Genomic DNA, 72,089 nt, shown 5'->3' on the forward strand with positions numbered 1-72,089 from the left:
TTGGCAAACAAGCTAAGTTTTTCGCAAGGGGCTTTGGGCCAAAGCCCCTTAGAAAAGTTGTATCTTGAGAGCAAGCCAGATTTGGGTAAATCTAGCATCAATGTGGCTCATCAATAGCTTGAGTCCTTTGTTAGTTTGAGGTTTATTTATTTATTTATTTTTATAAAAAGCAAAATTCCTTCATAAAGTGTAATTTTTCCAAATACTATTTTAAATCAAAGTTGATCCTCAATGTACTTTCAAACTATAATTTACTAAGCACTATTTATATTTTGAAAAAACCCCTTCAACCTAAAATCCTTTATATTTTCCCAATGACATTCCCAAAAACCCAACTGAGCACAACACATGTCATTAGATTAAGCGATTTTGGAAATGCTAGTTTTGGCTCAAAAGCCTTTGATGTTATATTGCCAAGCATCTCAACTTTGGCACAAGGGTCTTTAAGTTTTCATAGGTCCAAAACCTTTTACGAATACTACTGAACCAAACACATCCTAATAAATTTTGATAGGTCAATGTTCAACTTACCACTTGTGACTTATGATATCGCCTTTTTTTGGTTTTTGGTGGCTTGTAAACAACTTGACATCGACTCCACTCAACTCGTAATAAAAGCTGAGTCTTTATTTGGTTATGGAAAATCCAGCGATCGTATGATGTCAAAAAATTAACAAACGAGTCTAATTTATTTGCGTGACTTGTGTTGGACTCATAAGTTAGAACTCGACTCAAATATTAATTTTTAAAATAAATGAATAAAAGATTGTGAATATCACACATGACAGATCACTCTTATATATATATAAAAGAGTGATGCGGTGAGCAGCAAATGCGAGAGACAGTGGAGGTGCGATGTCACGAGTTGCGGGCATCGGGCGCGGGCCGAGGGCTGCAACGGTGATGATGTTGTAGCCGTTGTAGCGGTCTAGGTGGGAGGGCGGTGGCTCGGATAGCGTAGAGTAAGTAGTAGGCAGGTCGCGGACGGGAAGTGACAGCACGGCTGCAGCAACTTTGCAGCTTAGGTGAAGAGGCAAGCAAGGGTGGAGCGATGGCTGCGGCAGCGTTGTGGCTCTGGGCAGCAGGTGACGACACGAACAGGATTGCGAGTAGCGGTGGCTCGGGGTCAGCATTCCAGCACGACATAGCGGGCGATGACGGCGGCAATCTAGCTTGGATGGAGGCGGCAAGCGCGGGGCTCGGCCACCGGTGGCGGAGCTTTTTCTTTCTCCCCTCTCCTCTTTGCTCTCCTTTTTCTCCTGCTCGATGCTCTTTCCACTCCTCTCTCGGTGTCTCGAGCTCTCTCTCTCTCTGTGCATTCTTTTCTGCTCTCCTCGATTCCCCCATTTTTCTCTGTGTTTCTCTTCGTTTCTGCCCCTGTGTTGCTGTCCTCTTTTCTCTAGGGTTTCTTGCACGAAGATGGGCCGGGCCTAAGAGGAAACGGCTTGGGCTATGTAGGGACAAAAAGAAAAGAGGCGGGTCAGGCCAAGGTTTGATGCAGCCCAACCCGACCTCTCTCAATTTCAATTTTTTAAATTAATAATTTTAATTAATTTTTTATGCATTTTTTTTTTAAATTGTGCATTTGAGGAAAAATTAGATATTAACAGCTACCTCTCTTTGAATGTAACTTCGAATCGAAGAGATTGTATTAAAAAACATAATACACCTAAATTATATCGGTGGTAGAGAGACCTAGGTGCATAGGCACACGTTAGGTTGACGGACATGACTCATAATTATGGAAGCGTGTCTTGTCAACAAGAGGAAGAAAATGACTCCGGGCTATAGAAGCACTCTGTGTTATAGGAAGAAAGAGGGACTCCGGGCTATAAAAGCTCTCCGTGTAATAGGAAGAAGGGGAAGGACTCCAGACTACAGAAACACTTCGTGTCATAGGAAGAAGGACTTCGACCTACAAAAGCTTTTCGTGTCATAGGAAGAATGACTCTGGGTTATAAAAGTTCACCATGTCATAGGAAGAAAGGGAAGGACTCCAAGTTATAGAAGCTCTCCGTGTCATAAGAAGAAGGAGAAGGACTCTAGGCTACAGAAGCTCTCTGTGTCATACAAAGAAATAAAGACTCCGAGGTTCGAAGCTCTCCGTGCCATAAGAAGAGAAAGACTCCGGACTACGAAGCTCACCGTGTCATAGGAAGAGAGGGAGACTCCGAGCTACGAAGCTCTCCGTGTCATAAGAAGAAAGGAAGACTCTAGGCTACAAAAGCTCTCCGTGTCATAAGAAGAGTGAAAGTCTCACCGTGTAACAACGGGTTTCAACCAGGTTGAAAATACATGGTTTGAGGAAAACCCATGAACCTTTATAGATGACATGGTTTAAGGTTAATCATAAACCTTTGGAGATAGCATGATTTAAGGTTGACCATGAACCTTTGGAGATGGCATGATTCAAGGCTGACTATGAACCCTTAGAGACGGCATGGTTTAAGACTGACCATGAACCTTTGGTTTGTTAGGGAAGCACCCGCTAAGCCCTTGAAAACTACATGGCTTCACTGAGGAATCCTGTCAACTAGACTTGAGCAAATGTCATTAGGGGGGCGTCATCAAGAGATGTATTGGTAATAATGCAACATTAATTGAACAAGTTAATCAAGTTAAGTCCGACTACTTTAAAAAAACATTCGATGTCAATCAGTATCATGTGACACAAAACTATCATCTTGCTCGAGGATATATCATTAATCATCGAATTCTCCGGGAGTCAAGTTCTTATCAGAACGGCTATAAATTGTGAAAAAAGCTCATTAAGTGTGCCAAACTAGAACTTCTTAGTCAGAAAGGATTTCTCACACACTCTTGATAAAATGACTGCTTGATCTCATTTATTCATGTGGGAAGTAATTGATTGCTAAGGGTATCTCATATAACCCATATCAAAGGCTTTCAGAAATATTTGCAATGAGCACAATTTGATTAATCGAAAAAGTCTTTTGAAAGGATCGTAATATAGATTTGGTCATGGGCCTATACAAAGAGATTGTTGCTTTGAGGCCAATAAATAAACATTTGTCACTATCTTCATCGGGTTTATAGGGGTCGAGGAAAACCGACGATGATGAGGAGACAAGAGATGGAGGATGGAATGGGATGATGGCTAGCTGGAGATAGCAGTCACCGCATGAAGGAGGAAGCAGGGCAGAGGAGACTCATAGGCTTCATTGCTCACAGGGTCTCCTTCTCTCTCTCTCTCTCTCTCTCTCTCTCTCTCTCTCTCTCTCTCTCTCTCTCTCTCTCTCTCTCTCTCTCTCTCTCTCTCTCTCTCTCTCTCTCTCTCTCTCGTGGAGTAGGCTAGTCTCTCGCAAGGCGCGTGATAGCGTACACCAACTTGCACCTAAGCACAACCCACAACCGAACATGCATTTAACATCGAGCTGATGTTCAAACTCGAATAAAAGGCCTCACTATCCTTCTCTCTCCCCCAAATTGATGGTCACACTCGAATAATAGGACCTCTCTGTCCATCTCCCCCAATAGTAACACCCCAAAAATTGATGTTCATACCCGAATAGTACGACCTATCTGTCTCTCTCTGTCGCTCTCCCCCCCCGCGGCCCTCCCTCCCTCTCTCAATCTCTCTCTACCTCCCTCCCTCCCTCCCTCGATGACACAATTGAAAGAAGAAGTTCTTATTTTGGTCTGCACTCTTACGGGGACAAACGCATTCCAATCTTCAATCAACCCTCCGGGGTTACGTTGAGGGTAAAGCCATCATATCTGCCAAACACCCTTTAGCATACAAATATTTCTTAATTTGCAACAGCTTGTGTTATATTCTCTCCTTTAGCGTGATTCTGATCACGGCAGGTAATATGATTCTTTTAGGCAAGAAATTATTACAAAATTCTCCTGTATCCATACGGTATAGCTAAAAAGTTACGGGGTAGAATATGAAATTCAATTTATTTAGATAGATCATGAAATCGATGGTTTGTGAATTTTCGATTAATACGCAATGAAGCTCATCAACTATTATATGACCATAATAAGAAGTTCTAGAATGTGTTAGTCGCCAAAGAGTACATACTAGAATAAGAAGTTCTTCTTTAAATTGTGTCATCGAGGGAGGGAGGTAGAGAGAGATTGAGAGAGGGAGGGAGGTAGAAATAGATAGAGAGGCGAGGGGGAGGGGGGCAAATTAGTTCGATTCCGGGGAAGAGAGAGAGACGAGAGAGAGAGAGAGAGAGGTCGTTTTATTAGAGAGGGACAGAGAGGTCTACTATTCAAGTCTAAACATCAATAATACGATCCCTCTCTAATAATACAACCTATCTTTCTCTCTCCATCGCTCTCTCTCCCTTGGAATCGAACTGCCCTCCCCCCCCGCCTCTCTCTCTATTTCTACCTCCCTCCCTCTCTCAATCTCTCTCTACCTCCCTCCCTCGATGACACAATTTAAAGAAGAACCTCTTATTCTAGTATGCACTCTTCGCGATTAACACATTCCAAACCTCTTATTCTGGTCATATAATAGTTGATAAGCTTAATTGTGTATTAATCGAAAATTCACAAACCATTAGTTTCATGATCTATTTCCAAATAAATTGAATTTCATATTCTATCTCGTAACTTTTCAGCTACTACCGTATGGATAAAGGAGAATTTTGTAATAATTTCTTGCCTAAAAAAATCATATTATCCGCCGTGATCAGAATGACGCTAAACGAGAGAATATAACATGAGCCATTGCAAATTAAGAAATATTTGTATGCTAAAGGGTGTTTGGCAGATATGATGGCTTCACCCTCGATGTAATCTCCTGAAGGGTTGATTGAAGATTGGAATGCGTTCGTCACCAGAAGAGTGCAGACCAAAATAAGAACTTCTTCTTTAAATTATGTCATCGAGGGAGGGAGGGAGGTAGAGAGAGATTGAGAGAAGGAATGAGGGGGGGGGGGGGGGGGGCAGAGTAGTTCAGTTATGGGGGAGAAAGCGACGAGAGAGAGACAGAGAGGTCGTACTATTCGGGTCTGAACATCAATTTTGAGGTGTTACTGTGAGAGGGATGGACAAAGAGGTCATATTATTCGAGTTTGAACATCAATTTTTGGGGTGTTACTATTGAGGGATGGACCGAGAGGTAGGGGTGTGCAACGGAAACCGCCCGAACTGGAACCGGACCGAACCAGACCGGCTGGTTCTAGGTAGTTCCCACGATTAGCGGTCCGGTTCCCGATTCCTAATCTTGGAACCGGCGGCGGTTAGTCCGGTTCCCGGTTCCAAGGTGGGAACCGGATCGACCGGACCGACCGGACCGAACCAAATTTTTATATATAATTTATATTCATATAATATATAAACACATATAATATATGAATATTATATATGAAACTTATTGCAATTGGAATTGCAATTTAGGTAACAACCTTTTATGTGGCCAAGAGACCACCAAAACTCTTCTTGTTACTCTTTATTTATAGAAAAAACTCTCTTCATGCTCACGCTCTCTCTTGCTCCCCTCACTTGCAAACGATAAGGCACTTCAAGCCTTAAAAAGTCTTATATCGACTAAACATTCAAAGTATAGAAAAGAGATTGTCTATAAAACCTAAGCCAAGCACAACCTTTAATCACGTTGTTCATGGGTTTTATGCTTAAAATTAAGCATGAAACACATAAACTATGATAGATATTCACACAAGTGAAGTTTGAATATTTTGCACGTGGAAACATGTGTGAGTAGTTTTATTAGATTGCTCGGAAACCGAATTTGATTGATCGGTCCAGAGCATGATTATTCTTTAGTGAATGGTCATTCTTTAGTGAAAAAAGAAAGTGCCAATTCTTTTGGACCGAACCAGATCGGACCGGAACCGATGGTCCAGTCCGGTTCTTGGTCCTAAGACCAACGGTCCGGTCCACGGTTCCCAAAATTGGGAACTGATTCTCCCGGTCCGGTTCCCGGTTCCACCTTGGAACCGGACCGAACCGGGAACGATCACCCCTACCGAGAGGTCCTATTATTCAGGTGTGACCATCAATTTGGGGGAGAGAGAAGGACAGAGAGGCCTATTATTCGGGTCTAAACATCAGCTCAATGTTAAACGCGTGTTCGGCTGTGGGTTGTGTTAGGGTGCGGGTCAGTGTACGCTATCACGCGCCTTGCGAGAGACTGGCCTGCTCCGCGAGAGAGAGAGAAGGAGACCCTAGAGCGATGAAGCCGACGAGTCTCCTCCGCCCTGCTTCTTCCATCTTCCTCCATGCGCTGACTGCGATCTCCAGCCAGCCATCATCCCATTCCATCCTCCATCTCTTCTCTCGTCGTCGTCGTCGGTTTTCCTCGACCCCTAACCTTAATTTTGTGGCCGCTCCTCAAATATCTGCACGCATCATCAGACATGCAGGCTGCAGGAATTCTTCGATCAAAGAGGACCGCCACAAAGGCATGACTTTTAATTGGCTACAGAAATATTCCTCGGATACAGTGGCATTCCGTATGATAATATAGAAGAAAACCTCTCGTGAAAAGGAATTGACAAAGAAAAAAATTCTAAATTGCTCCACAAGCTAACTTGACCTGTTTTCGGGGGTGTTTTATGCTGTCGGCACTCAAATGCGAAAAGGCCTAGTGTGGTCGAGCCTAAAAGTAAGAAGATCTCAAGCATATAGTTTAAAGGAACACGCAAATTACTAAAGGATTAGCTTTAGTGTGGCCCGCGAAAGGAAAGAACTTTAACTGATCATACTCTACTTTCTTCAAAAACCAATATAGAAGTTAGCTCCCATTTGCTATGAGACGAGTGACATTAATTTACTAAAAAGGATAAAGGTAAAGTTCTGTTGACAATTAATATTTTCACTTACTGAGATAGCTGGAGGCACAGCCACAAGTGGATCTTGAAAGAATCTATTTCCTAGAGCGGGCGCAAGAAGGCTGCTCTGCATTCCTGCAAACGATACTTGCTATTAAGCCGGAGAAAAAAGAAAACCCTCTTCTTATGCGGATGGATAAAGGAGGCACCTGTCTCAAAGGATAGTGCTCTCCGCAATGCTTTTACAGCAGGAGCCTTCCGGAAGAAGAAACCGGGAAGGAAGTATCCAGTGACGAATGCAATCAGATGAAATGCAATTACGAGTGACAAGATCGTCAAACCAAATGAAGAAATGATGGAATCGACGTTCATCACAAGAGGTGCTCCAACGCATAGAGCCGTCACAAAGACAGAGTGGCGGCAAAAGTGGTCGTATGGCATTAGAAATCCAAGGGAAGAACCCAAAAGCAAACTATGAGATATTAAACTACTGAAACTCCTAGCAAATGTACGTAGCAAAGGCGAGTGTTTAACCTATTCAGAAGCAGCCCTGCAGCGATGGGTGTGACGACAATCTGCAAAATGCTGGAAACCATTCCTTTCACATGGACGGGCAATCTTTTGCCAATGAGAAGAAGTGACAATAAAGGGGTCACAAAAACAGCCGTAGCGGTAGATAATGATGTCATGACAATACTCAGAGGAGCCACTGATGGGTCAATCAGAGATGTAGCATAATTAGAAAGCTGAGCCGCGCTGATACAAGACAGCAGCATAATCCCAGCACCTGAGGTTCAGGTTCAGAGAAAGTCAATTACCAGTTCACTGGCTTTAGAGAGGGAAGGGAGACTAGTACTCACCAATGGACGTTGGGAGCGAAACCATTGCTACGGACATCATGCCAAAGAAATAACCAAGAAGAGGCTTCTCGATGAACTGGTTGATAGAGCGAGCAAAAATAGCAGGCGGTCTCCTAAACGCTTCGAGAAAGTCCCTCTCGCTGGAATTAACCCTCACAGCAAACATCCGAAACCCGAGTGCAGGTGCATAGTACCGGAAAGCAGATCCGATAGAACCCATTAAGAATTGAGATACAAATTTATAGCCCAGAAACGTATCTGGAGAAGATCTAGCAACCTGATGGTGAACCAAGTGAAGGACGGCGGATATATAAGAGCCAGCAACGTACCCGCGAGAACGACATGAGGCACAAAACAATTTGATGTTTTTTTAAGACCTCCACGATAGAAAACTGCTCCCTAGGCACAGATGGCTGGGGGAAAAAAAAGAAAAGACACCGAGCAACTGCTGTTAACAGTGGTTTTCCACATCTGCCTCGAAAGAACTACATAACAGAAGATCCAGGATGGAACGGGCAGTGCACATTGCTGCAATATGGGACACATTTAGAGAACTGAATGAACCTGGATCGATTCAGCCGGGGACTCCCGGCCTGACTGTGGCTCTGGCTCGAGAGGCTCCGAGAAATCCCCTGACCTGCACTTGCTGGAGCTGTGGATTGGATCCGCAAGCGCGTCGAGATCAAACTCATGGCTGCGCCCCTCGAGAGGATTTCAGGAAACCGCCGATGGCGAGCGCGAGCGAGAAGTAGAAACCTTAAAACTTCCGGAGAGGTCGTGGGTTTGGCTTTTGGGGTCCACTTCGTTCGACGGTTGGTACCGTCGCCGGCCTACTTATAGGAGTAACGTCCTCTTTTTTAACCGTTTTTTTTTAAAATTATTTGACCAACCTGCAGTTTCTTCTTCGGAATTTTTTTTTTTTGAAAGTATACAGACTCCTTTCCTTTCGAAATTATAATTACCATTTTTCATTTGTTTTGATGCATCTCAAGTTGCATCTTCCGCACGTACTTCATTTCCCAAATTGTCTCATTTTATCTTACAAACTATTCTCACCCAAAAAAATAAAAAATAAAAAATCCAACATCCACCCGCACTCTCTCTAGGCCTGAGAGGCTTGCTTGATTTGACACATCCACTACCAATAGGGTCATGCAAAGTAATCGGAAACCATTGGAAACCAGACGGGATTGGTTTGGAACTAGCAGTTCTCATGGGATTAATTTGGTTTCAATTCTAATTTACTAGAATTGGCGAGTATCGATCCAATTTCACTTCCAGCCACCAATATACATACATACATACATACATACATATATATATATATATGTGTGTGTGTGTGTGTATGGTAATATTGACTAATTTTGTCTCCTTGGTGCTTAATAGAATTTATCTCCTTACTTTTTGTTCATTCTAACAATTTATTTACCTGCTTTCTTAGTCAAAACAAAATAAACAAACAAAGAGGATGGATGAGACCAAATGGTGATGTCCACAAATGTTGCGGCGCTTTGTCATCATGATACGAAATTAAGAGCCAATGGCTCTTTTTAAGAGCATAATTAGGTCTCTCATTAACCATCATTGTGCTTAAATTAAGTTGACATTGAAAAAAAAGACGGATCAAACGATTAATGATTTTACTTGTGTAGAGAGGCGCGAGCGGTAGGTAAGGGCGAGGGCATCCTTGCTGGCTTCGCGATTGAGCTGTGTCATCAAGCAGTGGGAGGGGTGGATTTCTTTTGTGAGCATGAGAGTATGAATGTTTTTAGACCGGAGAGATCCAAAACGGTCAAATCTAAGCTTCCTATCGGAAATTTGGATAGTTTAACGAGCGCAAATTTGGAAGAGGGAAAAATTTAACCCTTGAATTATTATTTTGAAAATGCTCAAAGCCTTGGGTAGGACTTGCATGTTGTGTTCGGGAAAATTCATTTGGGAAACAATTTTAAATTAATTAGTGTTTAGAAAATTCACACTTTATAAAGCATTTCTGCTTTTTTTCTTTTTAAAAACCTCAAAGCTGGCGAAAGGCTCAACGAATTGGTTGGCGCTCTCAAATGAGGCTGGCTAGCACCAGACTAGATTACTAGTAACCAAATTTGACCTCGTCGATTGACCTCACACAACTCTTAATGAAGCTTCACCAGAGAAGATGAATAGTCCCTACTAGGGCCAAACCAAAAAAACGAGAAAATTGGTGAAAATATTTTTGGAAGAATTTTTTTTTTTTTTTAATTAACTTTAGGAAATGGCCTTTCGAAAATTTGTGAAGGCTAGCATTTGACTAGAGGGGGCCCAAAACAATTGGCCAAACAACCCAAGTTTTTTATCAAGGGGCTTTAGGCCGGCGACCTTCGCCGAATCCGGGCGAGGGCTGCGACCCTCACCCAGATCTGGGGCGAGGGCACATAGGCCCTCGCCGCCAGTTGGCTGAGGCCGTCGGCCCTTGGCCAGGGCTTGGCGGCCTTGGCCGACACTCCCCCACCTCATAGGTGACGGAGGGGAGCCAGCGGTGAGGGCTGAGCCCTTAGCCACCGGTTGCCTCCCTCCTCCTCCTCCCCACCCTTTTAATTTTTTTTTAAATTAAATAATTAAATAATTTTTTAAAATTTTAATTTAATTAATTATTATATTAAAATTCAAATGATATCAAAACGATGTCATTTTTGTGTTTGGTTTGCTGAGTCAACCTTCTAGCGAGCCACGTAAGTGAAAATATTAATAAAAAAAAAAAATGCCACGTAGGATTTCTGGTGAGGTTCGTCGGATGTGGTACTCAAGTGTCCATTTTTTCATACTTTCCGTAAGTTTTGGCACTTAACTATCCTTTTGTGCCAACTTTTGACACTTTTTTTTTTTCAATCGGTCAACTTTTGGCACTTGAAGGATTCTTTTGCCTTTGGAATTTGGTGTCTTAACAACTTTTTAATGTTGTACTTAAAATTGATTGTAAGATATTTACTTGCTGAAATGACAAAAGCAAGACTCGAAGTTTTCTCCAATAATGGCAAATAGCTTTCAAGCCATACTATTTAATTTTCGATGATTATTTGAGATAATGATTTGGCAAACTTTATGGATGAAATTCATTTGAGGCAATCGGATTCTTTTATCCTGATTTTAGAAAGAAATATACAACAATATAATTTGTGTACTAATCCTAGTGCCTGTTTTCTTGAAGTTTTATGTGGATTAAGAGCTTCCTTTAATTAATTGAGTTTAATCTTCTGCAAATTGGTGGACAACTTTATTTAAGGGGGCAGGCCGTATATTATGATATTATAGTAGAATGATTGTTTTCATTTCTATTACTTCTGGAGGTGAGTTGATTGTGGAGTAATGTCTATAATTTCGGGTGATTATTTAATCTTGACATTGTAATGATTATTTTATTTTGGTTGATTATTTGGGATTGATGTTCGGCAAATTTCAAGGATGAAATTATTTGAGGCGAATATATGTTTGTGTCCAGATTCTAGGAAGAATTCTAAGGTTGATTCAAGTGTTTCGATCTCGAGTCAAAGGTTCCTCAAGGACTTAGGAGGTTGATATTTTGCAACTTAAAGGATAATTTTATAAGGGGGGCAAAATGATTGTTGGAGCATTGATTTCTAGGACTATTGAAGGTGAGTAATAATTATGTAACTTTGGGTGATTATTTGAGCTTGGCCTCGGAATGATTTTTATTATTTTGGGTTTGAGAATTTGACATTGATGTTTGACAAATTTTTTGAGGATGCAAATTCATGTGAAATTAGTAGATGCTAGTGCCCTGTTTTAAAAGAGAAATATGGAAGGCTAAAAGGCGGAAGTTTAAGAGATGGAAGGCTAAAAGACACTTTGTATAAAGTGCTTTCATGAAATGCACTTATTGATTGATGATCAATAATTGTTTAAGTGCTGAAAAGCGCATAGTATATGAAATATGGCAATTCTTTTAAAGATAAAATGTGTTTTGATGGATGGCACATATTAGGCATTCATTGAAAACTCCTAATGAATGCACTTATTGAAGGCATCTATCGGTAGCATATATAAAGAGTTTGGTGCTCTCTCCACCTTGAATAACAATTAAATGTTGAATTCTTTCTTCCATTAGATAAAATACATTAAGAGAAAAGTGAGTTAAGGGAGAGAAAGCAGATTTCTCCATTAGACAATTGGACTATGATATGAACCAAGCAAAGAGAAAACAAAAATTGTGTCAGTTATGCTATCACACATGCACGCCTCTCCAAGTCTCAAAATAGGGATTGCCTGTTTGCCACCAAATTATTTTCTTTATTCTGGCTCATACTATAAAAAATTATATAATAGCATAGTTCTGATATACGGGTTTCACATTGTGGCAAGTATAGAGCATACCACTAGAATTAATCAGAACATTTATAGTTTTTAAGAATAATAACGGCAAAGAGGCAGAATAAAAAATTTAGAAATTCATAGTTCAGATACACTAATTTTATGAGCTTCATCCTCCCCATTAATATTTCAAACATTGCCTTATATGGGCATGAAATAAATATCAAATTATTGGTGAATTTTTGGAGATCACAAATAATTTTACAAGGACTCCTTATGACCAACAATGACCAATAATCTTTACATATTCTTGTTTTTTACACTAACAGACTCATAACACAAATTTTCTTCTGCTACGATAGTGAATAATAGTGACTACTACAGTATTGCAATGCCCAATTATACAAGCACACTTTTTATAACATATAATCAATGAAAAATAATTATTTAGCTTCATTTGTGATCTTCAATCAAATCCTAGGGCATGGAGCCACTAGTCTTCATCAGAGCTATTAGAATTATATCAGATTTTCTCGCAATTGGCATGTTTGATGAGTCATTATACTTCAAGTTCTTTGAGTTGGCTATATTCTATAGATTCTAGTTTTTTATGAGAACTTACTAGGATGTTAGTGGAATCACTAAAAGTGCTTTTCTCAGGATTATCTCCATATTGTTGCCCATGTCATTGGATGAGATAATCCACTTCTTCATTTTCTAGAGTTAATTTATGCTTTTAATGTAGACAACTTTTATCTTTTTGAAGACTGATGAGGACTTGTCATAGCCTTAGTGAAACTTGAAGAAATGTTTGGTTGGGGTCAATTCTCGAGCAGAAGTGACGGGCTTTCACTGTCAAGGCCTAGACTAAGTGCAAGCTGTAGTCCATTATGCTCAATTTTGTGGATAGTAACTTTCTACAAGGAAAATTAACATTCGGCCTATTAATAGTTCCTTGAATGGGGTGGTGTTCCTTGGAGATCACATACGAGTGGAGTTGGTAGTGGTAAGTGCGATCATAGTTAAGGCAGTGGCACATGGGGGTGAAGGGAGTGGCTCTCGGCAGTACAAGAAAAAAGACGTGCTGCGACTTTATAAGTATCTGACTCTAGATGATGATGCTTCATATTGGGAGACTGAAACTGATAATTAGGATATGATAAAATACGTGCGATACATATGGATATTTAAAATTGATTCCGATGTAGGGCTTAAAGGAGAATGACGGGATTTTGATTATAAAGTGATTCTTATCGGATCATTTCGATATGATGTTTTTACATGATGAAATTTTCTTTCTACTTGCAAAGAGCTCTTTTCTATGAGGAAACACAAGTTTGTCAATTTATGAAATGAGCCAGCCACATGCTGAACGGAAAAATTATTTATCTTTTAATTGACATTGGGAGAGCTATCCGCTGTCACAGGGAATGTGTTCTTCGTAAAATGATGTGAATACTTGCAGGAAGGACAAAACTTCTTCTAACTTTTCTTTTACAGCAAAATATCAAACAATTATTTGAAGTTATTCTTTAATGACGCCACATTTTGAATCTTTTGGTCCATTGAATTTTTAATCCATTTCAATTTTGTCTAGTTTTAGCATGTGTACATTTTCCAAAGATTACGTATATAAGACCGAAACAGAGTAAAGGATAAAAAGCACAATTGGTAATTCTAGATAGAGCAACATGAATAAATTACCTAAAACTTTATATTACTTAAATCGATTTTTACTTTTAGAATCTTTAGAGTGCACTCAACAACATCACAATATTATGATACATTCCTATTGTCAAGGTGGGAGTATTGTTAGTGTCTTGTAATTATGTTAGGAATGATAAATTATAGATATGAAATTTGCTGGACATTGACTGTATTATCTTGTGATTATTGCTACAATAATTTTCCTTTTCATGTTTGCGAAATCTTATTGTAGATATGAAATTGGGGGCAACTATGCTAATCTTGAGAGTACTATCAAAGTGATTTGCTTTTTCATGTTTACTTTTGCTATTTGTGCATAAAGTTTAAAGGGTCCCCGTTGGTAGTCCTATATGACTAGTGAGTTTTGCTGGGCGAGGTGGTGCATTTTTATCCACTTTTCCAAAGAATCTTGGGCCTCAAGGACCCTTGTGCCAAAGCTAAGGCCCCAAAAGCCTTTGAACCAAATTTAGCATTTTTGAAGTCCCTTAACTCAAATAACTTCCACCTAGCATTCACATTTCCATATTTTTGGAATGCTATTGGGGGTAATGAATTTTTTTCTTCCAACTTTACCCCCGCTTATACTTTTGTGTTCTTATTTTGCCCTTATCCTATATTTCATCATCTCTCTTTGAACCAAACAAACCCATCACCACTCCAGATTTTGGTCGATGCAAACCCAAAGTCGATGGTTGTTGAGGGTCAACTGTCGCAAGTCTAAGGAGTGAGATTTGGAGAGTCAAGGGGTACATGAGGCTCGCCTACCCTCCAACCTATAATCTTTTACAATTCTTTTCATTAAGCATTTCTCAAGTTATTTCACAATTAATCAATTCACAAACTTAGGTAATGAATGCTCTATCCAAGTTTATGCAATGAATATGCTCTATATATCTCTTTTTCCTTTTTATAAATATGATGTCATTCTATGCATTTCATAACTAATAATGGACATAATCTCTGTCACTCTCCAAAGGCATAAAAGGAAATTACAATTCAAAGAAAAGATGAGCAGCACTCACGTCCGGTTGTAGTACCAACAATGAAAGCTACTTCAAGCTGACAAACTCAACAACAAGGCTCAATTTACTAAACAACACAGTTTTCACAGTTGGAGAGACCCACGAAGCATCGTTACTGACACGAAATGATCACTGGTCCATTGTGGACTCTCCATTAAAGGATGGGCACGCTCTTTTTTTAGGATTTAATGACGAAGAAAAGCTAACAATTTCAACTTCCCACCCTCGAACTAACAGAAACAAAATCACTATTATACTCAAGAATGTGGACTGAATTAGAGATCAGTGGCCTACAAACAGAGCATTTTGGTGAAACCTCTCATTCCACGGATAATGCATATCACTGACAACACACAAGATGACGGCATGGAACAAAAGTGGATCTCCTCCTCATCAGACAAATTACAAGTAACTGAATCTCCCAATTCATCCTCTGTGAGAGTGTTGGGCTGGTAGACTGCAGCATGGCTCTGCTGCTCCTGCTCATCCCATCTGCACCGCCTCCAGTTTTTCCATCTGTTTCATTTTATGAGGTAAGAAGATTCAGCATAAGCCCAGTAAAGTCAAAGGTTATCATGTCTTGAATTCAACAGGATACAGAATATGGTTACAAGTTTAACAAATCCAAGGATACCAATTGACACCTTTCCAAGATAAATACTAATCCATAAGAGTATCTTTGTCTGGCAGGCAAGATCAATGACCATCTGATCTTTTGCCATCTCGGTACTGGAAAATGTCATATCAGTCAATTCGATAATAGACGAGTACTGTCAAAAAGGGCTGCTTGCCCAAGATCTAAGTAGTAGACCCTAAAGCATAATCATGTCAACTATCCTAGAATGAAATATGAGATGGTTGATTCTTAACAACTCGAGTCACGTGAAGTAGATTGTTTTTTTTTTTGGTAAGATCTGTTTACAGATCATCACATAAACAAATGACAAGCATCAAAGGGAGAGGAGCCACAATATCTTTTGACGGGTAGGTGGACAAATACTAAAATGATAGGAGGTTGTGCAGATCACCCAAAAATTCATGAAATCACACAAACGGGGGAACTCTCCATGCCATGTGAAATGCAAAAACAGACTTCCAAACAGGCAATTCACTACGTATTCACATCCTACTATAAACCATGATCAAGATTAGAGTGAATAAATTTGTACACGTGTCGATTTATAGTAAAAGAAAATAGTGTACATGGGCAATAAGTCCACAAATGGAAAAAGAATCTCCTCAAGCAAGCATCAAGACTTATCCAATGTCCATCTAACACCATTAAAATGTAGATGAGAGGAAAACTTACAGAAAATATGGAAAATCTTGGCATGAACTGATCTCTGGAATTCATTTTCAAAAAGCAAAGGTCAACAACACGGACACACTTTCCTAATGAAAGAATTTTCTCTCCTCATCAAGCAATCCAATCTACAAAAATAGAGGAACAAGAGCATCAAATCAGATACTTGTATCAAAGTAAATGCATCATTATAAAAATTAAAGGAACCACAAGGTCTAGATAATCAGAAAAATCTCAAGGTGCAAGAAACATTGCAGTTAACCATATGCAGTGAGTTTACATGTCACAGACTAATAGGGTATTCATGACCAACAAGTGCCTAAAGGCATGTGTAAGGAGAAGCTTTAATCAGCTGCAGTTGGTGACATAATGAGGTAAGAGGTAGACGACGCCTTGAACCATCCATGTTCACAACGACAACTAAAGTGTAAGCTAATAATTGACTGCTCTCTTCTGACAGATTAAAGCAAAGTTTCTCGTTGTGCATAGTTATGAGCATCGAGATTCGGAAAAAGTGTTACAGAAATTAGTTTGTAAAGACAATCTCAATAAGATGATCGTATAAAAACTTTTCTTGAGGAACCTTCAGTTCTCTCAGCCAAAAGAAGAGGAATCTTTGACTTCAGAAATCTCAAATTTCCAACACACAATGTGAGTAAAGAAGCATAATAACTGAATGCTCAAGACTGAAAAGCGAAGCCTTGTAAAGTTGTCTCATATCTCTCAATATCTTTAGATTCGCCAACTCTACTTCTATTTATATGTGAGGAAAGCAGTAGACTCCCTTATACCATGATAGAACACATCAACCTTGCTATCAGGAAACTCAGTTCTTCTGAAAGAATGGAACTCTCCCAGACTTTTAATTTGGATAAAGTACAGACTCTATCATGCACCATCCGGTGTTCAGGACATGAACACCATGTGATGTCCCATGGCAACACCAATTTTGACATGTCTACTATCAAAATTATACGTACAGTCTCCCAGACATTTCCAGTGTCAAAGGCAAAAATAAAATGTGATATTACACCTTAAACCAGAAGGAGGCACATGGTTCCTAGCTGAAGACAAACATGATGTAATGTAATCCCACTCAAAGAACGAGTAACATAAGCTTTAACAGCAGCTTTCCAGTGAAATATAGCTTAAAAATAAGAACCAACTTCTGGAACAAATGTACTTACCGTTCTTAGTGAGGAGGATTTTTGCTCCTGCAAGGAACTGATAAGATAGCCCCTAGATCTGGAGTCCATCCGAAAAATCCCTTTGACTCATTGTATATGCACTTCATAATGAAAACAGAAGATCAAGCTTATCAAAGGATCATGCAAAACTGAGGTAAACAGGAACAAATCCATTTCAGAAAAGCCATGATTGACACAAGTAATTATAAAATTTTAATGCATGAACTGCAATTTGCTTCATTACGCAGATTTCACAAAACTAAGAGCGACCAACCTGTCCGATCATTGACATTATAGTTTTCCAAAGAAAGAAGAAGTACAAAAGAGAAATTACTGCATAGTTGCAGTGAGATCCATAGGGCAGATAACATGATATGTGGACCCACTCAATTGGAACTCACAATTAGGCAAGAGAAAGGCATAGGCACGTGGTGCATGTAAAAGCCCCTCGAATATGAGAGGACACCTAACAACAGGGAGACCCTGAATCCTAGATTTCTTTCTTTACTTTCTAAACATTGATCTTCTCCTTGGTTCAAACACTTTCTTCTTGCTTATTCTCTAGGGATGTACACCAAATCAACATTGTGATTGTCTTCCCGAACCAGACTAGTATATCCTTCTCAAGGCCCGAAGGCAGTATCTCCAATGCCATTTATTTAATTTCCTAAATAAGAATATCTCGAGAAGAAAGATGAAAGCGGCGCATCTATCCTACTGCAACAAGTTACTTTGCTAAGTTTCTTTTCTTATATTTCCTCCTTTCATCAAGACCAAAAATGAACTAAGTACACTATCGTAAAACACATCGCACCTACGTAAGAAGGAATTCACGTGCTAAGCTAGAAAACTCTCGACTTTGAAAATGTCAGGTTTACTTCACATCACAAAAGAAGAAAATGAAGTAATATAACTGTACTGGCAAATGCACTTATACCAGATGATGCAGCTAAGTCATCAATGCAGCCTCCCGACAAATCATAAAATCCTCCATTGTCTCGACATCCACTCATATAGAGACCAACCATTTAAAATAGAAGCAGTAACGACCATGACATTTCAGACTAATTACACCAAATTCACAAGGGCTCCTCGATGCTTCAACAATCAAATTCGCTTGCGCTTTCGCAGTCCTGAGGTATTGAAAGAGAAGACGAAATATTCATATGCTGAAGTTGGCAATACAAGACATGACTTGCTTACACTGATGCAAAGCACACAGATAGAACATCCGAACACGAGACATGTAAACACCAAGTGAAACAATCCACAGCATTGCGTGTACGCACACTTACAGTTTGAATCCTTTGTGCGAGCACCGCCCTACCGCCAGAGTCATGCGGGGCCAAGACATTGTGCCTCAAGCACTTCCCGGTCCCTCCTTTAACGGCCGATTTCGCCTCCACGAGACCGCGCGCCACCACGAGCTCCTCTCTACCCGACCGGCTCGATGAATGAGACTCTGAATCCGAACCGCCATCGCGAGAGAGCACGCACCGAAGGACGGAAACTCGGGCCGACGGGGCGTATCGGAGCTTGCGGAGAGGCGGAGGAGCCGGAGGTGAACTTGGCGATCGTGCGGACGGCGGCGTCAGCCAACGGTCAAGCCGAGAGGACGGCGCCGTCGAATAGGAGAGGGCGACGGCGAAGTGGGAGAGGAGAGAGAGGCTATGGCTCGATCATGCGAGGATTTCGGCGGTGTTCCTTGGCGGTCGCATGCGAGCGGAGCGCGGCGGCGGCGGCGAGTGCGATCGGTGTTGAGGCGGTGGCGTGTGGGGGCGGACGGAGTGGCTCTCGGCGACGACGGTTTTTGCTGGGAGACTGAGACTGACAATTGGGCTGATGGGCCGACCCTGGGCCAAGCCCAATTTCAAACAATCATATCTTAATGACCTGTCTTCACGTCAGAAGAGCTACATCCTGTATGGTCAAAACCGAACCAAAAAGGCCATTGGATTCTACTCAGCTGAGTTATTGTTAACAATACCATAGCGATGAAATTAGTAGCTAATTAAGCTATTGGTGCTTCATCTTGTTCATGTAAACCCCATGCAAAGAGTTTCTTCCTAATCCGGTGTAATTGATTTGCAGCTTCATTGATGCTCATCTGTCTTCCGGGTATTTGGTACGAACAAGCAACTCCAATGTTATACATCATAACCAAGCATTCTTGAAATATGTTATCCCTTTCGGAAGACCAATGCCGACGACTATAGGGGCCTAAATGGCTCTCTCTTTCTTGAAGCGAAAGATGTCCGTGATTTCTAGCACTCGTTCGGGCAAAGCTTCGCCACAAAACTATGAATAGTCAAATAGTCTCTAAATTTGTCATCAGTGGGTCTCAAACCTGTGAATATCTCCAATAAAAGAATGCCGTAACTATAGACATCGCCTTCTCTTGAAACCTTGCATCCCATTGCATATTCTGCCACACATTTTGATTATAATCCAAATCATATTAAAGTGTAGATCATCAAATAAAAATGTAATGTTTGCAAGACTATAAGAGTTACCATTAGCTACCAAAATTTCCGCAAGAAGACCGATCAATAATTTTAGGTATATAAAATTTTTTGGTTTGAGGGAGAGAGAGAGAGAGAGAGAGAGTACACGGTGGAGCATAATCCATTGTCCCTCTAAGACTTATTGAGCTCATATGATTATCTACAGTTTCGAAGGATGATTCAAGAAGGAATTTTGCCAATCCAAAGTCGCCAAGATGTGCGACCTTCTCGGCATCTAAGAGGATATTGCTTGGCTTTAAATCACAATGAACAATGGGGATGTGGCACTGGTGATGTAGATAATCTAGTGCAGAAGCAACATCAATTGCAATGTTTATCCTCCAAATGAAATTCAACTTTTCGGGAGCATATTATCATGAGATGATGTCGTGTATGAGTGTAGCCACTGTTCCAAGCTTCCATTGTCCATGAATTCGTAGACTAAGGCCTTAAAATCAATTCCTTGATAATCACTACTAGAGAAAATTGTTAGCAACTTCAAAAGATTTCGATGTTTGACATTCTTAAATGCCTCGCACTCGACTATAAAGCTCTTCAAAGCACCATGACGAACTAAATGAAGCACTTTCACGGCAACAATCGTTCCATTATCCTCAAGTATCCCCTTGTAAACTGACCCAAAGCTTCCAACACCGATCAAATTTGCCGAAGAAAAACCTTCAGTTGCTTTTAAGAGTGTCCCGTAAGATACATTCATACATGAATCATCCATTGAGCTTGAAACCGGTTCATTTACTTTCTTCTTCACCCAGCAAAGATATATAAAAGCTGCAATAAAAGCCATTCCAACAACTCCGAAATGACAGCAACAACTATCACTATATTGATCTTTCTACTTTTGTGGCTTTTGGAAAGGCGCTTAGGGAGATGAAATTCCGCAGTCCGCCACGAGGTCATTGTTCCCAACAATAGAAGTACTTGGTAGCATTTTTAAAGACTCCTTCACATGGTAGCATGCCTTCAAACTTATTGTACGACAAATTCAAACGTTTTAAGAATCGAAATACCGCTAAGAATTCTGGAATTTGACCTGACAAATTGTTGTGTGAAAGATCTACTTCTTCAATGCCTTTTAACGATCTAATTGATTGTGGAATCGATTTGTGGAAGAAGTTGCCCGCATCCCTAGGATTGCCAACGAAGAGCAATCACCTAAACTACTTGGGATTTCACCTACCAACAAATTGTTAGAGATGTCCAACATAGTCAAAGCTCTCAAGTTGCCAACTTCTATGGGTAGAGCCCCAGTCAGATGGTTATCAAATAAGCTCAGACTGATGGCTAATGATGAGAGACTGAAAAGCTGTGGGGGTATGGCACCACTAAGATTGTTGTAAGATAGATAAAGTAGAATGAGAGACCGACAGTTTGATAGATGTGAAGGAATTTGCCCATGAAAATTGTTCCCTTGCAAATGTACTTGAATCAACTTGGTTAGATTTCCCAAAGAAGATGGGATAGTCCCTCTAAGGTTGCTATGGCTCAATTGCAATATCACTAGATTTTGTAGATTGCCCAAATTTGAGGGGATAACCCTGAAAATTGGTTGAAACCTTAACTAATAACTCTAAGTTGACAAGATTCCCGATTTCTTCGGAATCTCACCATATTTTGACTCCCCGAATGCATAAAAAAGTTGAGAGTGCTGGATAAATTACCTAGGCATTTAGGTAACACTCCACCAAACTTGTTCAAGCCAATATCCACTGCATGTAATTTGGTGTTTGTTAGTCAACGAGCAAAGGAAACTCAAGTCTTCGGGTTTTCGACTTCCAAGCCGATTATCACTTATTCTAAACTTACTAAGGTTATACAAATTTTCCAACGATGGTACTTTCCTAGAAAATCTATTCGTTGAAATTGAAGCCAACCTAGCTTTGTGCAATTCGATATCGAGGGAGGAATCAGCCCCTCAAGTTGGTTTCCATGAACACTAAATTTCTCAAGATTTGGGAGTTTGAGGCCCATACTTGCTGGAAGAGTCCCTTGTATCTGGTTTAATGAAACTTCAAAGCTAATTAGTAAAGAGAGATTGAATAAGGAAGATGGAATTTTACCCGAGAATCTGCTTTTTGTAAGGCTAATGACTTGCAGGTTTGTTCGGTGGCCTAGAACTTGGGGAATGCTACCCCCTAAGTTGTTCCAAGCTAAGGAAAGTTGTGCCAGGGAAGATAAGTTGCCAATGGAGAAAGGTATGCTCCCGCTTAAATTATTAAAATTCAAATTGACTTTCTGTAGCTTTGGCAATGAACCGAGCTCCCTAGGAATTTTTCCAGTCAGTTCATTATATGAAATAGAAAGTGCAAACAAGTCCAAGCAACCTGATATGTTTTTGGGAATTTTACCGACCAATGAATTGTTGTCTAGCAGTAAGACATGAAGGTAGCGCAACTAGCCAACTTGCGGAGGGATTTCATGATCGAGACTATTGTTTTGGAGCCTCATTTCCCTTAAGAAGCTGAAATTCCCAATATGAGGAGAGATTAATCCGGAGAGTTCTTGTGATGACAAATTCAGGATCGTGACCCTTCTATGCCTCTGGCCGCACGTAATGCCATGCCACTGGCAAAACCCAATGCTATTGTTCCATGAGTTCAACACGCCGAAAGGATCTCTGGTTATGCCAACCTTAAATGCGAGGAGCGCGAGTTTGTCTGTTTCATTGGTGGTGGAAGAGACTTGATTAAAGCACAAAGCAAGAGCAATACAAATAAGCAAGGGGCATGATGGAAACTCTGCAAAACTAATGCCCATGAGTTTCATGACTTGAAGCCCCGGAAGCGGGTAGATTTGAGAAACAAAAGGCGGGATGAGTGCTATTGAAAACTTTTCTTGCTCTTGTGCTACTGGAAACTTTGAAGAGCTTTATAAGAATGTGGTGTCGATTTTGAAGCGCTATTTTTATCTTTTTATAGGAAGGTGTCGATTCTTCTTTAAATTTTTTCAGGATGGCTTTTTGAAGCGCTTTTCTTCTTTTTTTCTTTTTGACTCAGTAGCAAGTGAAGTGCTTTTCTTCTTTTTGAAGGGCCTTTCTGCCTCTAGACAAGACTTTGCTTGGCCATCTGCGTGTATTGTGGGGGCTAGAGTGAATGGAAGAAGGGAATGGTGAAAACTCACTTTAGTCAGAGGACATGGACGTGGCAATTGGAGGCCACTTAAACAAAGGTGAGAAATGGATTAGGAGTCTGAGGGCCATTTTCTTTTTTCTGATATGTGATGAGTTAGCTTTTTGCTTGGCTTGATTTTCTCTTTGAGAATGAAGACTCCGCAAGATGATCTTGAAAATGTAAATTCTTTGTATTGGGGAATGTAAATTCTTCCCATTAAAATGGCACTAGAGGCACAATTTTTTTCTTTTTCCTTTTCTTTAAAATAATTATATTAGTTAGCTACTCCCCTTGAAATTTAAACTCACTTCATCCATGCTCATTTTTCCTTTAGAAAGAAAGTAGTAAGTACAATCAATGAATTTTGTCCATTTAAAACTTTTGGACGATAATTGGTTTCAATAGAATCGCTTGAAAGGAATATTTATTGTTATGGTTAGTGGATTTTTGTTATTATAGCAATATCTTCATGTAATTTTTGGAAGCAAAATGTTACTCTCTTAGGGCATTATTGCATTCTATAATTTTCTTTCTTGGATACAAATGTTTTTCCTAATCACTTTAATCCTCAACCGTCAATATCAATTAATTATGGGAAAGCAAAAATAAAGATGCAGAAACAAACTCGATTTGATCGTAAATTATAGTGCGTATGTGTAATCTACAATATTCTATGAAAGATGACTACACTATAAGGACGCTAACAATGAAATGACACTAATCCATAGCATCAACAACATTAGATCCAAATGTAAAAATTAAAACCTAATTGGATGTTAAAGAAATATGCCTATCCCTGTTGTCCATATAGGCAATTCTATTCACCTCTAGTATCTTACTAAGATCAACATCGACTTGTTCTTTCCAAATTACTCTTAGTTGTCCATCACCCATCTGTTTATTAATTTGGTCAAAATAGGTAGCACGTGACAAAGTCGATATGAATCGATTGGAAAATAAAAAATTATGGCATTGTAGAATTTATCATTCTTGATTGTTAATTTCATTTTCACTTGTTGAAACAAGTAAACCGCCATTACATCTAGGGGAAAAAATGACTTAAAAACAGAATATACATACCTTAGCCTTAATCTTTACTTTCATCACATTCCATGGAAAACGTAATGAAAATTTAGTTATTTAGCAAGTACAAAAAAAAAAAAAAAAAAAAATGCATTATGCACTAATGAGTCATGTGGATCTCACAACAATCAGGGGCCAAGCAATTCTATACCTATTTTAATGAGGATTTTGTCAATAGGACATTCTTAAACACCTCATAAATATAAGTTTTGTCATTTTTAGTATAAGTATCTCAATGCACTCGTTAACAAAACCATTTTGATAACATTCGTTTTCTTTTGGATAATCATAATGGTGGCTTTAAATATTCCTCTAGCATAAATAGAACACAAAAAGTTTAAAATAAAATCATTTCCCTTCATCCACAAACAATGAATCGAGAAATTTAATAGGTTTGGAATTGGGACTTTTACTCTCAACGATTGTTAAGAGGTGTAGAATTCTTCTAACTCTAAGATATTACAAGCATCTATATTCTTAGCCATGAACAAAACCTAGCTAGCACTTTCCAACTTATATTCATTAAGCATTCAGTAATCATATTTATTGGCAAAACTCTATTTAATGCACATATTATATAATTGATTATTTTTCATACTATAATAATGATTAATAAAATTGATGCAATCAACACAAAATACTTATATGTAATCATATATTATACCATATTCTTTATGTAATGAGCCAAATAAAATTTCACTAATGATCATCTATTTTGTGGCGACATAGACATATGTGTCACACTACATAATGCAACCACATGAATCAATGCTCAACCACTAACACATAGAAATCACATTTTTTTAACCAAAAGATTTCAAAGTAGTAATTATTAGTTAACATAAAAAATTATGTAAGTATTTATTATATAACATATATAATTAATTTGCAATGAATTCTTTATATATTGCATAAACAAGCGAGAGAATTTATATATATTGCAAATCTTTTTAAAACATGTAAGGAAGAGACTTCATATACATATAACAGATAGTTTGCAAAACCCAAGCAGAAGTGGGTAGATATGATTATGAACAGAAGGTAAGAATAGACAAGAGACGGAATATTAGCTAATGCAAACAATGAAGAGGCTTATAAGAAGGTCTGACTTTTAAGACGAGCTCTTGAAGCGCCTTTTTTCCTTATTTTTTTTAGACAAGTCACAACAATAAGTATCATTCATTCAGTGAATGAGAAACTATCAACCTTTGATGGAGTCTCAAATGGTCACAACTTTGATATTTCCAAATGACAAGTAAAAATTATACTCCGAAATTGTAGTCAAGTTGTGTGCAAAAATCAACTCATTGCGTGAGATAAGTTTTGCGTGAGATATGTTTTGCCATGACCAATGGTTGTGATTGTGCGTGATTCATCATGGGCCATGATCAGTAAAAACATGTCCCTTAATTTGGAGTGGGAATTTGAGAGAAGCCCGGAGGACGTTTATTTCTCAGTCAATTAGTGCTTTGCCCACCCCCTACTTTAGTATTCCATAAATTAAAGTGGAGTTTCAAATGGTCATGATTTTGATACTCTCAAATGACAAGTAAAATTACGCTGAATTGCAGTCAAGTTGTGTGCAAAAATTAGCTCTTGCATGAGATATGTTTTGCCACGATTGATGGCTATGATTGTGCATCATTCATCGTGGGCCAAAATCAGTATAAGCATGTCCTTTAATTTGGGGTGGAAATTTGAGAGCATCCTAGCTATCAGGACATTTATTTCTAAGTCAATCAGTGCTTTGCCCACCACTACTTTAATACTTCATTAACTAAAGTTGAGTCTCAAATTGTCATGACTTTGATACTCTCAAATGACAAGTAAAAATTACGCTCCAAATTGCAGTTAAGTCATGTGCAAAAATTAGCTCTTGCATGAGATATGTTTTGCCATGATCAATGGCTATGATTGTGCGTGATTAATCATGGGCCATGATCAATATAAGCATGTCCCTTAATTTGGAGTGAAAATTTAAGAGAAGCCTGGCTGTCGGGATGTTTATCTCTTAGTCAATCAATGCGGTGCCCACATCACTACTTTAGTATTCCATAAAATAAAGTGGAGTCTCAAATGGTCACAACTTTGATACTCCCAAATGACGACGAAAATTACGCCTTAAATTGTAGCCAGGTTGTGTGCAAAAATTAACTCTTGCATGAGATATGTTTTGCCATGATCAATGGCTATGATTGTGTGTGATTCATCATGGGCCATGATCAGCATAAGCAAGTCCCAAAATTTGGGATGGAAATTTGAGAGAAGCCTGGCAGTCGAGACATTTATTTCAAAGTCAATCAGTGCGGTGCCTACACTACTATTTTAGTACTTCACAAAATAAAGTGGAGTCTCAAATGGTCACGCCTTTGATACTCTCAAATGACGAGTAAAATTTTTTGCTCCAGATTGCAGCCAAATCGTGTGCAAAAATTAACTTTTACATGAGATATGTTTTGCCAATGAAAATCCTTACTCCATTGACAAAGCATAAAAGAAAGAAAAGAAAAATGAAAGAACAAGAGACACGGTTGAAAAGTTGTTCCTTTGTGGCCCATTCATGCTACGCCTCCAAAAGATACTGAGGAAATTGTCCAAAAATTCTAAACCTATTGCACTTTTGCCAATTCAGTCTAAACTATTCAATTTTGCCAATTGAGTCATGCAACCTTTCAATGTTTTGCCAATTAAGTCCATTTGGTTAATTTTGAATGGAAACCATTGGCGTGGACACCAACCATTCTACGTAACTTGGTCAAATGTGTACAATTTTAATAATATGTTAAGATTTTTCAAATTTTTGTTTATTTATTATTTTATTTTATTTTATTTCCTTTTCTCTATTTTTTCTTTTTTTTTCTTCTTTTTTTCTTTTCCTTTTTCCCTCCGCCGGCCATCACCGGCCTCATTGATGGCCGGCAAAGGTCGCCGACCACGGGCGAGGGACATCGAGCCTAGATTGGCAAGGGGCTACCCTCACTTGGGCGGCTGAGGGAGGCCCTTGCCTAGGTAGGCGAGTGTGGGCTGCCTTCACCTAGGCAAGCGAGTGCCACCCTCACCAAGGCAAAGGCTGCCCTCACCAACCTAGGCATGGGCATCCCTTGCCCAAGGTTGATGAAGGCGGCCCTTGCTTGAGGTTAGCGGTTGTCAACCTCGTCGGCCATTAATGAGGCCCGACAATGGTCGGTGGGGAAAAAGGGGAAAAACAAAGAAAAAAAGAAATGGAAAAAAAAAAGATGAAAAGAGAAAAAGGAAAAAAAGAAATAAATAAATAAATATTAAAATATTATTAAAAATTGATTACATTAGCACCAATCATGCCGTTGGACAGCCAATGTCCTCTTCAGTGATTTTTGACTAAAATTAGTTAGATGTACTCAATTGACAAAACATGGAAATATTTTAAGACATTGACAAAATTAAAAATTTATAACTGAATTGGCAAAAGTATAATAGGCTTAGGACTTTTTGGATAATTTTCCCACGGTATTAGAGACTGTAGCATGAATTGATCACAAAGGAACAACTTTTCAATACAAGGATTCTTTTGCTACCTCTACCTCTTGTTCTCCCATGTTTCTTTTCTTTCTTTTGTGCGCTGTTAATGGAGTGGGGAGTTTCTTTGGCAAAACAGATCTCATGCAAGAGTAAATTTTTGTACGCAACTTACTTGCAATTCGAAGTGTAATTTTTACTCGTCATTTGGGAGTATCAAAGTCGTGACCATTTGAAACTTTACTTTATTTTATGAAGTACCGGAATAGGGTGTGGCCACCGAATTGACTGACTTAGAGATAAACATCCCAACAGCTAGGCATCTCTCAAATTTCCATCCCAAAGTAAGGTACATACTTATGTTGACCAAGGCCCATGATGAACGATGCATAGTCATAGCCATTGAAATTTGTGGAATTTGAGCGAAAATCACGTGATTGACAGCTTTGGTTGGCTGTCCATGCAGATTGTGATTGGACTGTGTCTAAGAAAAGAATCTCCTCCCCAAAATACACGCCACCTCAACATTAGTAGTGGCTCCCGCATTGTTATCGACAATCAATTAAGAGAAGAGAATTGGACATGAAAAGAAGTAACTGTTTTATATAAAAAGAATTTATTATTGACATGAAGAGAAGTGATGATCGAACATAAAAAGCGGTAATAGGGTAGAGTACTTATTCTCGAGAAATGTGTTCTTTTTCTATTATCACATATAGTTTTTAAAAGAAAACGCTTTATCTTCTTCATAATTCTCTCTTCTTATCTTTTCATCACAAAAGGTTGATAATACATTCAAGGTAAAATTCTAAAAGGAAATTAGAAGGAAAAGAAGAGAAAAGGAAAAATGAAAAAAAAATTCAAAAAATATTAAAATTGTTCATGTTGGTGCCAACCATATCACATAGAACAACTGGGGTCCACGCCAGTGATTTTCGCCCAAAATTAGCCAGATTGACTTAATTGACAAAATTAAAAAATTTAATACTGAATTAACAAAAATGTAATATATTTATGACTTTGTGGACAACTTTCCCCCGGTACTAGTCCAAAGAACCTCATATATATAAAAGATTTGCAAGAAGTGCGGAAAAATTAGATGATAAATGGAGGTTCATCTAGCTTGCTAGCATACAGTAAAGTGAATCACTACCAGTCCATTGATGCATTAAACAATGAGCATAACGGAAGTCCCCTGAACACTGTGTTAAAGCTCTCTTCCAATTGCAATGGCATCGTTAGTGAAATTGTTGATGCCTTCAATTGCTAGAGCATATCATTCCTCCTCGATGCTCCCGGCTATACTTTGTCGTCCGACAAACCTTTGAAACTTCGAACCGTTTCAGGATGATATCCGCTCGTCATGTCCAAGGAACCGAAAAGTACATACATCGAATCAGTTGCATAGGTAAAATGTAAAAACAAAACAGATTACAGACATGAGTTTGCGTTTAACATTTTCGAAAAGGAACTTAAAGGGTCCTCTCACCTTGTGACTTTGATGTTGCAGCGGATGAAGGCAGATTCTACATCTCCAAAACAATATCTGAAACCATGGCTTGAAAGGTGAATTAGTCAGTAACTTTTGAGGCGACTCAGGAACATGGACATGGCCTTTCATTTTTCCGTGCCAATATCTGACCCAGGTGGTCCTGAAAGGAACATAATTTGAACTTCCGTTTTCATCTGGGAAAGTGGCTGCGGATCAAGATTCAGCTTTTAATTCAAGCATCCATGCAATATTGGAAGCACGGCGCGGCCAATGAACAAGTATGTTAACATTGGCTGTACTAACTCCTACTTATAGAGTAAAAACTTGAGTCGGAATTTGTCATGACCCATTTGCTTCCATCCTTAATTTCTTCCGTGTTGTTTTATTCCGCTACTGCTTGTCTTTGGAACAAGCGCAGTTGAGAGCTCTCGTGGACACGAATGCCAGCCTATACCTAGAAAGCAAGTACCTTTCATCATATACCCTCAATGGCGATCCTTGAGATGGGTCCACCAAGGTGTTGATTGCGACGACAAGGGCTGCGTCACCAACATTTTGCTCCAGGGGAGAGGGCCCATTGGAAGGCCCTCTTCGGCCATTACCGGGTTTACCCACTTGAAGGAAATTAGGGGTAATTTGTGATCGCCCGACAAGGGTGCCGTCGGGCGGCCCCAATGTCGACAAGGGTCGCACAGCCTCCCTTTGTTGCCAATGAGGGTTGGCCAGCAACCTTGTGGGCTCTCAAGCTACAAAAAAATGTAAAGAAAAGAAAAGACAAAAAAAAACCATTTTTTTTATTTGAAATATCTATCTTAGCCTCGATCGTCCCACATAAAATGTTGATCGTCAACATCAGCAATTTTCAGTAAAAAATAGCTGGATGAATAGAATTAATACTGATGTGAAAATGTTTAGGACTAAATATATACAATTGAAAGGTTTATGACTTAATTGGTATTAGTGTAATAGATCTTCCCAGAGATTATGCACATATGGCAAGAGCAGAATAAGTGTCTTGTGGATGTGCCTTTGTGAAACAAATAGATGCTAATCACCTATCTCATTTAAAAAGTATCACAAACCCATGCATCGAACAATAGGTAGGATGGGGAAAACTCACTTTAGGAATTTTCAGCAGTAGGATCATACATTTTGTGCCAAATTCCTCCAATTTACTTCAGTCACTTTAACAAGAGCACATTTCTGCAGGAAGTCAACACAATGCTATTATTGCAAGAGCATAATATTCTCATCTCCCAACCATCCTCAAATCTAGTGTAACAAATTTTTCCAGCACTGCATTTATGAGGAACAAGACATATGGGACACACGGTTGAATTTCTCTAAGTTAAGGTCTCTGAACACATTTGACTAGGACGAACAAAAGCATTACAGCATTAGCCGGATTATGATTTATTAAGCAAGGTAATCACACGAGACAATGAAGAAGAAATTAGTCAGCTTGGATTTATTAACAAGGTAAAAGCAAAACATATTTTTCCAGATTTACATAAATGTCATGTTACAATCTGAACCAGATCAACCTATTGGGAAATGAATTTTTCTTCCAAAAGAAATTGATAAGTCCACAGATGAGGCAACCAGATGATAAATCAAGACTCCAGAGATGCATTTGAAAGAAGCCTAATGGAAAGCTACCAATCAATTGATCTATACAAACTTATCAGAGACTATGAATTAATTTCACTGTTCTGAATCGAATACATCATATAAACCAACCCAAGGAAATCTCAAAGGCTCCAGCTTTTCCAGCATCTCTTGAATGATGATTAATTCTATATCAACGTCATCCGTCAAGGACCATGAAACTCAACCTTCACCAGAGAGACGGCTCCTAGCATCTTGAAAACTCATGGTGATTCCTGCCAAAGGAGGGTCGTCATACAATCTGCACGTCATCATATCTATCCTTTATAGAAGATTTAAGATGCGCAATAAGAATTCAAAGTTAGAGAATCTAATTATTTATCAGGAAAAGTTTAGAAATCTACTTAGCAGGAATGGACCCGCCAAAAAGGTCTTATTGAGTATAGTATGAGATGAAACAATACGGAATATAGGCAGAAGACCACATTAGGCACATATTGAATGTGAAGGTACCATGAAAGCTTCACAATTTTCCACGGCATTCCTCTGATGTTCTGTATATGCAGAATGCTGCAAAACACATTGTTGTATTTCCTATCACGGTCAGCGCTGCTTGAAGAGCCACCGATACCTATAGAAAATAGAGACACCTTACACTCAGTAATGATTTCAATGCTTAAACAACTCTCATTCAACATGAAAACCGAGATAATACCTCCAGGGATTCAGAGTTATAAAAGAAATGCCATGTGCATGCACAAAATGCTCCACCAAGCAACAGTATCTAAATCATCACAGCAAAAGATTTTACGATTACATGGTAAATACAGATGAAATAAGAAACGAGATTATTGCAGAAGTAAGACTTGTCGCGACCTCTTTTTTCCGGCGCCCGCAATCGGGTACGAGCGCCTAAGGAGGCTAATGGCTCGGCTGAAATTAGTTATGCCCGGACTCTCCCAAGTCCACCAATTCACGACTTAATGGTCCAAGTTTTTAACCTGTAAATCAATTTTTAAAATGGAGTTGTCACTAATCGATTTGGGTTGGGTTGATTAGAAACCCAAGCGAAGTATTGGGAGAAATACTCACTCTGCGTAACTGCAGAAATTAGGATCGGAGACTTGATTACACTAGTTAATCACTAATGCCCTTTTGGCACCTAATCTTGTTTAAACCTTGAGGTTTTTTGGATGCTCGAGGGATTTTCCATGCATTTTTGGAGAAAAACATCTTTTGGGTCTTTTCCTAATTTTTTTTTTTTTTTTTTACATAAAAGGGATTTTTTTTTGGATTTTTTGGTATTTTTGGAAAAATACAAGTCTTTTTTGGCTTCTTCTGAATTTTTTGCTTTTTTCATGAATTTTTGGCATTTTTTGGAAAATATGGAATATTTTTTAATTTTTTTTTAGTTTTTGGAAAATAAAATATTTTTTGTTTTTTTAAATTAAAATATTTTTAAATATTTTTCGAAAATAAATTATTTTTGATTTTTTTAAAATAAATTATTTATATATTATTTATTTAAAATATTATTTATAATTAAAAACGGCTTGCCTGGGTCGTGGGCTAGATCCAAACCGAGCCGGCGACCCGAACATGGACGGGGCCACAACGTGGGCCCGACTCGAATTTTTTTCCTTTTTCCCTTTTCTTTCTTTTTGGATGAAACGGCGTCGTGGCCGAGCGTTTGGATAAGCCCGGCCCGATCCGACGACCCGCTCCACGACCCGGATCCGACCAGCTCCGACCCAAATCGTGACCCAACTTCCGCCGCCCCGGAATTTACGGAATCCCTACCCGGTCCCCGATCCGGGTCCGACCCAACAACCCGGGTCGCGACTCGAAAAATCGGGAACCCTAGGGTTTCCGAATTGCAGCGTCGAGGAGGGAGAGGACCGAGGTGTAGCGGCGACGGTGGCGACGGCAGCGATGACTCGGACTACGGAGAGGAGATGGCGATGGCGATGGCGACGGCGACATCATGATACCTGTTCGTGGCAGTGGTGCGATGGGGGCGGCGACGACGGCGAGACCCACGCAAACCTCCTCTGGCCTCTCTCTCTCTCTCTCGGGCTTGCCCTTCGAGCTCCCCGAAGTCTCTCGGGGACCCCTCCAAGCTCACCACGCCACGGCCAACCCCGCACTCGAGCTCCCGAAGTCTCTCGGACCCCGAGCTTCGGCTGGCCTCTCTCTTCCTCTTCCTCCCTCTATGTGTCTCTTCGGCAGAACTTCTCCCTCTCCGGCCGCGAGCCTTTGGATCTGGGCTTGCTCGTCCTCGGCTCCCCTTCTGAAGTCTCTCAGTAGGAAGCACGAAGCTTTGTAGCCTTTGTCTAATTGTGAATATCGAGGGCGTACTTGAGATATTCACGAAGGTCTCTCACCTTCTAGTAATGGGAATATTGAGGGCGTGCCCTGCATATTCGTGAAGGTCTCTCACCTCTTGGTAATTGGGAATATCGAGGGCGTACCTGAGATATTCGTGAAGGTCTCTCACCTCCTAGTAATTGGAATATTGAGGACGTGCCTCGCATATTCACGAAGGTCTCTCACCTCCTGGTAATTGGGAATATTGAGGACGTGCCTCAAATATTCGTGAAGGTCTCTCACCTCCTGGTAATGAGAATTTGAATGTAGCACAAGGCTTACCTGGATGGCCGCAGGCACTCAAAGAGGCTGGAACACTTGGGTAGCCATAGGTGTACAAAGTACTAGAATACTTGGATGAACATAGGTATTTAATGATATGATCTGGGACCACTTAGGCTGGTCTAAGTACTAGAAAGCATACCTGGACGGCGGTGCCAAGCAAAGCAATGAAATGCTTGAGCAGCTGCTATATTATTTGGGGACAACTCGGGCAGGTTGAGTGTCGTGAAAAGGAAGTACCTGGACAATGGTGGGTACTTGACGATATGGGGATACCTAGACAACAGTAGATATTCCAAGAGATATTTGGTCACTCACAAGTATCAATACTGGGACAACTCGAACAAGTCGAGTGTCACGAAAAGGAGTATCCGAACGGTGGCAGGTACTCAAAGACAATAGGGATACCTAGCTAGCAGTAAACACCCAAACTCAAAGGACGACTCAAATAGGCTGAGTGCCAATCAGAGGGTACCTCGACAGTGATAGGTACTTTAAGACAAATGGGGATAGAGATATGCTTACCTAGCAATCTCTCTGATCTCTGAGAATATGTCTGCTATTTGCACAATATGCACACATGATTGTATATGCTGTAAATTCATGAGTTCAAATGAGATTCATGCATGATAATTTTGTCGCTTTTGCATCCTTTGATTTCCACTTTGGGAAGATTTTGAAAGACAACCTTCATTTAGAATGTAGATGTCTTGAGCATGCCAGATGAGGGACTTTCAGTCTGAAATGACTTTTCACTCACTCTCGTGGAAAAAGCTATCTTGACCATTGATGTAGGATTTATAAGGATCACATTATCTTACTGTCATCATGTCAATAGGGGTCGAGTATTCTTTCAAACAAGATTTACTTTACCAATGTGAGAGGTCTTTGTTGAAATTGTGTTGAAGTCTTGGTCAGGCTCATCGAAGGGGACCGTCGAGGTCAAGGCTCAAAGTGCCGCATTATCATCTCTGAGTTTGCAAGTCAAGAATCCCGCAAAAAGAGATAGAGTAATCTTGCTCGTACTTTTTCGAGCGATGCTTATATACGCATGAAATCCTACGTTAATTGAAGTGCCCATAGTCTGAAGAGACTTTTATAATGGGAATGTAACGTAGACTTGGCTCACATGTAAGAGAGTGAGAGTTGGTGACTGTCTTGGCATTTATCACTAGTCTTCCTTCTCAATGTCAGATGGAGGTTCTATCAATTTACCACAACAACAACTTTTTCTTGACTGTATTTTTGACTGGAGGGCATTGGCCTTGCTTTTACCAGGTACACTGCTTTTTTATGCCCCTATTTCTTATTCCAATTCTTCATTCATGGGCATTGACCTTGCTTTTACCAGGTACACCGCTTTTTTTTATGCCCCTGTTTTTCACTCTTGTCGTTAGAGGAACTAGCCTAGGCAAGTTCAATTACAACACTATTGTTAGACTCTTGAGTCTTCGTCTTCAGCTAGCGCTCCGAGCTATGTTGCTTAAATGGTAGTGACTTCTGTTTTGCCTCCATGTGATGGTGAAATTACAGACTCAATTGGGTTGTACAATGAATACAAGTGCCGAAAGAATTGCTCTTCATCATTCTAGGGCACTTAAATAAATGCGAGTGTTCATATGCAATAAAGACACCCGAAGATTGATGCAAGTGTGAGCAAGAAAATTTCTATCTCTCTTCTCACCTTATGATGCTACTTTGCCTCCGCTCTGCCCTAATGTGGGGTGGTTCTTGACGGGGAGAAAATATTCAGTGGTATGTGCGCGCCACGTCATCTGCTGACCTGGTGCGCACTTACCAATGAAACGCCGGCACGTGTCCCCGAGCGGGACCCGCTGAAAAAGGGGGGGCGCTGGTTTTTGGTCGGCTCGGCTCGGCTTCGCGCAGAAGAAAGGACGGTCAGCGTATTCCTCCCGCTCAAAATTTTTCTCTCACTTCACTTGAATGGGCGCGGGTCTCTCTCCTCGTAAAAGAAAAAAGAACGCCGAGAGCCTTCCTCTTCCTCCTCCGCCTCCGTCTCCCGCCTCCGCCTCCGTCTCCGCCTCGGCCTCCGCCCGCCCAAAAGCCTCGCTGGTCATCTCGCTCGCATCTCGGTCTCGTTCCCGAGCGGCACCAGCTCCCGCCGCCGACCAGCGCTGTCCTCGACGCCGGCCCGCTCGATCGCGAGGGAGATCTTGGCGGACTTTGGCGGGGTCGACGGGGGCGAAGAAGGAGAGCCCGCTGCATTTTCTCTCTCTTTTTCAACGAAGCGCGCTTTTCTTCCCGCTCTCGCCTCTCTCTTCCTCAAGCACTCCTCTCCTCTCTGTCCCGAGCCCTCTCACTCACCCCAAGTGCCCCCTCCTCTCTTTCTCGAGCCCTCTCACTCACCCTAACCGCTTCCCTCCTCGCCTCTCTCCTCGTCGCCGTCATCGACTTTCCAGCCGCGGCTCCGAAATCGCCGTCGCCGACCGGCCTCTCGAGCTTCTTTGAAGCAAAAAAGGTTTGCGAGGCTAGATATACCGGTGGCGGTGCTAAGTTTTGGGGTTTCGCCGCGACCAGTGAACTTCCAAGATCACGGTCGAGCACCGGCACCGGCACCTGCACATTGAAGAATTTACTTCTGGGTTCCAGCTCTTTTGTAACGCTTCCTCCGGACATGAATTCGCCGACCGTTTTCATCTCCGCCGTCGCATTGGTCCCGCTGTCCAACGGTTCTCTCCGCGTGTCGTCCCGACTTCGCCGCCCAAAGACCCGTTTCTGGGATAGCTCCCGAAGGTTCGAGCCCGTCGCTTTCTTATGGGTGCCTCGTTTGTAAAGTGTTTTTATTGGACAGAGCACGCCGTAGTGGGAGGGGTGGGGTGAGGGGTTTTGACTATTTGAGGCCGTGGTTGGGTGACTGATGACACGCGTGATACCTGTGTGAAATGAAATATTACGCTCATCGAACAGATGAAGTGTAAGGATGGGTCGAAGAAATTCACCAGAGCCTGTGTCAATGACGATTTCTCGCGACGCCCGGATGGGACAGATGAGCCAGGTCCTTTTTGAGCCATTTTTTTTTAGCAATTAGTTTGCTGTTGTCCTTGAATTTATTGGTTGTTCTCACGTCTTGCATTGTGTTTAGATGGATGAGTTGATACGGAAGGGAAATAAAGACAGAGATTATGAATAGGATAAATAATGGAAATAGTACAATAAATATTTCTTTTTGGGCCATAGACCACCCTGGGGCAAAATTGGGAGGAGATGGAAGTAAATTCATGAATCATTGTCGCCCTTCTTTTCATTTTTGATCGATGCATATGAAGAACTCCCGCTTTTCTTTCTTGCTGAACGAAGGCACGAATTGTTACCTTAAGCAATTTCACCAGATATTATGGACTTGGCAGGTATATTATGAGGACTTAATATTTTCCTTGGTAATTGTCATGAATAATCGGTTTTGCATCATAGATCAGAAAAAACTGATTGCTTTATTTGATATAAATGCTTTTGAAGAGCAAAAGTGTATTCGCTTTATATGGGTTGGTCCGCCAACTTCCATAACCGGGCATAGTTGAGCGATGCTCTCCATTGATATATTAGTAATGATGGTTCATCAAGAAGCTCAGCTGGACTCATGTTAGTTCAGTTGTATTGTGGTTATCACAAACCACGGGTTTCTTTTTGTTAGGCTTGTACTGGTTTTAGATATTACTTATCCAAAAAAGACTGTTACTAATCCTTGGCTTTATTTCTTCTTATAGAAAATAGTATGTGTGCAAACACCTAGTAGTGTCCATATCTGGACCTGCTTTGATGTTTAGACTATTCTAAATGACACCATTACTCGTACCTGGCTTTGTTTCCTTCTTTAGAACATCTCATGTATGTCTGCAGATTTCTTGTAGTGTCCACCACTAGAGCTACGTACTTTTCTAATTGTAACTTCACTTTCTCTGACTCGATAATGCAGGAATATCAGCATGCCCAAATGGAAAATTTTATTGTCGGAATGCAGGACATGTTCCTGTCATTATATTTTCTTCGAGAGTAAATGATGGCATTTGTGGTAAGTAGTCCATCGGAACTTTTTCTCCATGGTCTTGGCCTTTCCAAGCGTTCATATTTCCATGGTCTTGGCCTTTCCAAGCGTACATAACACACATAAGAATATCAGATATGATATTATGAATGGCCAGGGGCAGAAGTCCTCTTTGCAGATTTTAATTGCTTCAGTGTCAAGGATATCTCTAAACTTCACTGCAATGAGATGTTCCACGCTTTAGTGTCATGGGGCACTGATTAATCATAATTGTGCAACAACAGATTTATTTACCTGCTTTAGCAACTTCATGTCCAATGTCTTCCTCACCAACAAACATCACTGTTAAAATATTACTTTACAGACTATTTAATGAACCCTAATACCATGAAGACAAGTAAACAAGGGTATATTTCAAGTGATGAACAGATTTGAGACTACTTTTTAGGAACTCTCCAACTTTTGAGGACAAGGACATTGATTGTGAGATATATGCATATGGGAAATGAATGGAAACTATTTTTTCGGGTTTACATCTTAAGGATTGTTTCAAAAGCTAGACAAGAGTGGCTTCTTCAATTGAGAACAGTTTGCATGCTTGGTCTCGGTTCAATCCAAGAAAAGAAAGTGGTCAAAAAAGGTGAGATGGAGAACTGGTTTAGTTCGATTGATCTTTTCCTTAACGCTTGTCAATGAACAGTGTTTCTGAGAATACAAGAAAAATTGCAGGAAGGGGGAAAGGTTGGAGAGAAAACAAAAGGTGCATTTTTGAATGAAATCTATGTGCTTATCGTCATATGCAAGGATCTGCAGAGTGATCAATTGTTAGTAAAATGGATGATGAATGTGTGGATTAAGTAACATCATAATATTGTAATAAGATACTAATTAATGCTTAGATTAATTTTCCCTTTTCATTGTTTAGGATTTTTGTCAATTGGACAATTACTAAATGCTAAGGTCCTATAAAAGATTTATATGCTGACATCATCTGACCTTAATAGGTTGACGGAATTACTAGATCGTTCTGGTTCTTGTAACACTGATTTTAGCCTTCGCTGGACAAAGGTTAACTAGCAGGTGGTCATTCTTTTTCTGCCTCCTCTTAATGTTTCCTCCTAACATATGTTCTTTGCCTGCTCCATGATACTCAGACTGCTGTGACGGGAGTGACGAATACAGTGATAAAGTGAAGTGCCTGAATACATGTTGGGAAACTGGAAAAGCAGCATGAGATGAGCTAAAGAAAAAAATTGCTGTGTACCAGGAGGGCGTTGCCATATGTAAACAGGAGGTGGAACAAGCTAAAGTAGCTCTTGCAAAAGACAAGGAAGAATTGTCAAAACTGAAAAGTGAGGAGAAAGTACTGAAAGTGCAATTTGAACAGCTTAAAGGTCTGGTTTTTCCTAATTTGGTGGTATCTTGGCAAAATAACTTGAATTTAGTTGTCATGATCTCATTAAACCCGAGTTTGCCCTTAAAACGTAGTTGCCGGCTACTGCACATATATATCATCTTTGTTCATACCGCATCCAAGGATAGCAGCATATTATGGTCTATGGAATTGGAAAACTCACACTGATGATAATGAACTCATCATAGTATAGCTTCGTATAGATATTTTACCGTACTAACTGTTTGGTAGTTTTACCAAACAACGAAGCATTTTCTGAATGAGTGTGGATGTTGTGACTATTAGATATTGATGTGCCAGATGTATCCCAGCCTTGTAGGTAAATGGATGGAAGATTTGGGAAGCATTTGGTTTACCTCACTAAAGAAATCACTTCATCCTCTAAACGAGTGTCTAGTAGTATTATGATGTTTGGATGATTAGCTATATTTGGGAAAAATAGTGAAAATGGACGGGATAGGTGGAAAGTCAGAAGTTTGAAATTTCTGTGAGAGAGAAATAGAGGGAAAATTTGAATTTTTAGATACTCTCTCCAAATTCTGGCCCTTGGTGCTCTCAAAATAGCCTTAGTGTCATGGTCACTATTTGCTATCTCTGTTGTTGTACATGTGCTTAGACTACCCTTCTTCCATGCTTTGGCACTTTATGATGCTTAGTTTAAGATTTCTTTTACATGCGTTCGTTTTTGTGTTACTATCAATTGTTTTGTTGCTTTTTCATCTCTAAATATAGAGCGCAAAGAACAAATAGAGAAAGCAGAGGAGAAAGAATGAATGAGAAAAGAAAAAGAAGAGAGGGAAAAAGAGAAGCCGAGGGAAAGCTGGCAAAGAGAAAGCAAGTTTCAGCAGGGTTGGGTGTTGGAGATCTTGGATCACGTAAGGATGGGAGGAGGCAGGCTAGCAGAGAGGAACAAGAGAAAATCGAGGCTGAGATGAGAAAGAATGCCTACTAATTGGCCTATGCTAAAGCAGAGGAGGCATCTAGGTTACTGTGGGTGGAGCAAACAAGAAAGGGAAGAGATTCTAAGATGTTTTGCTGTTGCTTTTCTTGAATCTCTTGGGCCTACCAAAACCCGCAGTGAAAGACTGCAATTCCATTCCGCCAAAAACATACTGGTGGGACTGGATTTGTATCCGAGGACATAGCTTTGAAGTGTCGTGGAAATATTTTCAAGGGAAGAGGTGTGATTGCTTCGCTTTTAAGGTTTGTGACCTGTGGATATGGGTATCATCTTAGTGGTATCTTCGTCTTGCTATGCAAGAAAACTGATCTCCAAAAAATAATTATGACAAATAAAAAAGGAAAATCTACATTGCATTATTATATCATTTCAGCTTTGCGCTGTAAGTGTGAGTCTAGTTATTAGTATTTTAGCTTCAATAATTCTCCATATTGCGATATATTTCATTTTTTCTATCGGTTCATTTATATCTTCCATTCTAATTGTTTTGGCCGAATTTTAATCTATAGCTCCCTCCTCATACAATTCATATTCGACCGTCGATGATCAAGGTTGAAAAGGACCCCAAGCTTTCAGATATCAGGACCGTTGATGCACTTGAAATAGTACAAACAAGGTACAACCAACATATTTCGCCAGCAGGCTATCATTGTTTTAATTAATTCTCTTGAGGTTCTTATGGTACCTCTGACCCCTAGTAATGTGATCACAGTGTTATCTGTGGGTTTGTTGCCTGGCTATGCTATTGATTTGTTGATTATTGTGTTAAGATTTTCCTTTGGAGTTAGCTAGTTAAAAGACCCTTACATAAACAGACTGAAAAGTTAGCGGCTTTCTTGTTCTTTCAGCAGTTTAATTTGAACATGGGACATGTTTTTCTTGTGAATTACTAAATCCCATTGCTTTTTGTTTGAAGCTTTTTCTGCCATCAAATTTTACCTTTTCGGAAGAACTGATTAGACCTTGGTCCTCATTGATGCAGTAATAAACCAAAGCCTACATATCTTTCAAAGATTTTGATTGCACTTTTAAGCTATGGCGGGGTCCCTAATGAATTTCTTTTGGACATGGTGGAGAATGCTCTGGGAGATGCAAATAGTGTCTTCTAGGAAACGAAAGCAGCTCTAAGAGGTAGTATTCTTCCAACATTTGGACTGTTGAAATAATGTCTATTCTTAAAACAGTCCAAAAAGAGATTTTTCTCCAATTTTTTTTTCTATACTTGGATGTGCTTCTTTTTTTTTCTTGATTCAAAAAATTCATAAGTAAAAAAATGCATCTCTATTCATCTTTGCTGCTTTTACTTCCCCTGGGTGCGTATTTCCTTCAATTGCTATTTGACGTGTAAACATTTTCCCTTGTGTTTTCCTTTGTTCTTTTACCGTATGAACAGTTTTGGTGAATCATGGTGAGAAGGATGGTTTGACTGCAGCCGAATGATCTTATCTGGGATTCCTCTCGGACGAAACATACCTACAGAATCGTCTGTCCATCCTGATGAACGATGAAAAGAAGAGTTTGAAAGGAGGAAGGATTCATATTCCAGATTCTTACTATCTAATGAGGGCAGCCGATCCCACAGGAATTCTTAAAAGTGATGAAGTTTGTATTATCCTGTATGTACTCGTAATCTCATCTTTTGTGCTTGATTTATCATTTAGCATGAGTCTCGCTAAAGAAAACTCAAGAAAAACGGTCATTTTTGTAATTTTAATTTTAGAGTGCATCCCTTGGTTTTTAGTGGCTTGGTATGGTTATGGAATAATTTCTAACCATGCCGTAGGGTAAAATTCAAAATTTAGGTCTGCATATGATTTGGCTTATTAAGATTCAAGTATGTGCCACTTGTTGACCTAAGCATATGCCTACCCATATAAACCGTTGACTCAGCTCCTACCTTTCACAGTTTCAGAGCCAAACTTGGTAAAGCCTCTACTTGTTTCTTGTTTCCTCGTATTGCCAGTTAAGGAAACTATCAAATTGCACAAAGAAATTTCATCTTTTTATGATTTGTTTGCAGAAATGTTTCTGGTTGTGATTTATGCAGGTCGTTTTGGTACATGCACCAATAAAGGATAATAACCAAAATAAAGATTACAGCATCAGTGGACTTTATGGATTTTGTTTGAATGGCTTTCATCTGTGGCACCTGCAATACGCTCACAGAATCTGATTTCTCTGTAAACACAGGAAACTTAGTAATTAACTGCTCTCTACGAGACCAAGCTAAATCTGGCAAAGCATGCAACTACTATATAAAACAAATACAACTTTGCTATTAGGAACTGTGCAGTCCCTGAATCAGCATATAGAGCAAGGCAGAAGTGCATCACGGACAAGACCCATCAGTATCCTTAACATGGACATTGCAGAGTCTGACCCTTCCCTATTCCAGAGGCTCTTCCACTAGGTGAAAAGAGATAGTAAGTTCCTGATGGCCAAAGTTAATATTTGCTCTATATAGTAGTCCCAGTTCTTTGCCAGATCTTACTCGGTTGTTACGGGGTAAGAAGCTGATTGCTTATTTTCCTCCTTGCTCTACAATGCAACCCCAAACGTAATGCAAAACTTCCATATTAGGCTCATTTGACCTGCTGATTTGGCTTGGATATGGTCATTGGTGTGCAAGAGTCGTGATATCTGCCATTTGACCATTTGGTCCACAAGTTTTGCATCGGTTTCAGTTAATGGTGCTTAAGAAATGGATATTTTCCCTTCCGTGTGCTGTACCCATCTGAACTGATTGTTTTTTTATTAGTTATGACAATAAATGCGCGGAAGAGACAGGATTTCGGCAAGATATATCTTCTTTCTTATGATGTTATTTCTTTGTATTAGGAGTATGGAGTCACAAGATAAATTATGTTGAAGCACTAATGCATCCTCTAAAACTTGCTATCAAGTTGCTGCAGCATTAAATGGTGAACTTTTTGCAGATGGCAGGGTAGAGATTAGAAGAATGACCGTAGCAGGTGATGAGACGGATCACAGGTCTGGGAAGGTGTTTGAGTGGAGAATTGAAAGCCTTTTCCCGACTGGGCTCTTCTCTCTTTTGAGCTGCCCAGACCCATTGATCACACAGTTCACCGGCAACTTCAGTGCATATGGGATTTTCCAGTGATTCATCGAGAAGTGGATGGACAATCTCTAAATCTGGCAACTAAGGCTTCATAGGAGTATTGACTTCATAAAGGGAAAATGTCATAGCGTTTCCGGGCACTTGCTAAGGCTCTTTAGTTATGCTTTTGTTAAGTAGACTTTTCAAAAAGTTCTTCGTCTCGTACGTTAGTCCTCATCCATTCTACTAATGGGATATATTTGCCCTTTAAAGTATTGGATACTCTTGTTTTCCTATAGAGAATATGTTGCTCTGCACATAAAATCAGATTATGCAAGCAAGTTTATCTGGTTGTGATTTTTTGCTTGTTTTCTCATTACCTATGCTGAGGTGCCTTAAGCCAGATGAAGAGTGTAAGATGTTCAGACCGTTGGGCTTTGTTTCAAATGGGTTTCGTCTACAATATCGGCACTTCCAAGTCCTAGATATGTCCAAGGGTATTATCTGGATTTTTTGGTTTCTTGGCCTGATCTTACCTAGAATTGGTTCATATCACCATGGCAAGATAGAAAGGATCGAGTAAACCTTCATAAAGTCAGCATGCGCTTTGGGCACCTTGGATTGGCACATACTATCCACAAGTGTCCTTAGAAGGTTGTTAATGGATAAGTCTTAACTTAAAAAGGTGGTGTTTTCCTGTGTTATGGAATTTAGGGCCCATCAAACAAACTATGGAATTCTTTCATGGGTGGGACTGGAAGCATTAGGGTGCTTTGTAGGTGGTGGCATAAATTATTTTCTTGTAGACTTTGACCGGTGGCAGTGAGTAATGAAACCGCAAAGATAGGGACGATTAGCCAAATTTGGACACCTCTTGTGTAAAGCTTTTGTTATAGAAAATAATATTATAGTGTTAGTCGATGTACATTTGTCTTACTCAAATGTTGCAGGTACTACATTAGCATAAAGATGAGTTAGTGCAGGCATTTAACCAGAGTGAGGTTGCTGAGTGGCTCTATCTGATACATCACCCTTAGATCAAATCAACTGGTGCATTTACCTTTCTTTTCTTCTCTTGCCTTGTTCTATCTCCCCAAGCTTTTGGAAGGTTCTTTTGTGAGACTAAAAGCTTGTATCATATATTATATCGTCAAAACATCACAAATTTTCTATGTCGATAAGGGTTCATTTTCTGGTTGTAGTGTGATGAATTTTTGCATAATGAGCAATACTAGCAACCATGAAAAGCCATTGTTAAAACTCTACCAAGCTTTCAAGAGGACAAAGGGGAAATGCACATATAGTTTACCTGATTTGTGCATCATTTCTTATAGATTCATATTAATCGAAATCGGGACTCTGAGATTGGATGTGTAGAATTTTATCTCTTCAAGCACAAAAAACATACCTGGTGAAATTGAGTTCTTGCCCACATTATTTTGCGAAATTGAAGTAGTGCATTTTGTATGACACTGGTATTCAATAGTTGAGGGCCAAAAAGAACTCGAACACAGCATTTCGATGTTTGAAAAACAAAGTTTTCAAGATATCTTTTAACAATACAAAGAGTGAGAATTAAGAACCACCATATTCTTTATAACAAGAATTAAAAATTCAAGATTGTTTTGATTTCCAAAACTAACTTAAAGTTAACTAATGTCGATTTTGTTTGTATATCTACACACTCAAAAGCTGCAGAAATTCTTTAGATCCTCTTCCTTGCCATACCAACTTGGTATTTATCTTCAAAATGTGAGGATACAGATCCTTGGAGGAGTTCCTAACCAATCCCCTCGGTGACTCTAGTAGCAAGTGATATATCTGCACAAACATTCGATTATTTATATGCATGCGTTGTTTCAAATGCCATTTACATATGCACCAATATGTCTTTAGTTGTTCAAATTGAATAGGATTGGAGAAACTAAAACCTTGAGGAGACTTCTTCTCATCGTAGAGCAGCTGCTGCAATGGATATGGGGCTCCTCCTGCAAAATTAGAGGATAAAAACAGAGAATACGTTCAGCACTTGAAAAGGAACAACAAGAAAGCATTTGAACTAAACCTGGTAAGTAATCTTTATACACAGCAGGTCTACATTGACGAACCTTCTCAAATCACAACATCTTTCAACCTCAATAGAAGAAAGATGAAATGTTGTCAACCAAGTTTTACAGTTTTCGACTCTTCCTCCAGCTTTACCATTAAAATTCCAGCCAATGAGAGAATAACCACTGAAAAACATTCAGATTGTGCAGTTTGATATCACTGTCAATGCTTATATCAACTTGTCCGTCATCAGCAAGTCCAGCCCCGTCTCCCGCATCTAAGTTGATTTCGCCAAGTACTATGTCGATGTCTCGTCCCCGCTTCTCCGGAACAAGTAAACTAATAGACTTAAGGATGTCTACAATACATACATAAACATAAAACAATGAACTTGCATCATTACCTCTAACACGACAGCCCACCAGCCCAAAACCCAATCAACCTGAAAAGCAGAAATGGGTCAAATGAATTAAAGATGGATTCTAAGATCGATCACCAGAATCAAACAACAAAGTTGGTCATAAGTAGATTTACCTGCTGAAATTCACTCTGGCAGTGCCGCTTATGCACATTGGTGTATCATTCACATGACGGTCTCTTTTCTTTGGCTTTACTGGTGGGCTTTTCAACTCTCCAGAAAGCTTCTGCACCACAAAATCAATTTAAAATATATCATCAAGCCTCAATAAAAGTATCTTATATATGTCTATGCGTAATATGTCGGTAATGAAAAGGCCAATGTAAAAGTATCTACCTTTTGTTTATTTGGACCATTTGAACCTTCTTTTGCTCCATTTTCTTTCATGGCAGACCATGAACCCTTGTTTACAAACGTTCTTTTTCTTAATTGTGAATTACCTATTTCAGGTATTGCAGCTTTCTTCTTTGATCCATGTCTCTTAAAAGTAGCAATAATTTGCTTGCCATCATCATTCCTGCTCTTAGAAGCAGCAATAATTTGCTTGCTGTCATCATTCCTGCTCTTAGAAGTAGCAATAATTTGCTTTCCATTGTCAGTCATGCGTTTCTTCTGAATGTCATTTTTTCTACACAAGCTTTCTCTTCTTAGCTCTCTTTACTAGCACCAATTCCAAGAGCAGCTTGACCATCTGGACTAATGAATCAATCAGAACATTGAGAATTTTTCTCTGATGCATTTTGCATTCCTTTTTTCAGAGCCTTCAATTTTTAATAGCATGTTTCTTGCTCATGCCAATTAGTGTTAGCAAAGCATTTGAACATTACATCTTTATTTTCCACATGCCAAACAACTGACTCACTAAAAAAGGATTAGTTTGTGTCACCATATGGTTATGCAGATCGCAGTGTCATCTCATATAAAGCCTTTTCTCCATAATGTCTTGTCCAATATTGGTAGCCCCGTGCATTTTGTTGCATTAACTAATAGATATAAAACAAACTATCTCTCACCCATTTCCTACGTTCAACTTATGGTAACCAAGACACAGAATGGCGAAGTATCTTATATTACGTACATCAGGAGATTCAAGACCTTGGCCAACTATAAACATCACAGTAACCATGCAACGAACTTGGTGCCACAAAAATGCACTGCCCTTAATTTTGAAACACCACAGTTCATTACTTTCCAACCTGCATAAAAGGAAGTTCCTTAAAATCATAAAAGACACTGCAAACTAGATTGGTCTTATTAATATAATAACTTGTACATGAGAGAAACTGGCCAAAATGAAAAGGCCCTTTTTTTTGCCTTTTGATTTCTCTTTCATCATACCAACAAAAATATAGATGCATCTTTGCATCTTTTCTTAACTTATAAAGATCTCAAAAAACATCTACCGGAACCAACCTCTTATCACAAGAAGAGAGTTCAAAGGATGTTATATGACGCTTGTAGTTGTGGACATTAAATGCATCCATCTTACAAAATTTCTGAAATCATGATCCCCCACAAACTTTTGGCCTGCACTCTCCATTGCCTAGCATAAAAACAGAGAAAGGACTTCTATCAAATGAAATGAAATAGTCATAATATCAATATTTTGGTTCAAAATCAGCATAAAGTAGTTTATGAAATGAAGAGTTACCCTAATATCCAAATTATCTCTCCAAAAGAAATATTTGTACTCCCTGCTCATACAGCTAAACCTGCAAGATATTGAGGAAGACAAAATCATGTGAAAAGGCAAACCCCACCTACGTTTCCGCAATCATTAACATTATAAAATCAACAAATTGGAGGCATCTCTAATGCATTTCATTAACAGAATCCCATCATATCGAATCAAAATAAAGTACACCATGCCACCATGAGAAGGAAAACAACCTTGCACTAAAATCAATTGGAACAGGACACCAGCCAGTTACTCGGATATCTTTGGGTAAGACTCGATTCAACACTCTCACATAATCAATTTCCGCGTCTAAGACTGACATATAAATGAAAGTAAGCATCATATTGAACATGATAATTTTTCATCATAAATAATTCGTTGCAGCAAATCAAATAAAGTAAGAATCTGTAATGACTGCATAATCCCAACATATATGCACTTTCCTGCAGAATACCCTGCTAACTTGGAAATGCTAACCACTTAGTCTGAAATAAGCCACTTTTGATTAGGAAAGCAGTGTGATGTGTACACGTATGTATAGGAATATGTATATTTAATGGATGCTTTATTACCGTACCAGCAGTTTATTTCCAGCTTGACATCAGCCTTGCACAAAATACACCGATTTTTAACAATTAATGTTTTCTCTTTAATGGGTCTGTAGCAATTGAATTGAGTCACAAATTTCCAGTGAAGTTCAAACTTCATTCAAAAGCAATTTAAAGACTCATAGCAATAAAATAGAGCTCAAAACAATTAAAGATCAGTCACTTAAACAACATACCATCTCTATCTATAGAAAGTCCCCAATTGTTTGCATCATCTGTGTTCTTAGGTCGCAGGTTTGATCGTAGAAACAGGGAAATGACCTGCATCAGAAAGCAAACCATAGCCTACTCATGATGCACCTAAGAAAAGAAGCAAACAGGAGATAATAGAACAACAACATTAATAATAAAAGAAAGAGCCTACTGCAAACATAATTATCCTAGGTAAAATGACAATTGATACTAGACACTTGTCCACGTCATAAAACCTTCTTGTATCTTGTGGTGGTATCTCTATCAACATTTCAATCATCTTGCAAAGAGACTCCCAGCTATCAGAACTCTCGCTCTTTGGTACTTTCTCATCTCCAATTCATATCATTGCTTCTCTAACAAAAATTCACTTCAGAACTTGCACTCCAATTACAATATTCTATGATCTAATTAACACCCAATCTCAAATTCCTTGAGAAAATCAAGCTTCACATATTGCTCCTAACCGATTCTTATACGGTAAGATTATAATCAACAAAAGCTCTCGTGAAAGGAACATCATCATGAATATTCACAGTAATCACATCTATCACGAGGATGGAAATATATGGTTGTTATAAGGAAAACTCTGATAATTGCCCCTTGTGCCCATACTTCCACAATTGCATTTTAGTAGTTAAAAGTACTAAGTAGTACACATGCAACAGTTAACCATCTTTTTCCAGAAGCCCTTAAACATGTTTCTGAGTAGCCTTGTCATCTGTTTTTCCAAGTTTAAGAAATAATCAAAATTACAAAATACAACTGAGATTGTGCTCGTCTACTAAATATAAGTTGACACGCGTTTTTGCAAGAAAATGCTCAACATTTAATACAGGTTGAAACAAAGACCCACATTCTCTCCGCAAGGAAATGGTGATTGCACGGAATAGTGAGCCAAAGATAAAACCCAATCTAGCGTCTGTGAACAAAATAACAATCTACCGATCCATCAAGAAACTTAGAAGCGGAGTAGCAGTTTTTGAACTTGTCCAAAAGATGAAACTCCTTTGTCTGTTCTGCCACATCTTGAGTACTGTGACTTTTTCTTGTCACCAACTAAAAGCTTAGTCTTCTCAAGAGCTTTAAAATTTCAGACTGCATGACACCAAAATCAGTATGATGGGATTCGGATCAAAATGAATTAGGTGTCTGCCAAGAATGTCAAAAATGCCAAAATAGAACATCTGCTGATTTTAAATTGATAGCATCCATGATTTAAACATTCGCATTGCACAATATTAAAGAACTCTTCCATGTATCTTTGATAATAAGCAGAAACTCAGTGACTTTGCTTGCATGGTACAAACTGATCTACTAGTGTACCGAAAGATAGTGTCCTTACTGAAAACATAAATTTAAATCTTATGAAGAAGTAGAACCCTCTTTTATAGCACATATTTTCCATTAGGCCCAATGCTGAAATGAATGAAGATTTTGGGGAGAAGATGGAATGTAGGACCGACCTCGACAGTTGGATCCAATTGTGCTTCAGAGGCAAAACCATAAAACCTGTAAAATAAAGCAAAAGTGAAGCGATTTCATTGTGCCAAAGAAAAGCTAGAGTACATTCAATGGCCTAAGGCACGACACATTCAGGATTTCATATGTCTAGGAAATTAGTCAGACTTGCCATGTGGTGTAACAGAAAATTATCGAACACATTTCACGAATCACATCCACTACACATTTACTTGTGACAGATTCTGCAACTTAAGAGATTTCTGCAGTGACACCCTAGTTTTAGAACATGAATGCTTCCATAGCAGCAATATCCTCAAATTATTAATAACAGCTAAACTTTCACAATTTCTAGAGTATTTTATATTCCATGCTGCCTCTTAAGAACAGACAAAATCAAGACAAAGGGAAAGATAATATACTATACCAGATTAAAATCGTTTTATGATGCAACAGTTGCATTGTATGACAAACAGTACAATGGCTACAATCTGTACCTTTGTCCAAAATACATCAATCTTAGAGCAACATATTGCCTTGGATGGTGTTCAAGAATTCCTGTTTTGAAATCTGCAGCAGGAGGTATCACAACATTCACTAAAATATGGCTGCACATTGAAAGAACTTTAGCCGAACAGCATGCTCATCTCTATGGAAGCAGGGTTGTAAGAAATTACTAACTCAAACCCTATAAAACTTAGTATTAAAAACTATTCGCACAACAATATTGATGCTTTGATTATGTCTAGTTTTAGCGCTTAGGGTCGCTTGTTTTTCTTTAGACTGTTTGGAGTCACAACTAACACAGCCTGCTAAGCAACTCCACAAAACTTCACCACTATAGTATCCTGTAACCTCTCAAAATTTGCAAGAAGGCCACTTAATTATTGTTTGACTTTTGAACTTAAACCGTTCCTCCTGTTCCTGAAACAGGCTGACCTCCCAAGTCACTGAAAACCCCTCGACTGGAACTTGAAGAGCAATAAACATACAAGATCTCAGTGGTTCAGATTAAACATGCAATTGGAGCTCAAAGAGTTTGACCAGTAGCACTTTTTTTCTTCCTAGTCTTCTTGTCCAGCTTCATTGATTTGCCATTCCCATCGACCACTCCACTTCCCTCTACGACACAACCAATCTTGTCTTCCATCTGCACAAAATGAAGCAATAAGCTCAAGTACATCGCATTCAGCACGAAACATTGAATTTCGCTTATCCCCTATATGCATGGCCAATAACAAAGAAGCGCCAACCAAAAGATGCATGCATTCACTCAAACCACCGACAAACAATGCATGCCCGACTCAAACGCACGCTCAACCCAACACCGAAACCGGCTTCGAGCTGCTACAAAGATATCAAGATTCATTCGAGAAGTCCTAAAGACAGTGAAATCCTCTCGAAAAGTGAAAAGGGAGAATCGAAATGGCTCACCTTTTGACAGCAACATCCAGAGAGTCGAGAAGAAAGGTCGGCGTTCTGCTTCTCCAACTCCTGAAATGCGATGGGGGCCAAGTCGCGAAACCGACAGAGTTAGCACGCGGCAGCTCGTACAGCAATCGAAACTCCCACACACACTTGCGGGTACGAACCGCTCGATCGAGTTACAGCTTCAAGGAAATCGCAATCGAATTTTAAATAGAAAAGAAAGGAGGAAGAAGCGTTTCCAATGGCGCGCACTAGAGAGAGAGAGAGTACGTTGATTGTCGTCTCCTGGAGATAATGGATCCGGGAGCGAAGGGCGTCGACGAATCTACATCGGGCGAAGTAGACATTGCCTCTCCCGCTTCGCCCGCTGCGCTCGACGTTCGCTCCGCGCTCTTACTCCGGCAAGACAGAGGCAATAGAAAAGAAAAAAAGGCAAAGGAGAAAGAGAGGTCTCACGGTACCCATACGCCTCTCTCTCCTCCACCACACATCCCTCGCGGCCGTAACGGCGTCGCGCGAAACCCCAAAACTTAGCACCGCCACCGTATATCTAGCCTCGCAAACCTTTTTTGCTTCAAAGAAGCTCGAGAGGCCGCCGGCAGCCGGCGATTTCGGAGCCGCGGCGGAAAGTCGATGACGGCGACGAGGAGAGAGGCGAGGAGGGAAGCGGTTAGGGTGAGTGAGAGGGCTCGAGAAAGAGAGGAGGGGGCGCTTGGGGTGAGTGAGAGGCTCGGGACAGAGAGGAAAGGAGTGCTTGAGGAAGAGAGAGGCAGAAGCGGGAAGAAAAGCGCGCTTCGTTGAAAAAGAGAGAGAAAATGCAGCAAAGCTCTCCTTCTTCGCCCCCGCCGTCCGACCCCGCCAAAGTCCGCCAAGATCTCCCTCGCGACCGAGCGGGCCAGCTCGTGGACAGCGCACAGTCGGGCGGCGGGGAGCTCGGTGCCGCTCGGGAACGAGACCGAGATGCCGAGCGATGACCAGCGAGGCTTTTGGGCAGGCGGAGGCCGAGGCGGAGACGGAGGCGGAGACGGAGGCAGAGCTGGAGACGGAGGCGGAGGAGGAAAGAGGAAGGCTCTCAGCGTTCTTTTTTCTTTTACGAGGAGAGAGACCCGCGCCCATTCAAGTGAAGTGAGAGAAAAATTTTGAGCGGGAGGAATACACTGACCGTCCTTTCTTCTGCGCGAAGCCGAGCCGAGCCGACCAAAAACCAGCGCCCCCCCTTTTTCAGTGGGTCCCGCTCGGGGACACGTGCCGGCGTTTCATTGATAAGTGCGCACCAGGTCAGCAGATGACGTGGCGCGCACATACCACTGAATATTTTCTCCTTGACGGGGGTATGAGAGAAGCTTCACTAGTGTATGGGGCTCAATGGGGTGAGCGATGGAATGCCTCTCACTATTTTGATTATCGTACCATTCGCGAGAGAACTCTTTACCCCGCAGCCATGGAATCTTCTGCACTCATCTCACAAGTGTATAGATGGGGGGATTGTGTGTAGGATATGGCTTGCCTTTCATCATTATGACGTGCCTCATCCAGCATGCTTAATTAATCTTGTATTCTTCACTTAGCTGTCTATTCTAATAATCCTTGATGGAATCAATGATTTAGATAGACAAAATCATCATGCAAAAATCCATTTGGAAAAGGCATGCGGCATTTTAAACATGAGAGAGTTTGTACTCTTAAAACAAATGAATGGTTTTCGCTCAAAAAGACCTTGTTGGTAGCTTTAAGGGTCAAGAGAATGGTGTTTCCAAATATGTTCAGTTTCGAACATCAAAAAGGTTATTCACAAATGGATGTGTCGATGGTTGTCCCTATTGATTAGGGATATGACGCATGAATGATTAGCCAATGATTGTGAATCTGATCATTGATTTGACGGGTCTTTCTGTTTTTGCCCCTGCAGAAAAGAAGATGTACAAGTAGATCAATTAGTTTGGCCAAAATCAAATGTGAGTTAAGGCCCGAAGATTTTCTGTCATTTGCTTTGGCGATTACTCGGACACCATTTCGTTTATGGGAGTTTGTCATGCCTCTCATTGATTTGTTATCCTTGTTTTTGTCACCAAGTGATCCCGCAACAAGACAAGAGGGAATGTGTTAGTCATGAACTCTTTCAAGAGTCGAATAATTGGAATCGATACAACTTTACCATTCACTGGTTTGCAGATGATTGGGTGAACCTGAAGTGAGAGGGGGACACAAAATCCTATGTCCCTTGCTTCGTAGGTCAATTATTCTCTGTATTGGCTCCTGGATGACACATCCTTTTACACGAAGCCAGGTGAATTTGATACGAGTCATTTCCATGTACTAGCTTGGCCAATATTGATTTGCCTAACCATCAAATTTGGCTCTTGAATCCTGGTGCTTCCTGCCAATAGGGGGAATATGTCAAAAGTGAATTCAAAGAGGGGGGAGTATTGGAAACGATACCAAATTACTCTTCTCCAAAGTTTGTATTTGCTGACTCTTAGGGATATTTGAATGTTGATGACAGCTTTTTCGTCTCGGCATAGTTCAATGTTTCCTTCAATTGGCCTTCCTCTCTTGTGACCAGGTATGCGTGATTATTGGTCGTTGATTCATCTTCAATGCCTTCCTTCTGTGGAATTTTCTTTTATCTTTGATTATATGACCATTAGCAGCATTGAGCAAGGTCATGTACCTCAAGCTTCTTATGAAATCTGAGATAAAAATCTCAATCTTTCTGATGGCAATTACTCCTTGGAAGAATATGCATCTGGAGTGAAGTTTCTAGATTCCAAAGTCATTGTCTAGGGTGTAGGGCTATAGATCGCTTTGACTGTCTAGATATTCTCCCTGTTGACAGTAATTACTTTAAAGAAAGAGAAGGAACTTCTTCCTTATGCTTCTGGGCTCGTCGGAGTTGAAACTGTAACATCTAGTTGTTTGGGCGTGTCGTGCGACAAGATAGTCCTTTGGCTTAAGATGGAGTTGGGCAGGAGTGAGGCATGTCATGGATGCTTCGATTCAACTGTATGCATGTACCTATTACGTCTCACCTTTTGTATCCTGAAAATAGAAGAGAGGCGTTGTCATTCTCAATATCATGTTAAGGGAATAAGACTTACCCTTTTTTTGAAACGAGATGCTCCTTTCTGTTTGCCTACGCTTTCTTGGAAATGTGTTCTCGAGTTTGGTTTGTTCACACGATGTGCTAGTTTCAAATGCCTTTTGTCATACTAAATCAAAGGGGATGATGTTCTGAAACATAAAGTGAGAGGGTTAGAAAGACAAACGTGCTTAAATTTATCATCTTGTTTTGACAAAAGCTTTTGAGTGATGAAATATTTTTTATTTTCAAAATACGTCTTTGGGGAGAAAAAGCATGAGGAAGCCCAGCCCTCGATTCTCCTTGGATGATATTTTTTTTTCATGGTTGGATAACATCACTAGGCTGGTTTGGGATACCGCCTCATGCTCTCAAAATATTTTCAACTTTCTTTAATAGGTGGATTTACATTTTGGAAGAGTGTTTTCAAAAGTCAGTTCCTCAAGCGAAACTGATGTTGAAAATAAACAAGCCAGGCTTAAGAAAGATGTACAAGTTCCCACGTAGGGGAATATGAAAGGAAATTAAAAAGGGTTCTACTCGAGTGGGCCTGTACCAATTTCCCCTTACGGTCCTTCATTGATGGTGTCCATGAAAAGGTCTTCAAACATGGTGGTCATGTCATCTGGACCTTCTTACTCTGTTGCTAAGGGTGGCACTTCATTGCTTGAATAATACCCGGCCTTCACCAGCCCTTGATGAATGTCAGCGGTATGTGCTTCGACATTTCTGCTCCGACTGTCTTCGTAACTGAATACCGCATTTACTTTGTCGGTGTGATCAGGAGCGAATTGCTTTGGAATGAGAAAACTTTAGTGTCTAACAGTGTTCGATTCGACTCTGAGGGTGAAGCACTCATCGCCTGAGTGCCCCACTTCTCCCATGTGATGGTCACATTTTTTGGACGGGTCATAGCTAGAGAAGCTTTCGGCGTTTGGTCGCTTTGGCTCAGTCGAGAGGAGGTTCTTATTCCGAAGGATTGCCAAAACCTGTGATGGAGACCCGGGAAGTGATGTGAATTGTCTCCTGTTGTTGTAGTGCTGGGGCGGTTGACGGCTGGTGGTCTGTTGCTGTCTTTCACTTGTCTGAATTATCGGAGAATGATTGTAGGTTGCATTGACATCTACCAGGGGTTCTTTATCTTTCTTCATGCTGAACTTGCCCGTGGATGTAGGTTCAGTGAACCAACCATCCCTCAACCCTATCTCGATTTGCTCCCCTACTGGAATGAGTTAATTAAATGATTCAGCGATCGTGGTTACCATTCGATTGCAGTACTCGTAAGAGAGGGTTTTGATAAACATCTTTCTCAGCTCGAAATCGGTTGGTTCATGACTGATTTGGGCGGCCAGATTCCTCCATCGGATAGTATATTCTTTGAACGATTCATGCTTTTTATTTTCAGTACGCTCAAGATCCTCATGAGAAGGGGTAATGTCCATTATGAATTTATACTGCTTGAGGAATGCCTCACTTACTTCGCTCCATGTTTTGAGGAGATTCATATTCTTTATAATGTACCACTTCAGGGCAGGGCCTATTAGACTTGATTGGAACAATTGGATCATTGATGGTGCATTATTAACGTATTGGGTCATTCAAACCAAGTACATTTGCAAATGAGCCCTAGGGTAAGTTGTGCCATCGTACTTCTCAAACTCGGGCATTTTGAATTTTTCCGGCATTTTGACATTGGAATAAATGGAGAGGTCCATCAAAGTAGGATCTTGGAGGCCTTGTAGTTGTTTTAGCTTCTCCTCAAGCTTTTCGAGGCGTTTGTCATGCTCAGTTTTAGACAAATTGTCTGGCCTAGCTTTCTCTATCATGGTTGGGTGCGGATCATCTTCCAATTCGGGCATGTTATCGTCGGTATCTCCACCTTGATCACCCCTAGTAGATGATTGTGGGAACAATACCGATTGAGGCCGGGCGGGAGTGAGTTTGCCCTGGATGGAGTCTATTTGCTTTGAAAGTTGTTGAAGCACATTGAAGACTTGCTTCATTTCACTTTCCATGACCGCAATACGGCTTGGTACATTTTCTTCGGCCATTCTTGCTCTTGCTTTTGAACGAGTCTGGATCGGCGGACGTTGATGTTCCATGATTACCTAGTCATGAATAAACAAGCGTGTGTGAATACAAGGCGTAATAGGGAGTCAATCCATGATGACAACCTAACCCTACTCATTTCGTTTATTCATGAAAAGGTAGACGATTTCCTAAGCATGGATTGAAAAGGGCATGTGAGATGTTAGCATGGGCTAAAAAGATAATTAATTTGAAAGGTGAAGAAAGCATGAATTGCAACAAATTTTGAAAAAGATTTCTATCCCTTTTTGAGGCAAATGAAAATTCTTGCGAAAAAGAACTCTTTAACATGCTTGAGAATAAAAACATTAACTGAAAGTAATTTCTTCTACAAAAGTTTTTTTAGATGACCGTGATATTAAATCCTACACTAATCATGGACTACTCAATGTATACAGGAAGGTAAGTAAATTGCAAAGTACATGAAATAAAAACTTACTTCACATGAGAAAATTGATGGCAATCACATAGACATGCGCATGATATGTGCGGCTCGATTTCTAACTGAGAAGGTGTGTTGAAATTAAAAGGGTATCCGCCCGTCGCAGTCTCGCGTTAGCAGCATACCCCCTTAACCTTGGCTAAGAAATTCGGGAAAAAGAAATGCAACATCTACATCGCAGTCTTGATTCGAAGTCGTATCTTTCTTAACACCATCCTAGAAATCCTATGGCAGCCCAGGTCCGGCGGTCGGGTTGCGTGTGCCATATGTAGTGTTAAAACAATAAAGCATGCATAGCAATTTATAATCACAAGACAATCTATTTTAAGCAAAATTAAAATAAATTTCTAAGCTTTTGACCAGCATAAAGAAAAAAACCTAAGTCAAGAAAGAATTTAAACAAGACAAAAATGGCATAAAGTCTTCAAAGTCCCAGGTGGAGTCGCTAAGCTGTCGCGACCTCTTTTTTCCGGCGCCCGCACCGGGTACGAGCGCCTAAAGAGGCTAATGGCTCAGCTGAAATTAGTTATGCCCGGACTCTCCCAAGTCCACCAATTCACGACTTAATGGTCCAAGTTTTTAACTTGTAAATCAATTTTTAAAATGGAGTCGCCACTAATCGATTTGGGGTGGGTTGATTAGAAACCCAAGCGAAGTATTGGGAGAAATACTCACTCTCGCGTAACCAGAGAAATTAGGATCGGTGACTTGATTACACTAGTTAATCACTAATGCCCTTCGGCACCTAATCTTGTTTAAACCTTGAGGTTTTTTGGATGCTCAAGGGATTTTCCATGCATTTTTGGAGAAAACATCTTTTGTCTTTTCCTAATTTTTTTTGACATAAAAGTAATTTTTTTGGATTTTTTGGTATTTTTGAAAAATACAAGTCTTTTTGGTTTTTTCTGAATTTTTTGGCTTTTTCATGAATTTTTGGCATTTTTTGGAAAATATGGAATATTTTTTATTTTTCTTTTTATTTTTTGGAAAATAAAATATATTTTAATATTTTTTGTTTTTTTTTAAATTAAAATATTTTTTAATATTTTTCGAAACTAAATTATTTTTGATTTTTTAAAAATAAATTATTTATATATGATTTATTTAAAATATTATTTATAATTAAAAAACGGCCCGAGCCTGGTCCGCGGGCCGGATCCAACACGGGCCGGCGACTTGAACACCTGGGAGCGAGCCCAACTCGGATTTTTTTCCTTTTTCCTTTTTTTTTTCTTTTTTGGATGAAACGGCGTCGTGGCCGAGTGTTTGGATACGCCTGGCCCGACCCGACGACCCGCTCCACGACCCGGATCCGACCTGACCGCGACCCAACTTCCGCCGCCCCCTAGAATTTACGGAATCCCTACCCGGTCCCCACTCGGTCCGACCCTACAACCCGGGTCGCGACTTGGAAAATCGGGAACCCTAGGGTTTTCGAATCGCGGCGCCGAGGAGGGAGAGGACCGAGGCGCAGCGCAGCGACGGCAGCGATGACCGGACTAGGGAGAGGGAGATGGCGATGGTGATGGCGACGGCGACATCACGATACCTGTTCGTGGCAACGGCGCGATGGGGGCGGCGACGATGGCGAGACCCACACGAACCTCCTCCCGCCTCTCTCTCTCTCTCTCTCTCTCTCTCTCTCTCTCTCGGGCTTGCCCTTCGAGCTCCCCGAAGTCTCTTGGGGACCCCTCCGAGCTCACCACGCCACGGCCAACCCCGCACTCGAGCTCCCCGAAGTCTCTCGTGGACCCGAGCTTCGGCTGGCCTCTCTCTTTCCTCTTCCTCCCCTCTCGTGTGTCTCCGATAGAATTTCTCCTCTCCGCCGCAAGCCTTCTGGATCCGGGCTTGCTCGTCCTCGACTCCCCTTCGAAGTCTCTTAGTAGGAAGCACGAAGCTTTGCAGCCTTCGATCGTTCTCGGCATGCCCTTTGCCATCGCTTCGGGGAGCCCTATATATAGGCGAGGGGGACAGAGCTTCGACCGCCGGTCCTCGTGTGCCGAACGGCCTTCGTCGGCCGAACTGACGTCCCATCCACCACCTACCCGTCCTTCAGTGCGTCGCCAGCTCCCCCATGTGCGTCGCTGTCCTCTCCTCCTTTCCGGCATCGAGCCCTCCACGCGTGTGGACGATGGAGGAAGATGAAGACCCAGCTAGGCCGGGCTGAGGCAGAAATGGGCCTCACAGCCCATGCGAGGGCTACGCTTCTTTTTCTTTTTGTTTTTTCTGCTTTTCTAAAATGACAAAATAAAATAAAAATAAAAATAAAAGAAACCTAATTAAAAACAAATAATTTAGGTGTCAACAAGACTTTTTGCACAAGAGGATATGATATTCTATAGCCAGTATCCAAGCAAGTTGATTGACTGTTAAGTAGACTATTCAAGAATTTCAACTTCAATCAAAGAACAAAATGATGTAGATATACTAAGGATGTTCATTAACAAATACCATTAAGAAATACGATGACCATGTGGTATAGACACATAGATTGGAAGCTCCACATGGAAAAAGAAAAAGAAGACACCGAGTGGAAAAGTAAATCAGATTTTGGTAGCTACAGAGAACAAGCTTAACAAAAATGAAAAAGAGCAAGTTCCTTGATTTAAATAGGATTTTTAAACCTTTCTTGTATCGTGTTCATAGCCCTGAGACAAAATCTGTATAGCGTGTGGTTGCTACAATAAGGACCACACCTCATGACACTCTTAACGACCAGTTGAACTTGGCTAATGAAAATTCGTCTACGTTCGTATTAACAGAGGGTCTTTCAGTAGAAAAACCGCAAAAGACAGTCCTGCACAGGCTATCAAAGCCACTCACCATACCCCAGGAAAGACCTTCAGAGGACTCGTATCCAGACATTTCTCCTTATTGCCACACCAATGCCATAGCCGTGATCTACGATATATGAGTTAAAAGGTACAAATAGTTAATGACAATATCAGCGGTTCTATTAACTGGAACACAAAAGCAACTAATTTTAAACGACAGATGATTGTAACAATAAAAGCAATGCAACAAGTTTGTCCACATAAACAGACTGTAATCAGTTCGGTTAAGTTGCATTTTCTTCATATCTCCTGTGAATACTAAGGATCAACAGCAATGATGACAAAGCATTCAATTCCAAGAGTAGCCAAACAAGACAACTTAGAATAATTATAACAATATATCGAAATCACGGGCTTTCAAAATTCTCTTCTTTCCTTGGCCTCCGGACGGGCAGAAGTATGCCGCAATTACGCAGTGCACGATCGAAGACAGTTTCGACATTCTTTACAACTATGCCGAGTTGCTGCCTACGAAAGCTCAAAGCTTCGGCCGAGCCGCCTCTATTGATGGCACTTGCTTCCAAGTTCTAACGCTGGCCAAGAGCTCGTCATGCCAATTTCAAAGGCCAGCAGCCAGAAAATCTGACTAACAAAGCCTACTCAAGCAGCTCCGAACTCGGCACAAACGCACGAACAAAATCGACACAGTACAATCCGATGCAACGCACCATTCGACGACGCTGGAGACGTGGACGGCCCAAGTAGGCAAGGACAGCGTTGGCGGGCTCATCGAGCTGGAGGGAAGGACTGACGAGTGCGGCCGACGCGGGGCCCGCCAGCAACAGGGCCAAGCAGCAGCAGCAGCCGCCGGCGGCTGCTCCTCCGAGCAGGCTTGCCTCCGCCGCCTGCGAGACTCGCGCAGTGGCCGCGGAAGGGCCCGGTGAGGGGGCGGTTCCAGCGCGGAGGCAAGGAGGCGAGCTATCCGGCGGAAGGCGGGCGAGAGCAAGAGGAGTAGCGGTTGATTTCGCTATCATTGCTTCGGGAAGATGAAGCAGAGTGCAGGGAAGTTTTCTGGTTCTATTACTTTGGGAAAATATGGATACCTTTTTTATTTTTATTTTTTATAACTACATTGTAAATTTAAAATTTATCAAGAAAATATAATTGAACTAATAAACCTTTTAAAAATTACAAATCCTCAAATTAGTACAATGAAACTTTTATGTTAACTCCATTTAATTTGACTAACAAAAATAGTATAGAGGTAATATAAATAATATTGTTCTGATTCAAATATGGATTTTTACTGCAAATTTTATTTATATTATATTAAAATAAGCAAAATTTAAAGATAATTTATTAAGAAAAAAAGAGTGAAGGAAATGTAGGCAGGGGTTAGCAACTCTCCCCAATGTGTCGCTACCCCACCTCGTTGAGAAGGGTTGATGATAGTGAGGTAGGCCCTCACCTATGATCGTCAAGGGTAGCCAACCCTTGGCTCAGGCTCGGCAAACCCCACAAACCCTTTTCACCCATAGGTGATGGACTGCAGCCTTATTTTTCTTTTTCTTTTTCTTTTTTGTATTTTTTTTTAAGTTTGCTTATTTTAATATAATTTAAATAATTTTTTTATTAAAAAACAAATTTAGACCAAAAGGATCTCATTTTTGTCTTATATTTCATGTTTTGGTCACATTACCATCACATAAGAGAAAGAAAACAATAAAAAAATTAACATTAGCATTCTCTATTAGCTGAATTGGAATGAACTAAGAAAAGAACTTGATGGTAAAAATATTAGGATATGATTGCACTTTCATCACGAGTCTATTTCGACAATTCATCATACATGACGCTTTAGATTATATTTTAAATACGAAGTGGCTTTTCTTGTGAAATTGAAGTCTAATGTGATAAATTCTTCCTCTGACTTGGCAAGGGCGAGCAAAATGAAAGCTTCTGTTTTTTTGGAAGATTCTCTCTCTCTCTCTCTCTCTCTCTCTCTCTCTCTCTCTCTCTCTCGGAAGATTCTCTCTCTCTCTCTCTCTCTCTCTCTCTCTCTCTCTCATAGTTTGACGACTTCGACAACGTTGCTCCTTCTCTATTCATCCGCTTGCTTTGAGAGCTTGAGATTGGCAATGGGACACTTGTTCTTTTGAATACAAACCCTCTCCCTCACTTTAGATCTATAAACAGAGACACATAACTTCTCACTCATTGACTTCATCTTACTAGCGAGTCCCATAAGATATTATATAACAAGGGTGTGTTTGGTAATCATTTTGCTCTCAGGAATAATTTTTAATTAGAAATGATTCTTTTTTATTCTATTTTCGGAATTAATTTCTAAACATTTGAAGGCATTTGGTAACTATCCAAAAAATTTATTATCGAAATGGAATTACGTTTGGTACCGTCCTCAAAATTTCTAATTCAAACCATTTTTCAAAAGTTTTTAAATAATTTTATTGCTTTAAAAAGTTTATTCTTCTCTTCATTTCTCTTCTTCTTCAAGCTTTGGCCGGTGGTCGGCCTTGGGATGACTAGCGGTGGGCTAGACGAGGGCCAATGACCTCGCCGACAGCTAGGCAAGTCTCAACCAAGCCTTGGTTAGGTGAGGAGCCTCACCAAATCCTCACCCAGCTAGGCACTCGTTGGACCTCGTCCAAGCGATCGCTGGCAAAGGGACAACAGCAGCGGTGGTGACCAAGTGGTGGCTACAAGGAAGAAGAGATAAAGAAGAACAAGAAGAAGAGAAGAAGTGAAAAAGAAGAAGAAGAAGAAGAAATTTAGGTTTGCTTGATTCTAGAATTGTTCTCGAGAACAAAGAAGCAATTTTTTTTTTTTACTCCTTGATTATGTTCCAAATCTATTCCCGAGAATAAAAAATTTATCAAACGGATTTTTATTTCAAATCCATTACCGAAAAACAAAAGAATAGGATTTGTTACTGTTTGGTAAATTGTCAAAAGCGCCCTAAATTACTGCCACACCGAATTATTTGACGGGAAAAATTATTCATAAAAAATAAACCATACATTCCTACACCTCCCTGCAGGGTAAAGGTGAGTAAACACTTCCCCTTATACCTCACATTCTGCAAAAACATTTAACACGTTTAATATTAAGGGTGTACCTGGAATCCTCGCTGCAAGATAAAGGTGAGTAAACACTTCCCCTTATACCTCACATTCTGCAAAAACATTTGGCCTAAGTCCTTTAAGGTTTAAAACCAAGTCCCCAAAGGGAGGGGGGAGGGAGGGAGTAGGTTTAGAGGTATTGCCTAAAAGGCGGATCTAAGGCTCATGATTAGGCACGGGCTCTCCCAAGCCCATAGCTCACATGACATTAGGGTATTCTTAAAAATTTCGCAAAAAAGAGAAGCCTATTGGGGTCGATTAGAAACCAAGTGAGGTATGTTAATGTACCTCACTTCCTACGCAACCAAGGGACTTGATTACACTAATTGACCAACTAGTGTCCTTTCAATACCTAATCTTGTTCATTTTAAAGGAAATGATTTTTGTCAGGCAATTTGGATTGATTTTATACTTATCCACTAACTTGTGAAGTGATCATGTAGCTACGCAATTATTAAAATAACAATTAGCAACCAAGATCCTAATTGTAGTAAATTGAGTGCATGCAATTAAATATAATTAAATATGCAAATTAAACATGTGACATAATCAACATACGAGCAAATAAAGGCATAATCACACTAAGAAAGCAATTCATAACAATTCCTAACCAAACCTTACATTTTTTGGATATTTGAAATTTTTTATTATTTTTTAAAAATTAAAATTTTAAAAGAATAATAAAATACTATTTTTTTAAAGAAAAATTATCGGGCCGGACTTTGGTCTAACCCTCGCCGGGTGGGTCGGTTAGACCCACTCGAGTTCGGCCCGGCTCGGGTAGGGCCGATCGGCCCGCCCAAAAGACAAGGCCCGACTAGCCTTGGTCGGGCCTTCGTGCAGCTGGATTGGGCCCAACCGATGGGCCCAATCTCTATTTCACCCCACATAGGCCCGCGATCTAAACTAGCCCACAAGCCTAGACTAAACCGGCCCAAACCCGGTCCGGATTAATCAAGGCCCAGCTCGGCTCCTAAACCACAACCCGATTCCTAAGAAAGCCCTACCCGGATTTGACCCGACTTCTAACCTTCTTCTCTAGGGCTTCTTGGCCGTGGTAGTGTGGATGGCGGTGACTCGACAGTGGTGACACAGTGAGTGACAACTGTGGAGACGGGTGGAGGTGCGACGTCACGGGTCGCAGGCGTCGGGCAAAGGTTGAGGGCTGCAACGACGACGATGTTGTAGCAGTTTGGGTCGGAGGGCGGTGGCTCAGACGACGTAGGGTCAGCAGCAGGCGGGTCGTGGACAGGCGAGCGACAGCACGAGCTGCAGCAACTTCGCGGCTTAAGTGAAGAGGCAAGCGAGAGCGGAGGCGGTGGCTGCGGCAGCGTCACGGCTCCTAGGCAGCAGCAACAACACGGACAGGATCGCAAGCAGCAGTGGCTCGGGGTCAACATTCCAACGCGACAAAGCGGGCGGTGATAGCGGCAGTGTGGCTGGGACAGAGGCGGCAAGCGCAAGGGCTCAGCCACTAGCGGCGAAGCTTTTTCTTTCTCCCCTCTCCTCTTTGCTCTCTTTTTTCTCCTTGCTCGATTCTCTGTCCGCTCCTCTCTCGGTTTCTCTCTCTCTCTCTCTCTCTTTGCGTTCTCTTCTGCTCTCCTCGGTTCCCCCAGTTTTCTCCGTGTTTCTCTTTGTTCCCGCCCCTGTGTTGTTTTGATTGTGACTTAGGTATCTAGACAATTCGTGGCCGGTGCATCTCTTGACATTTGTTATCCAGCAAACATCTCTGGTGGTTGCCCACGTTTATGAGAGAAGCTTGTCTGAACGAAGGTGTTGCCGCGTGTTTGAGCTCATTGATAGGGACAATTTTATGGTCAAAGTCTCCATCTAGATACTGCTAGTAAGAAAATCACTTAGGTCGATTGATGAGCATCGGAAGTGTCATTTGAGGCCATATATTACTAAAGCAATTCATGTCTCCTTTAATCAATGCAGATGAATCAATTGAAGGTGCACTTACTTTTGGATTTGCTTCTCCTTTCTAACCTAATTACAGTCTTATCAGAATTCCTCTTTTCTTTAGTGCAGGTTAGGAAAATAGTCTAATTGTCCAAGAGCCCTCTTGAGCAGCTTTTTAATGGTTCCACGTGCCCGAGGCCTCTCACTGCCCTTGATAAGCTTAGAGAATTCAAATCGGAGGTATCCCTTATTCCAAACGGTGACTAACTTGGTACTTTCTCTGGCTGCCTAGGCTAGGGAAGAAGAGGCGACACAAAATGTCCAGCTTAAGTACTACAACGGGCCTAGGCTTGGGATCACTGAGCTCGCTACAACAGCAAAACAACACCAGTTGGATATTGCTCCCCTGCAACAACTGGCTCACGAGAGCTATTGCAAGCAGGTTCAAGCTTATGATTGGAAATGAAGAAAATGTGGTTCGACTCTAGGCCTTAAAAATTAGTCCAACAACCTCAGTGGTATGAAAAGAAGAAAAGAAGATTTCCTTTTTGCCAGGGTAAAGAATATTACTTGCTTGATTTGTATATGTATCCATCTATGACCCTTAGTGCAGCTTTTCATGTTTGTTCGATGCATATTGCAGTGTAAGATTGGCGACTCGGATATTCACCGGATTCATGCATGTCTCTATATTGATTACATGTGCTTATTAGTCTAAGAGCACAGGATTGTGGTATTTTGTTTTCAGATTGCAAGTTGTGATTAAAGACTTCCTCATTAAGCCATTTAGACTGCTAATATAGACTATGGGAACTAGCAAATACTAGCATAAATGTACATCTTGTTTGCCTTCTCTTTAGTTTATGATTGCATTCCTATGTCTTATCACATATCGGCAGTTCAAATGTCTTCATGGACAGAGCGTTCCTTGTGAATTCATAAAAACATACAGTCAAGAAAACCAGCAAGATTCTGAAGACCTCATGGACCTTGAAGATTCAGAGGGTTCTCGCCAGAAACTAAGGGCTAAATTTGCATTTACCTTCTTATCAGCCTTCCAAGATGTTGAATTCCTTTTCAATTTGTGAGTTTCGTCGTACTCAAATAGCACGCTCACTGATCCGACTTTTCAATTAAGTATACTTGGAACCAAAAAGGACTAAGCTTCGAACATCATAGAGTAATAGAAATTCTGAATTGCTCCCCAAGATAATTTGGAGGTGTGACTTATCCTTTTATACGTTATGTACGTTGGTTGATGGCATTGACATGGATGGCATGATATGAAGATCATGTAAAATTCGGTTTCCACGTTTACACATTGATTCGCAAATCATTCATTTTGTAGTAACTCGAAAAAATTCACGTGTGCCCATGAGAATCCCCTTCTCCTTACTCCATGTGAGACCAAACAGCCTAGATGTAAAGTGAGCCCTTCTGGGCCGGTTTTCGTTATTGTACTCATCAGAGGCTTCTCACTGCCCTTGAAAAAGCTAGAGAATTTGAATTGGAGTGTCCATTTTTTAAAATGGTGATTTGGCAATATCTTGTTATGAAAGGAAAAAAGAAGAAGAAGATGTACAGGCCTTATCTCCATTCATCGCCGGTATATCTCAAATATGAAATGACAAGACATGTTACTTTCGTTTAAAGTGTCTGTGGCTAACCAACCATCCTAATGACCGAGTAATGGAACTTGATAAAATGGCAAGAACGGCAACCGTAATATTACCTTTATATCTACAGATGTCGATTTAAATTATTGATGAGTGCATCTACGTCAAAAATCTACTTCTCTAGTGGGGTCGTCAATTTGTCTTTTGACTACCTTTTTAAAGTGGAAATCATGATGGCGCTTCTTGAAAACGTTCGGCCTGGAACGCAAAAGACTAAAATGTCATTTGAAGTTGCCACCCTTTAAATTGTCCTCCACACATATGCATACACTGAAACACTAATAGAACTGACTTTAATTAATGTCATATGCCACCGTTTAAAATGTCATTATTATTATGTTTCAAATTTAATTTAATTAATTTTTATATGAAAATTTAAATGATACCAAAATGGCGTCGCTTTTGTGTGTGTTTTGCTAAATCAGCTTGCCGGAGAGCCACGTAAGCGAGAAAATTAATAAAAAAAATGCACATAGGATTTTTTGGTGGAGTTCGTCAGATGTGGCACTCAAGTGTCCCATTTTTATTAAAAAGTGGCACTTAAGTGTCTCTTTGTGCCAACTTTTGGTACTTGAAGCGTTATTTTGCCACTGCATCTCTATAGTCTTTTTATGAGAACAATAGTTGTTGCTAAATAGAAGGATGGAAGCTCATTGTTTGATTCAACTTGTTAACTATGTAAAATACAATTTCTTGTTAGAGTAAAGAGAAATCAACATCTTACAAAATATGCTTTCTATATTGAAAAATAGTGGCCATCTAGGCTCCACCTAAGCTAATATTATGCATTCCTGATTAGATAGATTACTCATATAAGATAATATTCTGTTTGCCCCGTATACCTTTCTTTTTTTGGTTGACCATTATTTGGTTCGGTTGATTGATTTTTGTTGATATTACACCAATGAAAAAGAACACGACCAAAATAACATGTTTTTAATTTTAATGATATGAAAATCATTTACATTACTATAGATAAATTTACCAAGTACAAGTAACATTGTTAAGACGAATGTGCGATCTTATCAATAGGTTAGAAATCGATTGCCACGGTTTGCTTTAAATATTATTCAATGGCAAAAGATTGAATTTTACATTTGCGTTGGTTGACAATAGAAGCACATCTTAAATATTAAAAAATAAAGTCCCGAGAGTGCACTGATCGATCATAAAGCGGTCTTGCCTTTTCGAATGCTATAAGAAAATTAAATTCATATGTGCTACTTTGCTAGGTGTTTCCCAAATTTATCCTATATAACATTTCCTAAAGTGATCAAAAAGATAAAATGCTAAAATTCCCTTTCTAATTTAGTTATCTTCCCACATTCCACATTTTTAGCTTGCGGTTACTTTTCTTTTGTATGCTTTATTTTTCCGGTTCCTCCTAAGGTCTGTGTGTAGAAAGGGCTCTGAATTTCATTTTTCTCATCACTGTGGTTGTGGGTGTAAATTTTCCTTTTGAGAAATTGTACCCTATGATGCAAAATTATGCACTAACTCGCAAACAAAATCAATGCGAGAATCTATCTCTATATAATTATATAGTAGTCCCTTTCCATTTTTTATTTCTTTATTTTTTTTAAAAGGGGACAGAACACGTGCTAGAAGTCTTCTAGCCCAAAATTCTGAGCGGAAAATTCTCATTAATCTTTTGCTGGAAGTCTTCTAGAAAATGTATTTGGAATGTAAACAGCACGTGCACGAGGCATGCATAGGGCGTGCATGGATGGCGTTGATGACGAAAACGATGGAGATGGAGCCGGCAACGAAGACGATGGAGGCGGTGGTTGGTCTAGACGCGTCATCAATGATTCGCTGGTGAAGATAGCCAAGGGAAGTATTAAATTTTTAATAAATTTACTAGAAAATACACACCATGTTAGTTAGTGACATGGCATTTATAAACAGTCGAATATTTTCTACATTATTCACCTCTAATTCTTAAAAGCTTTGTAGAGATTCATTACCTATTTTCTTGACAAATCGATCCTTTCCTCCAGCACTTATGGACAGAAACATTCATTAGGAATACATCTATGCTTCACGGCTAAAGGGCAAAAATATTCATTATGTGCTAGTCCTTATTCCTCGTACCAGTCCATGAAATCTAGAAGTAACTCTACAATAAAGCTATTTGTTAGACTAGAAAGTCTGTCATAATTGTTAAGTCAGGCGTAACTCCCAATTTATAGTTCCTAGACTAGAACTTTTAAAGAAATTAAATGTTTTCCGTTCTTTAATAACATTTAAAATTTGTTTACTACAAAATAAATATGGAAAATAATTGCAAGCGCCAACTAACATTGCTACATAATTTCTCATTATTGAAATACTAACGTGAAAAAACATGATCTTGCAAAGAAGTCAATGCGAGAGAATCTGAAAATAAATGAAGAATAATAAAGGACATTAAATATTTATGTGGTTTGCTATCTACATCCATGGAAGAAATAATAGCAAATAATTGATTAATAATTGGAGAATTAGAGTTATAATTGCTCACATGCTTGAATATTTTTCACTCCTAAAAATTTAAGCCCTAAAAAAAAATTCCAAATTAATAACTCGGTTTAGTGTAAACTCATGGCACAAAAATTTATAGTGGCTCACAATTTTTGCTGAAGAAACCCATTTCAAAGATCAACAATTTTACACGTCCCTCAATGGATAATGCCACGATAGCAATTTTAAAAAGGATTCAGTTAATAATCCTAACTTACAATATCCAATTCAAATCTGATTTGGTATGTGAGCTCAAATTCAAAATATAATTTAACACTCATTTTGACCTTAATAATTTTTTTTTTGGTAAAGGTAAGATTTATTCTGACCGTAATTTCCCCTTCTTTTTTCTTTTTTTTTCAAATGCTTCGGTTGGTCCGTAGCCCTTTTACTTCTAGCATTTATTTTCAAATTTTGCAGTTAGTCATAATCTATAAACCTAAGGATTTTATATATTATTTAAAAAAAGAAATTAGGAAAAGCAACACGCAGAAAAGAAAACGGTACTTGAAAAGAGATTCACGTCTTCACGTCCTCAAATCTTTATCGAATCCCTTTCTCTTCGGTAACCACCTCGCAACGCCGTGGCTCACGTCCTCACGTACTTGAAATGGGCGACACCCACGTCAGGAGCCTGAGTAAAGATGAAAAAGAGGAACCGCCTTTAGGAGATCGTGGCTGAGAGCGAGGAGGGAGTCTAGGGTTTCCACGTGGAGATTGGGTATATTGAATTGTGGAGTCGGGCGGGATCATCAGCTTCGAGAGGGAGGCGATCGGAGGTGGTAGTGCGCCTTTGTATGGAGCGACGCGGTGGTGAAGCTCCTTGCTTCCTTCCTTTGCTCGATGTCGCTCCAAAATCTCACGCATGCTTCGGGGACAGTCGAATAGCTTCTGCATATGGTGATGATTGGGAATATGTGGAAGAAGAAGGGCCTGCAGAGATCATCCGGCAAGGGAACAGAGAACAGTAAAGAAAACCATCAGGTTTTCCGAAGAAGGGATCGGACGTGCAACCGTTGAAAGAGGGTAACTCAGAAGATACTGCCTGTTTATGTGTTGAAAACTTGGCATACATTACTTCCTACTTTTCTTTCTTTTGTGTTGGTTTTGGTTTGAATTTTAAATTTGAGGTTCGTAATTCACTGCCAGGATGCTGAAAAGCCAACCTTGAATCCTCTCCCTCCACTGTTCGAAGAATATTTAGAATATAAGAATTGATTGCCAATGTCAGCTCGACAGAAGTTAGAAAATTTCGCTCTCCAAGTGCCTAATTTTGGACTGAGCAGGTAGCTTATTATGATAGTCATACGTCTAGTTATATTTTTCTGGACTGATTTGTTGAACTTTTTTGTAAAATGTTTTATTTTTGCCTGTCGGTTTGCTTAACAGATGAAGCTCATTGCTCTTTCATTCTGAAAATGGAGCTTGTTGGTTTGCTCCACGATGCCTTCATCCAGTTCATATATCCTGAGCATTTTGGAGCACCAATACTGTTTTCAGAATTTTGGACAACTGGTAAGAATAATTAGTGCAATTAAATTTCTATCATAAGATGGCTTTCATTTGCAAACATCTTTCACTGGTTTCATATGAACTACGGATGCAATTTTTTGATCACTGCCGAGACTTAGGGCTTTTTACTGGAGAAGCAAAAGAAAAACATGAAGTTATTTATATTAATACGAAGGAAATTATATCCATATACATACCACATTAGATATCGGTAAATATTGCAAAAAGGAAACCGAATTGATCGAATCAAGGCAAACTGAATAAGTGATCCTTATGGCTCACTAGTTGCGTTGTTTGTTTCAAAGGTTGATTAGCCTAATTGCATAATGTAACTTAAAGGAGGAGGGATGGAAGTTTGGTGGGAAACAGAAATCCATCATTACTGTTTTTTAACATCCCTCGGGAGTTTTAGTTATAAAATTAGATACGGTTGCCTTAGCCCCATCCAGGGCATTAGTTTCAAGGAAAGTCGATACATGAGTAAGGTATTTCGCGGTGGCTAAGGACCATCTCTCCCACTAGCCAGAGATAGGATGATATATTACTGAAGATGGAATGATGCAAATTGGGAGTGCTGTCAGTGGAATAATGATTGAAATTTGGTCTTTTTAGGATGGGGTTTGGAAGTCTTTGCGCTTAGAAGAGTGCATATTCTTGCCATTGACACTACTAGCTCTGGAGAAATTGAAGATCTATACCCCTTTTCTAGGGTCGTTAGTGTTGGGTCAAGTTTGGATTAGAACGAAAATGATTCGACTCATATTGATCTACTTAACCCGTGTTGGCACATTTCCATACGATGTAAATTTGAAAACCAATAGCTAATCCAACTCAACACACATCCGGCTCATATTATTAGAACATATTAATATTTAACCTAACTTAGAAAAACCCAAACGTACCCTTTAACCCACTTTAACCCACTTTAAGCTCTTTGCATGTATTTGTTCTATGAATAAAAACTTCACATCAAATTAAAAATATAAAATTAGTAAATAAAACAAAGAACATAAAAAAGCTATAAATGAGGGTCTTGTCTTCTAAATCTTTCTCATGCAGAACTCCAAATAACCAATCTCTAGTGCACAATTTCATGGGAAAGAGAACTATGATATTTATTTAAAATGTGTCCTTCAATGCTAAAGGCTAACTTATGGCCAACGTAAGTGAGAAGACAACTCAAGATACTGATGTGAATTAGCTTTCAAATAATCAAGAACATTACGAAAAGTTTTTTTTTTTTTAAATATCAAGCCTATTTTCCTTCAAATACAAATCCAATTGTGACATTGTAGATTGCAAGGCATATTGTTTACTTTCGAACGCATTATACTCATCAAGGTTGTCCCCAATGTTCTAAAAAATGTCCTCAATTAAAATGTTACCTCGATTGGTTGAAGATGTAAAGTGATAATCTCTCGACATAGAGGTCACATGTTCATCAAAAGCATATAGAGACTTTCTTGAATAATCAATACAAGTTCCACATGATCATCTATGTCCAACTTCAAATAGCAAAGCTCTAACCAGCATAGCAAGACAACACTATAACCCTTCTAATATTTATCAAACTTCTTTTGCATTGCCATAGGCATAGAATTAATAGCAATGTCCTCACTATCTCTCTCCTTTATCAAACGAAACCGGATTAGCCACACTCAATAGAGATATAAATTCTCCATGGGATATCTAACTCCAAAGAAGAGAGTAAAAATATCATAAAAATGTTGTAACAAGAGTGCAATTTCCTTAGCTATGACTCAATCTTAGGGTAACAGTAAATGCATGAAGAATGGAAGTTCCATATTTTCTTTCTTAGGAGCAACTGGGATGCGATACTTGTATTCAACGAATTGTCAATCATAATTCACATTCTTGTGATATGATTAGCAATTTACATAAACAACATAAAGGCAATTTAGACCAATTCTTCCTTTCCTAGTTTTAGCTTTCTATAGGAGAGCTCTTTATAGAATTTTAACTCTTTAATAGCAGTTGTACACAGATTAAGCATGAACATAAGCCTTTCTTTATCTATCTTTGTGGTGTTCAAGCAACTTCGATACAAATGGCACTTCGCCAGGAAATGCTTAAAAAGGGTATAAATGCATGGTTGTATATCTGTAGCTCACATGTAGACCTGCAATGTCTAGGAAGCTTCTTTAAAAGAGTTTCAACGACTGATTCACTCCCACCTGCCGTGACTAGTTTAATTTTGTGCAAGTTATTACCAAGAAAAGACAAATGGAATAATAATCAAGATCTTCTATACTATTTTGATAAACTTTCACTTGATTGCAAAACCTTTCCTAAAATCACCAAAAAAGCCTGGGAGGAGGAGGGGTAGGGGGTTAAAACAAAGAAGCAACCAAATAAAGTTTTTGGATTTGATATTGCCTCTCTAATTCCAATTTAATCAGTTGAAACAAAATGTTGTCTATTAATTGGTTTTAAGATTATATGAGGATATAAGATATATTCAAACTAGGTAAACAAATGAATAAGCTTATGCAAAAGGAAACTATAAATTCAAGATCGAGTCCAAATCTAACATCCTCCAACTATACCATGACAATATTACCATGAAT

The 72,089-nt window shown here is 39.9% G+C and overlaps 3 protein-coding genes, 1 long non-coding RNA gene, 2 other non-coding genes and 1 pseudogene across 11 annotated transcripts; 1 reads left to right on the forward strand and 6 right to left on the reverse strand.

The window, feature by feature from the left end:
• Positions 1-7,255: 7,255 nt before the first annotated feature.
• Positions 7,256-7,853, reverse strand: LOC120295777 (probable sodium/metabolite cotransporter BASS5, chloroplastic). Its single transcript, XM_039317343.1, has 2 exons — positions 7,634-7,853; positions 7,256-7,560 (listed from the first exon to the last, which is right to left on the reverse strand). The coding sequence occupies exons 1-2, from the start codon at positions 7,851-7,853 to the stop codon at positions 7,256-7,258; spliced, it is 525 nt and encodes a 174-aa protein (XP_039173277.1).
• Positions 7,854-14,856: 7,003 nt separating this feature from the next.
• LOC104428465 lies at positions 14,857-18,973 on the reverse strand. Of its 3 annotated transcripts, XR_722083.3 has the most exons (5): positions 18,453-18,973; positions 18,095-18,290; positions 17,158-17,258; positions 15,977-16,098; positions 14,857-15,183 (listed from the first exon to the last, which is right to left on the reverse strand). It is a non-coding gene; the product is annotated as an uncharacterized LOC104428465 (long non-coding RNA). The 3 variants fall into 3 exon arrangements; XR_005552831.1 differs by having other exon boundaries at positions 17,158-18,290; XR_722084.3 differs by lacking the exon at positions 18,095-18,290 and having other exon boundaries at positions 18,453-18,969.
• Positions 18,974-20,013: 1,040 nt separating this feature from the next.
• Positions 20,014-20,466, reverse strand: LOC120295778 (probable LRR receptor-like serine/threonine-protein kinase At3g47570). Its single transcript, XM_039317344.1, has one exon. The coding sequence runs from the start codon at positions 20,464-20,466 to the stop codon at positions 20,014-20,016; it is 453 nt and encodes a 150-aa protein (XP_039173278.1).
• Positions 20,467-30,752: 10,286 nt separating this feature from the next.
• Positions 30,753-59,803, reverse strand: LOC120295779 (annotated as a pseudogene).
• On the forward strand, positions 39,595-40,926 carry LOC108956565. Of its 2 annotated transcripts, none has more exons than XR_005552795.1 (3): positions 39,595-39,714; positions 40,004-40,110; positions 40,888-40,926. It is a non-coding gene; the product is annotated as an uncharacterized LOC108956565 (transcript). The 2 variants fall into 2 exon arrangements; XR_005552794.1 differs by lacking the exon at positions 40,888-40,926 and adding an exon at positions 40,477-40,593.
• On the reverse strand, positions 45,090-46,060 carry LOC120295421. The gene is made up of 2 exons (XM_039316556.1): positions 45,356-46,060; positions 45,090-45,245 (listed from the first exon to the last, which is right to left on the reverse strand). The coding sequence occupies exons 1-2, from the start codon at positions 45,620-45,622 to the stop codon at positions 45,132-45,134; spliced, it is 381 nt and encodes a 126-aa protein (XP_039172490.1). The 5' UTR covers positions 45,623-46,060; the 3' UTR covers positions 45,090-45,131.
• Positions 46,509-49,972, reverse strand: LOC104428473. 3 transcript variants are annotated; one of them, XR_005552792.1, is made up of 7 exons: positions 49,951-49,972; positions 49,456-49,528; positions 48,964-49,009; positions 48,486-48,595; positions 47,482-47,566; positions 46,671-46,731; positions 46,509-46,562 (listed from the first exon to the last, which is right to left on the reverse strand). It is a non-coding gene; the product is annotated as an uncharacterized LOC104428473 (transcript). The 3 variants fall into 3 exon arrangements; XR_005552793.1 differs by lacking the exon at positions 49,951-49,972 and adding an exon at positions 46,910-47,012 and having other exon boundaries at positions 49,456-49,600; XR_005552791.1 differs by lacking the exon at positions 49,951-49,972 and having other exon boundaries at positions 49,456-49,594.
• Positions 59,804-72,089: the final 12,286 nt, after the last annotated feature.

This window comes from Eucalyptus grandis, chromosome 7, assembly GCF_016545825.1.
Source record: "Eucalyptus grandis isolate ANBG69807.140 chromosome 7, ASM1654582v1, whole genome shotgun sequence".
In the NCBI taxonomy this organism is placed as follows: Eukaryota; Viridiplantae; Streptophyta; class Magnoliopsida; order Myrtales; family Myrtaceae; genus Eucalyptus; species Eucalyptus grandis.

Excerpts from the sequence above, each read along its gene's own strand:
- LOC120295777 (XM_039317343.1), bottom strand. The coding sequence starts at position 7,853 with ATGGGTTCTATCGGATCTGCTTTCCGGTACTATGCACCTGCACTCGGG. Across the intron at positions 7,561-7,633 it reads TTCGCTCCCAACGTCCATTG|GTGCTGGGATTATGCTGCTG; the intron begins GTGAGTACTAGT and ends CCTGAACCTCAG.
- LOC120295421 (XM_039316556.1), bottom strand. The coding sequence starts at position 45,622 with ATGACTGACAATGGAAAGCAAATTATTGCTACTTCTAAGAGCAGGAAT. Across the intron at positions 45,246-45,355 it reads ATGGTCCAAATAAACAAAAG|AAGCTTTCTGGAGAGTTGAA; the intron begins GTAGATACTTTT and ends TTTGTGGTGCAG.
- LOC120295778 (XM_039317344.1), bottom strand. The coding sequence starts at position 20,466 with ATGGCTTTTATTGCAGCTTTTATATATCTTTGCTGGGTGAAGAAGAAA.